We start from the raw sequence: 72089 nt of genomic DNA, 5'->3' as shown, positions 1-72089 counted from the left end.
AGCTCTGCCCCTGTGGCTTTGCAGGGTAGAGCCTCTCCTCCAGCTGCTTTCATGGCTGGCATTGAGTATCTGCAGCTTTTGCAGTTCCACAGTGCAAGCTGTCTGGATCTACCATTATGGGGTCTAGAGGATGATGGCCCTCTTTTCACAGCTCAACTAGGTAGTGCCCCAGTAGGGACTCTATGTGGGGGCTCCAACCCCACATTTCTCTTCTGCACTGCCCTAGCAGAGGTTCTCTATGAGGACCCCACCCCTGTAGCAAACTTCTGCCTGGATATCCAGGTGCTTCCATACATCCTCTGAAATCTGGGCAGAGGCTCCCAAAACCCAAGTCTTGACTTCTGTTCACTTGCAGGCTCAACACCAGGTGGAAGCTGCCAAGGTTTCGGGCTTGCACCCTCTGAAGTCATGGCCTGAGCTCTATGTTGGCCCCTTTCAGCCATGGTTAGAGCAGCTGGGATGCAGGGTACCAAGCCCCCAGGCTGCACACAGCAGAGGAACCCTGGGCCTGGCCCACTAAACAATTTTTTCCTCCTAGACCTCCAGGTCTGTGATGGGAGGGGCTGCCACAAAGGTCTCTCACATGCCCTGGAGACATTTTTTCCATTGACTTGGTGATTAATATTTGGCTCCTCATTAGTTATGCAAATTTCTACAGCCAGCTTGGATTTCTCCCCCCAAAATGAGATTTTCTTTTCTATCGCATTGTCAGCTGCAGATTTTCTGAACTTTGATGCTCTGCTTCCCTTTTAAAACTGAGTGCATTTAACAACACTCAAGTCAGGTCTTGAATGCTTTGCTGCTTAAAAATTTCTTTCACCAGATACCCCAAATCATCTCAAGTTCAAAGATCCACAAATCTCTAGGGCAGGGACAAAATGCTGCCAGTCTCTTTGCTAAAACATAACAAAAGTCACCTTTGCTCCAGTTCCCAACAAGGTCCTCATTTCCATCTGAAACCACCTCAGCCTGGACTTTATTTTCCATATCACTATCAGCATTTTTGGCAAAATCATTCAACAATTCTCTAGAAAGTTCCAAACTTTCCCACATCTTCCTGTCTTCTTCTGAGCCCTCCAAACTGTTCCAAACTCTGCCTGTTACCCAGTTCCAAAGTCGCTTCCACATTTTCAGGTATCTTTTCAGCAGCGCCCCACTCTACTGGTACCAATTTACTGTATTAGTTCATTTTCATGCTGCTGATAAGGACATACCTGAGACTGGGCAATTTACAAAAGAAAGAGGTTTATTGGACTTATAGTTCCACATGGCTGGGGAGGCATCACAATCATGGCAGAAGGTGAAAAGTGTGTCTCACATAGTGGTAGAATTTGGTAAGTTGCAGGATATAAAATTAACATACAAAAATCTGTGGGATTTATATATGCAAATAATGACCTAGGTTAAACAGAAAGCAAAAAGACAATCTGATTTACAATAGCATGAACAATTGAAATTTTTAGGAATAAATTTAACCAAGGAGGTGAAAGACCTGTCCACTGAAAACTGTAAGACATTAATGAAAGAAATTGAAAAGAATACAAAGCTATAGTAAACAAAACAGCATGGTACTGGCACAAAAGAGGCAAGTAGACCAGTGGAACAGAATGGAGAGTCCCAAAATAAATCCAAACATTTACAGTTAACTAATTTTTACCATAAATATCAACATGATGCAATGGGAAAAAGATAGTCTTTTCAATAAATGGTGCTCAGAAAACTGGATTTCCACATGCAAAGGAAAGAAATTGGACCCTTACAGCACACACAAAGATTAATTTAGAATGGATTAAAGACTTAAACATAAGAAATGAAGCCATAAAACTCCTGGAATAAAACATAGGGGAAAAACTCCTTGACATTGGCCTTGGCAATGATTTCTTGAATATCACACCAAAAGTTTAAGATACAAAAGCAAAATTAAATAACTATGACTACATCAAATCAAAAAGCTTTTGCATAGCAAAGAAAATAATCAGCACAATGAAAAGACAACCTACATATTGGAAAAATATTTGCAAATCATGTATCGGAGAAAGGGTTAATATAAAAGATTTATAAAGATCTCATACAACTCAATAGTGAGAAAATTTATAACCCACTTACAACTGGGTGAGGACTGAAATAGGCATTTCTCCAAAGATGACATAAAAGTTGCCAACAAGTGTATGAAAAAGAGCTCAACATTACTATAATCAGGAAAATATGTCACAAGCTACTATACCACTTCACGCCTCTTAGGATAACTGGTATCAAAAAGACAAGAGATAAGAAGCGTTGGCCAGGGTGTGGAAGAAAGGGAAACCTTGTACACTTTTGGAAGTGTAGGTTAGTACAGCCATTATAAAAAACAGTATAGAAGTTCCTAAAGAAATTAAAAATATAGCTACTATATGATCCAGCAATATCTCTTTTGGGTATATACTCAAAGGAGATAGAATCACCACCTCATAAAGATATCTTCACTCTCATATTCATTGCAGCATTGTTCATACAATACCTAAGAAGATACAGAAACAACCTAAGTGTACATCAGTGGATGAATGGATAAAAAAAACTGTGGTGTGTATATACAAAGAAGTATTATTCAGCCTTAAGTACAAAGAGATTCTGCTATTTGCCACAACATATGTGAATCTGAAGGGCATTATGCTAAGTGAAATAAGACAGACACAGAAAGAAAAATATCACGTGACTTCACTTATATATGGAATCTTAAAAAAAAATGGCAGGGGAGTCAAATCAATAAAAAGAGATATAAAATAAGACAGTGGTTATCAGAGTTCAGGTTTAGGGGAGAAAATGGGAAGATACAGGCCAGAGGATACAAAGTAGAAACGTAGGGTGAACAAGTTGAAAGATCTAATGTACAAATAGAGACTACAGTAAATAATAGTGTATTGTAGTCAAGATTTTTGCTAAATGAAATTATACCTTCACATGCAATAGGGCGAAAAATGAATAACTATGTAAGATGATGGATATGCTATTTTGTTTCACTACAGTAACCATTTTACTATATACATTTATCATAACATCATGTTGTATAACTTAAGTGTGCACAATACATTTTTTAAGGAAATGAAATATAAAAAATAATTTTGAAAATGCCTTTGAAAGCACATATAAAGAATAGCCATCAGTCTACCATTATAAAATAGAGTTGCCAAATTTCTGTAACTAAATAACGTCCTCAAAGAAATTGCTTATATTACCTAAACATCTCTGAATAACTTCTTAAAATTCCCAGAAAAGCCACGTGTGGATTTTTATTCATGCATCTTCCAGAAGCTTTAATTATCTTAATCATATTCAATACTGGTATTAAAAGTACCACAGATAAATTGCTATTAAATATTATTTAAACAGTCATTAATATTTGATAGATTTGATGTGCATATAAATTGTTCTTAATTTTCATATAAGTATTATAGAGTAGTGAATCATATGTTATATATAATTCATAATTATACATAGTGCATACTGTATTATATACTATGTATTCTGTAAATGCATTTTTATAAATGTGAAAATATATTAAATATTAAAATTATATATATGTATAATTTTAGCTGACATTTTTATTTTATTTTGGCAAAACATTATGAATTAAATCACTAAATTTTCCTTGTCTTCCAGAAATAAGTGGCATAAGGAAAGTTGTGGAAATGTAAAAAAATAACTAAGGATTCCAGAGAATCATGTGATTAGGTTATAGAATAAAGGAGGATAAATGTCTGGAGAGAGAGTTGCAAAAATTAACTTAGGCCACGGTGTAAAGGGGGTCTTCTTGCTCATGCTAGGAATTTGGTTGGGATTTAGGGACACATTGAATATTGGCAGAGAAGGATTAAGTAGTTGTATTTTCAGACAGATCGATTCAGAGGAAATAATTGTATTTACCCAGAAGTGTAAATAAATGAATAAGAAGATTGGACTTTTACTTAGAAGAGTATGGCAAAAATAGACAAAATTCAGAGACAGAGGAAGAGTTAAGCTAATACCAGTGTTAATGCTGAAATTTGTAGATTTAAAGGGTAAAGTAATTTGACTAAAGACACCCCCTCCACCTGACACACGCAGTCCTGACACACGCAGTCCTGACACACGCAGTCCTGACACACGCAGTCCTGACACACGCAGTCCTGACAGCTGAATCTGTATTCAGCTACATTTTAAGTTCCTGGTTCTTGTTGTCTTACCAGCTTTGATAGTAACCAGGGAGAGAGCTGGCAAGAGCTTCTAGGGGCAGGCAGGCAGGATTTTGGCTCGGATGGATACCACCAGATAAAAGGACTTTCACAACCTCTTTGTTCATTTTGTGATATTTCTCAGTTTAGGGACTTTCTCTTCCCCTCTTCATATCACACACTCACTGCACCTCAGGAATTTGACTTCTCCTCCCTTAGTTACACATTGTCTCACTGCACTTACGGAATTTGAGTTACTTCCTATCAGGTTTGAATCACCCTATTTGGCAATCCTGGAATTATTTGAAAATGCTCTCATCTCATCTCTTATTATTTTTCCTCTGTAAACAAGCCCAGTGTTTTTCCTGAGCCCCTTCTTTCAGTCGTGTTAGCTCATATTTATTTTCTACAGGCCTAGCTCTGTCTCTCTTTATCAGAAGCGGTGTAATGCTATCTAGAAAGACTCTTTGGTGAGGAAAAGGAATTCTGGTTCTAGTTTTGCCATTGATAGGTGTTCAGCTTTGTTGAAATGTTTTACCCCACTGGGCTTCCAGTTATTCATTCATGAAATACAGGAAGAGGCTAAAATAAACACACTTTGGCAGCCTTCCTTCCTTCTCATAAAACTCTGACTTTTAGTTTGTCCCGGGTAATCTGCCAGTCTATCCATCTGTTCTCTCCTTTAAAGTAACAACTGTATGTTTCTTACCGTATTGATTACATTGTACTGAAATAATCTTATTCATTGATTTATGTAATATACATAATATTTATTGAGGTAGTGCTGAGTATATGCCGGGGACTGGACTAAACACAAATAACAAGACTCTTCTAGCCAGTCCTTTTGGATCTTGCAATGTAAGTGACAATACATATGAGCATTCAGAAGTGTGATGGAAGTAGCTAAGGACAGAACTGAAGGGTCCTATGGCACGTAAGCCAGAGGGATCTTCCTTAACCAGGAAGGAACTCGCTTGAAGAAGGAATTTACGCAGAGACCAAAGGAAAGAAACAGAAAAGAAAGTGTTTTATACAGAGGGAACCACATGTTAGAACACCTGGAGGTGAGAGAGAATAACAATTCGAAAGAAGTTCTGTTTGGTTAGGGAAGGGAAAAAAAAATGAAGGAAAAAGAAGTACCATGTAGAGAGGTGGGTGTGTGACCAGATTTTGCTACGGGGAATTTTGAACTGTTTTAAAGTTTTGGTCTCTATTCTATGAACAATTCATGACCTGGTCATATTTGCATTTTAACAGTTTTGATCTAGAATCATAATGATACTGAAATTAAAATAATAACTACATTTTATTTTATGCCTACTAGAGCCAAAACTGTACATTCTTTATGTAAGTTGTCCTAGTTATTATTTACGACAACTATACTAGCTTCTTGGGGTGTGGCAACAAATTAACACAAACTAGGTGGCTTAAAAAAATTTATTCTCTCATTGTTCTGGAGCCCAGAAGTCTGAGATCAAGATCCCAGTAAGGTCACATGCGTAGTCCACCCTCTCGGTCCCTCTCTTGCCATATAGGTAAGTTTGTTCATTTTCACCATCCACCTCGATTGGAAGCTTCCTGAGGCCCTCACCAGAAGTAGATGCTGTCACCATGCTTTCTGGACAGGCTGCAGAACCATGAGCCAAAAAACCTCTTTTCTTTATAAATTACTTAGTGTCAGGTGTTCCTTTATAGCAATGCAAAAGGGCCTGAAACAGTCTGGTTTTTTCCCAGCCTTCTCCAGCTCTCTTTCTATTTTCTTCTGCATAAGTGTTTCCTTTACTTAAATTTACACATTTAATCCCATCTTGAGAGCTGCTTCTTGAGAACCCAGATTAACACACTAGCCTCTCTGAGTCTCAGTTTTTTCATGTGTAAAATGTAACCTAGTCCATAGGATTGTAGTAATATTTAAACAAACCAGTGAATTTAAAGCAAAATTGTACAGTGATTTCCACTTAGTAACACTGAATTAATTAATAGAACATTTTATTATTGTTGTTTTTATTACTTCTTAAGATTTCTCTTTTTTTAAGTCAAAATCATGAAACATAGTAGCAGATATTGGGCCAAAGATTGTCTGTTGCTGGGGAGAAACAGAGGTAAACAGATGGAAAACAAAATAACTAAGAAACAAACTATGTAAATAATTAATACAAATATTGGAGTCAAAAATCACAAAAATTTAAGGTTATTTTATCTATCAGCATTCTAAAAGGAAAGGTAATATTGACTATAGGGCCATTGGGAAATATCCTCTTTTAATTGTGGAAACATTCAAGAGTATTCAAGTTAAACTGGGCCATTTTCTCCCAAATATAAATCAGAATATCAGGGAGAGCTCTAGCAAGTACAGCAACATGTTTTTCCCGGCTTGAATTATCAAAGTAATTGCATATATTCTGCATTTTGCTTAGGTTGAGAACACACAGGTAATTATTGGTCTTAATTTGATAGTGATTATAAGTTTGGGATCATGCTTTTCTAAATATTATTTGTCCGAAACTAGAGGGCAATTGAAGGAGTGAGGTTTTTTTTTTGTTTGTTTGTTTTGTTTTTTTTGTTTTTTTTAAAGACAAATAAGTTAGTAAAACAATAAAAAAAAGGAAGGGAGTTCAGGATAGCTTTTTTTCAACTTCAAACAAAATTAAAAATGTTAAAGAGTAAGAAAAGATTGCCAATTGAATTTAGTTTTTCTTTTTCTAGATATTGTGCCTGGTACATATAAATTCTCAGTAAATATTTGTTGTATTTAATTATATTGGAATAGCTCAGAAATAGAATATGTGATTGGAATCATCTTTATTTAGATCTGCCCTAAAGTAGAAGGATAAACAAGATTAACATGCCAGGTCATTTCCAGCTTTAGGAATATTTATGACACTGTTTTGAAATGTTTATTCTAACGGTAAATTCCACTTTCTGTAGCAAAGTGCTATTTGAATTTTGTATCCCAGGCAGAGCTAATCAGGTTAGCTACTAATCATGTAATTAGAAATCAAAGTAGCTATGGTTGAGAAAAGTCGCACAGCAAACTGCTGTATTTTACTGTGACAATTTTCTTTTTCTCCATGTCTCATTAGTGTAAGCAAAAGCCACTATTCTAGAACATCAAAAAGTCCTTGAAATATTGCAGTTGCTTTCAGAATAGTTCAGGGCCTCCAATGAGAATCTCATAGAATTTATCGGGGCTCTGTTGTTTTCTCAGAAAAAAAAAAGAAATAAAAAAACCTCTTTTCTTACACCAACTATATAAGCAGTGAGTAGACGATTGGTTTTAAACAATTATGATAGTGCTAAATTATTTCATATTTCCCTTTCCTCATTCTTCTACCCTTCATAAATAGGTGTCAAACAGACTTGAATGTAATCCCAACTCAGTATCTAGAAGCTTTATGGCCCTTAACTACAATTTAATTTCCTCCTCAGCTCTTAATAAAATGCTCAGCCAATAGTAAGTGTTCATTAATATTTGCTGAGTAAGTGATTTTGTAAAATGGGATAAACATCATACCTACTCCAAAGAGTTATCATGAGCATTAGCACAAAGTTACAGAGACTGCCACCCAGTCAGCAATCCTGGTAGTTGCTTATTATTATATTATTAACTGTGAGACTATGCCACCTTCATCCAAAATTCAGAGTGACCTGCTGTGAGTAATTTACCTTAACAACACCTTAACTGATCCCTGTGCTTTCAGTTTCTTCTCTTCAACCTACTTTCCACACCATACCAAAGTTATTCTGTCTAAAATATAAATTTTATCATGATGAGTGCACCCAGCCTCCAATAGCTTCCCATTGTTTATGGCAGTGGCTTTCAAAGTCATTTGGTCACCCAATCCTAATAAAAACATAAATAAATGAGTAAAGCATGTACCCCAGGAATATGTATATTTAATTATTTAGTTATGTCTATGGACCACAAATTTGTTTTATTAAACCTTAAATGAAGTTGTGATCAAGATGAAATAAACACTACTTTAAAGGTTTTCTTCATGGCTCTATTATTCATGGCACAATACACGCTTAAGAGTCATTCAAACAATTGAGATATTAAATCATCCTCTTTATATTTAATTCATTTATTTATCAATAGTTGGCGTTACCAGACCTTTCTGTGTCATCATTTTTATTGATAAGTTGCTGACACAGAGCGGTTCTGGTAGTAAAAGTGATAGCTCTCCTTGCCTCATGGAGTTTGCCTGTTCTTAACATTATTCATCTTCCCTTAAACTCATGGTTTCTGTACTAGTTTCCTGTGGCTGTTGTAACAAGTTACCACTAACTTGGTGGTTTAAAGGAATGGAAATTTGTTCGCTCACAATTCTGAAGGCCATAAGTCAAATCAGTTTCACTGGGCTGAAATCAATGTGTTTGAGAACTGCACTTTCTCTAGAAGGTCTAAGGAATCCTTTCTTTGCCTCTTCTAGCTTCTGCTTGCTGCCAGCATTCCTTGGCTTTTGACTACATCACTCCAGTCTCTGCTGGTAATAGTTATGTTGCCTTTTCTTATGTCTGTATTGAATCAATCTCTCTCTCTCTCTCTCTCTCTCTCTCTCTCTCTCTCTCTCTCTCTCTCTCTCATAAAGATACTAGTGACTGCATTTAAGTCTCATCTTGATAATCAAAGTTGCAGAGTCTTTTTTTGTCATATAATATTAACACTCAGAGGTTTCAGGAGTAAGGATGCAAATATCTTTTAGGGAACTATTATTTTGTCAACCACAGTTTCTTTGCAGGAATGTTTAATAAAGGTCTGATAGGTAGAATTCAGAAATGATTCCCAAGATATCACTTCCTGGTGGCCCCACCTTGTATATTAATTTCCCCTTGTATGGGAATGGAACTCTCATATGTTGGATTTCATTTTGAATTATTTTATATAAAATGGGATTTTGAAGACACACTGTTTTCTTTATGACACTCTTGTGTTGTCTTCGTGTTCTCTTGATGGCAAGACAGGTGAACCAATCATCATATTCTGATGCCTGGACCACAGTTTTTGTGGTGGCACGTGATCCAGTCTGGCCAAGAAGATACATTTCTACTTTTTAAAAGTGGTGCAAAGTGGGTAAAATTTTGTTCTTATTGGTTGTGAGATTATGGGGAACATTTCACAAGAAGAGATTCAGAGCCAAGCCTAGGACTACTTGAAACCCTATGGTTTCAGGCTTTGTGGTATTTCTGCAATTAAAGAATGAAGCAGCTAGCGAGAAGCAGAGAGAGGAGATGGGAAACCCTAAAGGGTTGAATACCCTGAACTTGGATGTCCGTGAGATTAGATCTATTCCTGCACTTTCTGATATCTCTGCTTTTTAATGTGATCTCATAAAATCTTTCCTTTTGCTCAGAGTGACTGTGTTTTTATATACCTTCAAGAGCTCTGCTTACCATGTCAAGTGCCTAACAAGTGGTTTGGCTCACAGAAAAGGTCGAAGTATTAGTTCAATAAATCAATATTATCCTGATGGTCTTTTCTTGGCACTGTTATATTCATCTGAAGAAAAGTAACTAAAAAATGTCTAACACACAAAAAGGATTTCAAAGTTATTTTTAGAATTCCTTTGTGTTCAAATTACACTTACACACAACAAACCCTCCTGGTAATCTGGTCTCTCTTTCTCACACCATTATTATATACTTTTAGAGATAATTAAATGTCTATGATAAACAGGGTTTGTCGTGGCTAGACTAAGAATCATTTGTTTTTTGGTTGTTGATGTCTTTAACTTTGTTTTTTTTTAATATATTCTAATTCCCACCAAAATATTGATTTCTGTGACTTTTCTTTACCTCCACCTTAGCCAAATACTGAACAATGATTGGCCTGTTAAAAATCCCCAAGTTCTCTTCTTTTCTCTTCAAACTTTTGATTTTGGACTGCAAAAGCAAGAGTATATGGATTCTATTTTTCTTTATTGAAAACTTTCTAATAAAAACTACTTGAGAAATACTTTTGTAGAAAGACCCACCTTTTCTCTAGGATAATTTAAACTTCATAAGAATTTAAAACAAAACATCAGATCTCAGATTATTAGAAAAATATGTGATTTATGGACTTTACATGTCATTCTCTAGTAATTCTAGTAATAAACATTTACGTTGTTAACAATGTTTTTAGAAGAAAAATTTCTTTGCAATCTTGTGAGAACCAATATAGGGCATTTTAATGGAATGTTCGCTTGCATTGAGATTCTAGTGGTGTGCACACAGCCAATGCCAGATTACCCATATAAAAGAAAAATAGCAGTACAATTAATTATTGATATACCTTAGATCAGGAAAAAAGTGAAGCCTTTTTTAGGTCCATATTTTGATTTCTCATTTCTGTGGGGTTTTTTGTTTGTTGGTTGGTTGTTTTATTTTTTTAACTTCCTGTGAAATATACCTGGATTGGTCAATTTTTACTTTTTAGAGTCTTTAACATGAAGAAAGTCAGGGTCACTAAAAACTGAACTGAGCCTAAAATTACTTTAGATGCAGTTCAGATTTAGTGACTCTTAATTTCCTCTTGAAATTCAGGGTGAAGAGGAAATTGAGGAAAATCAATATGATTTTTGCTGAAAGAAATAAAAGCCATCATTTTGGTAGGCTAAGCATATACACTCTTTGTTTTCAGGTTCTTATACCAAGAAAGTGTAAGTAATATATAAGTAATGACATCTTTAGATTATTTTTATCCTGCATTTTATGGAGTTAACAAAAAACAAGCTTGAATATGTCTCTTCATTTTTTTTTCAGACTATCCTATTAATTTCTGAAAAAATACTGCTATAATAAGATAAGATCTGAAAGTCATAACTTTCAAATTTAGATGATTCTTGTTTGTAACAAAATGTTGTATACATGGAGCATACATACTCATGTCTGGACAAATCTGTAGATTTTCAGACTAATGTGCATGTTGATGGAAAATTTTTGAACTGCCAGACCCAAATACCACTGTGGTAAATTACCTGTCTGTGGTAAACCAAAGGCATGTTTATCTAAAATGATTAGATAGCCCTTCCTCAATCTGATTTAAAACCCAATGCTATTCATACTAAAACATATAAAATAATTTACTTTATGATAAAGCTGGCATTTAAAAGCAGTAGGGATATAATATTCAATGGGTGATATTGAGGTAACTCTCTATTTTGAAGAAATAAAGTTTTATCTTTCCCTTATACCATAACGTCTTGCTGAAATAAATATTCCATGCTATAAAAGAAAGAATTATTATTACAACTGTCGATAAGTTATATAATTTTGAGGCATAATGATTGCAGATATCATATTTATTATTTAGGTTGAAAATATTTTATTATTCAATTATTAAAAGTTATGTAATATTGCCTTCAAATTGCAAAATTATCCCATGTGAATTAATATACAAAGATTCTAATGTAGTTGGCATATAAGTCACTATGTAGATTATACACAGCCTTGCATTTTACATTCTCAAAAGATGAAAATTAATGTTCACTGTTAAAATTCCTATGGATTATTACCGATATATTCAAAGTAGATGTCATTACGTACACTTTAAAGGTTTAAAGGTACTCAAATTAATCACAGTCCTTATTTTTGGAACTCAAAAAGAAGTTGTTTTCATTTTTACAGGGAATGTTCATACAGAATTAATATCCTGCTATGAGTGTGTCCTAATACAGAATTTTGGCAGAATTCTGTAGATGTGCTTCTAAAATATAAAACTTCTCTAAAACTATGCAGATCCAGGATTAGAAAAACATAACCTTGAATCTGTCATTAAGGCAGACCCTTCTCTAACTGAGAACTTGTAATTTTGGTTTGAAAATTTTCTCATATTCGTTGTGTCCTCTCTCCTTAGAGCCAATACTTTGGTTCAAGCACTCTATCTTTGCCTGGATTAACATAACAACTCTTTAACTCTTCTTTCATCTCCCTTCATTTTCCTTTCCTCATTCTAGTTCCTCTTCGGTGCTTCACCTCTGCACTTGAGGGATCTTTCTAACCTTCAAAAATGACCTCTAAGGAATTCCAATTTTCCAGAGACTAAAGTCCAGTTCCTCAGCATGATGCTCAAAGTTCTTCCCACAATAATTTAAACTTACTTCTCTTACTCCTACACCACACCCTGCATACTTGGTATGTTGACTGTGTTTTTCTCTTTCACACGTTGGTGCTTTACTCATGATTTTCCATCAGCCCAGATTGCAAATGTACCTCTTTCTTGCTGTTCCTGAATCTTTCTATGCTTGTAAAATCAAACCACAGCCTGCCTAAAGCCATCTTTGAGTCTGTGTCAGTTACATTTTCTTCTCCACAATCCCCCAGCACTTCAGACTAGTCTCATGGTCCTTGTTACATGTTAATTTGTATTGGATAAGTGTCTTTCTGCCACAATTTGTAAATTCCTTCACGGGAGAGATTGTTTGTTTTACTTTCATATTTTTGTATTACCCTAGGTCATGGGAACTAGCACAGAGGTCTGGTAGTAGGACTTCAATACGTGTATATAGAATAGGATTCTAAATATGACATGTATTGGTGGATAAGCAGCATTACAAAAAGAAGAAAAAGAAAGAATCTGGATCTTAAACTCTGGTCTCTTTCCTCTTTATGTTTCTTCTACAAATAAGAATAAATGTAATTTGGTTTGTGATTTAGGAGACATGCTTTTGTTTTTCTCTTTTTGCCTCAAATTTCTGTAAGCCCAGAGTATGACTCTGTGAATTTTATGTCATAATAAGGGCTGCTGAGAGTTACTATAAGGATACTAGAAATAAAGCATGCATTATAAAGCATGTCTTCTCTAATAATGTAAAAAGAATATCTAATCACGAGTGCATTCATTTCCCCAGTTCAACAACTTTCAAGGAGGCATGCCACATAGAACTGAATACTTCAAGTGGAATAAAAATCAGACTCGTCTCTTCTGAGTACAAACACATGGATCAGTCAGACAGAAAGATTCACTCTGCGAATTCTCTACCACACACAGAGGGTAGACTGGAAAGCAAAAGCATCACTAGGGATAACAGCAATTGTAGGATGATTGCAAATTGTGTAGGATTTTGCAATAAGAGCTGGCTGTTTCTTCCCAAGATTTCATCATCTCCACAGTAAACTTTCCCTGCAAAATTAAAAAAAAAAGTTTATTGCTCAGCACTTCAACAAGCTAATATTGTATTAGACAACAAATGATGACCTGACATTCATTGCTCAGGACTTCAACAAGCTAATATTGTGTTAGACAACTAATAATGACCTGGCCCATCATGCCAGCCTGCCTAAATTGAAATTCAATGAACATAGTTTTTTCATTCAATCCAATTCTGCTGCAGACCATGTTTCTTCCCATTGTTACCCTTGGAGGGACATCAGTAGTTATTGAAAGATATAATCCAATTATTGGGTAAATTTTCCTAAATGAGAGGCTTTCTTTTGAAAAATATTCATAGTTCAGGATATTACTGAAACCTAATTTATTATTTTTGTTAAAGAATAAAATTTTTCAAATTGCAGAAGCCTTCATTCTGGGCTTTCTGATATTCTATTGCTTTGATACATATATTTACTCAAGTTAAAAAACTTTTCTTATAGCATAGTATGATTTGTAATCAGGGCATTTGTTTTCTGTATATAAGTGAATGACTGGAAAATGCTACCATTTGGTCATTCAAGTGTTTTAAGCACCTCCTGCAATTGCGATCTTGTTTGCATTGTAATTTGTCTTATTTGTGGCAAAAGTTTTGATGAATAAAAATTATCATCTCTTTTACTTCTGGACAAATGACCTTAACATTTAAATTCAGACATTACACACTTTGCATGAAGGACTTCCAAATTTGACTCTCTTAAGGCCTATTGAGTATTGTCACTCAGTTTCTTCCACATATGTTTGAGTTCTAGCTGTATGTGGGTGTTTAGTAAACTCTAATTGAATTAAATCAGTCGAATCCAGTGCAGCTTTATTGCAATCCTACAGTTGTTTCTAAAGGTAAATGAATATAATGTTTCATTTTTTGATGTTTCTTATCCTACTTTGCAAAAAAACTGTATATTTAGTCAACTATCACTTAGTGAAAAGCTTTTAAATGTTAGCATTAGTACTAAATACAAAGAGGATATGCAATATCAAATAAAATCCTGTTCCTTACAGTCCAATGATTGAGTCAGACAGGTAATATTTACAACAATGTGATCTGTGCTTGTTCAAAGTAACATGGCAGCACTGAAGAAGAAAGGGCAGACTAATTCTGCTTGGGAAACGTTTCACAGAGTATTTTAAAGACTTGAGCCAGGTCTTAGAGGATAAATTCCCAAAGCAGAGAAAATGGTTAGAATATTTCATAAAGAAGAAAGGCAGGTCTAAAGATGCAAACATATTAAAGAGAAAGAAATGTCCAGAAACTTCTGAAATTTCATATGACTAGAACTTATGTCTTAAAAGGAGCTGTGAGGCTCGATGTGAAGAAACATGGATCTCGAGTTTTGGCACTGAAAGGTATTTGAATGCTTCTCTTGGCCAAGATGACACTCTGGCTAGGGCTGGGCTTCTTAACTGGGCTGGTTGAAGCTATGTTGGGTTGGGCTGCGCTGACACTGAGGCTTGGCTGACCTTTGATCTTTAAACTGTAGAACAAAAAAGAAATTGACTATGTTATTTAGAGCAAAGTAGGCAGGAAACAAAGAAATTTTGCAAACCAAATATAGACACCCAAAGAAATACAACAAACAGTAGAAGTCTAGTCCAAGGCAGAAGATGTACAAAATTCTCTAAAATAGTATAAACTGTTTCCCGGGAGGAAAATAGAAACATTTCCTAAGGTTCCAAATTCAGCCCCAGTCCTTCTTTTATTGAGAGGAGGCCTGAAACCTCACATGTAGGTAGGAGAGAAACTAGTAAAGCAATAAGGATTGCACGAGCCGAGTTTCATGTCAAGGTTTGGGTTTTAGAAAGATTTATCTGGTGTGACATGTGAGGGAGTGGAGGCAGGAAGACCATTTTAGGAAGTCTTCTCAATCATCAAAATGAGAGATAATAAGAAACTCAGCTGGTGTAATAGCAGAGTTGAAATAGGGAGGATGAGTGTGATAAGAACAAAATGTAGCTAGAGTTTTCAGTCCCTTCATATTATATTCCATTACATTATTAATTATAATTATAATTAATTATAATGTAATTGTTTGGTTGAACATCAGCCAACATCTTGGCATTCTTTTATTTTTTTCCCCATTCTATTCTTTGTTCTCTTTTTCCTCCTTTCCTGCTTTTCTTGGATTAGCTTTTTTTTTTTCTCCATAGAGTTCAATTTAGTTTCCTCTATTGCCATTTTGTCTATTTCTTCTTGTTTTGACTTTTATTTTATTTTTATGTGGTTGCTCTAGTGACTATAATATGCATTCTTAAATTAGTATTGTCACCTTTGGAATAATGCTACAGTACTTCACTTACAAAGAACTTTACAAAAATATACACATATTTACCCCCACTCTTCTTTGTGCTATTATTAAATGTGATAAACTCCATAATACATTGTTACTGTATTTGCTTTAAACCATAAAATTATTTTTTAAGAATTTAAGAAATTATGTTTAGTGTAGGTTTACTGGGAACTAATTCCTTCAATTTTATTGATGTTAAAATGTCTTTATTTTAGGCTTTTAAAATAAACAGCAAAGAAACTTGAACACTTCAATGTAATAAGATGATTTCATTCTTTCATTGAGTCAGTAATTACCCAGCACCCACTATGTGTTAGTCACTCAACAGGCACTGAGAGCTCACAGTCTTTATACTGTTTATAAAATGCCCATTAGCAATTGGGCATTTGACCATTCATTATCCCAGTTAGTCCTTAGTGAAAGTGCCTTTGCAAAAACTGTAACTGAGGAAATTATGACAGTGAAAGGGATGAGACCTAACCCAATCCATCTTGCTTCTAACCTGTAAGCTGTTCTTGTTCATTCCTGGGTGTAGCCTGAACTAACCAAAGAAAGGAATTTAGTTTATGGTTTGACTCTGAAACAAAATTGATAATAGCCCTTCCCTGAAAAGACTCCCTGCTTGACTTGGCACCAGTCGGCCTTTGTAGGACTAAGAAATTAGCTAGAAGATTAGAAATTATGGTTTACAGGTCATGCTGCCTCTGGCTGCAAAAGTCTGCATAACCCCAAATTGCTCCTGGAGATAACATTGATACAGGAGGTAGAAAGAAATTATTTAGGCAGAGAGTGAGGGCAAAAGAGTCTTCGGCAGAGCTTCCCTTCTAACAAAAAGCAGCTCAAGAAATTATGTTTTTTCCTAACAAAGAGCAGCCTGAAAAATTGAGCTGTAAACATAGATGAGCAAGCTGGAAACTTGCATGGGGGAATCCCAGCAGCTGTGCTAAGAGAAAAGGGCTATCTGGGGGCCAGATATGTCCAACTGGGGGCTCCATCTTTCCTTTTCTTGTTACCACGTGTACAGTAATAAAGAAATGGGCAACATGGCACAGCTCAGACAGACAGCCCACCCGCATAATAAAACATGAGGGTGGGGGCTACCAGGGATTTGGGCCCTATGCAAATGGCACACCTGGTCTAAACAGTCTTTCACGCGCTATGTAAATCAGACGGCACCTCCTCACCAGCTCATCTATAAAACCCCTTGCATTTGACGACCCATTTTTCTGGGACTCCTCTTTTTCACCTATTAAACTTCTGCTCTCAACCTCACTCTTTGTGTGTCCATGTCCTTGTTCTCCATGGCCGTGAAAGAACGAACCCTGGGTGTTACTCTCGACAATGAGGTCATTTCAACATCACTATTGTAAAACCTAAGCTCAGTGCTTGAGATATTTTGCAGACCCTCATTCCATCAAACACCTGACACCACCCAAGCCAGTAATCTGACTCAATCAGTTCTGCGATCCCACCCAGGAACAGAAGACAGCAAGAAAACCTCACTTCGACCCCCTCTGATTCCTTCTTCGACCTGACCAATCAGCACTCCCCACTTCCTGAGCCCTTACCTGCCAAATGATCTTTAAAACTCCCATCCTCAAATGCTCAGGGAGACTGGTTTGAGTGATAATCAAACTCCAGTGTCCCTCATAGCTCTGTCGGAATTACTCTTTCCCCATGGCAATTCCCGTGTCTTGATAAATTGGCTCTGTCTAGGCAGCAGGCAAGGTGAACCCGTTGGGCAGTTACACTAGTTCACCTTCATTTTGTGAAGAATATTTTCAGCAAATAAAAAATCACAACTTGACTTTTTGTTTTAATTAGCTTTATTTCAAAATGAATCTATTTTGAGACCACAGTTGACTGCAGATAACTGAAACCTCGAAAAGCAAAACTGTGAATAAGGGTAGGCTACTGTTTTTATGTCTCTGTCTCCCTATACATTATATGTTTTCCTTTTTTGTTTTCTTTACTTTTCCTTTGTCTGTGGCCTCTTTTAAGATGCTCACTGTAGTTTTGGTTTTAGGCAAGTAATTGAATATGTGTGATTTTCTTTGCATTTTTTCTGCTTGGGTTTATTACTTCTTACATATGTGCATTTTTTTAAAAATCAAATTGAAATTTTTTTTCACACAATTATTTTTAAAATACATTTTTATCTTCCAATTTCTCCTTTCCTTCAGAGACTTCGATTACAACCATTTGATATTAATTCCCAGGGCACTAATTTTTCTCCATAATTTTTCTTTATTTTCCATTGTAGTTTAGGTGATTTTTATTACCCTGTTTTCTAGGTCATTATTTTTTTTCTTTTTGACTGTTCAATTTGCTATTGACACCATTCAATGAATTTTCTAATTTCAAGTATTGCGTCTTTTAGTTATAAGCATTCTAGTTGGTTGTTTCTCTACAACTCTCATTTATCTCTTTAAACTGGTCCAGCTTTTCATTCATTCATTCCGTCTTTACCTGTAAATGCTTTACCACATTTTTAACTGTTATTTTAAAGTCTTCATCTTCTAATTCCAATAAATAGGTCTGGTTTATACGTAGGTCTGCTTCTCTAAACTTTTCTTTTGATTATTGGTCACATATTTCTGCTTCATTGACTGTATAATAATTTTTTATTAAATTCCAGTTGGTGTGTGTGTGTGTATGTATACACATATATACATATATACACATATATATACACACTATATATATACACACACACACACACACACACATATATTCTTTCTCCTGTTTGGCAATTAGGGTAAGATACAGATCAATCAGTTACTTGCAAGAGTTGAGTTGAGCTGCAGCGGTAACTGTAGATAAATTGTACTTACTGTTGATGTCAATGGCCTATTTGGTTGTTTAGTGCCTTTTACACAGTGGGTGTTCTCTGGTGGGCATTAACATGTGATCCAAAGATCATATTTTGCACCTATCCCCACAGATTCATCCACATGTCTCTCTCCCATTCTCTTTTTTCTCAAATCTAATCTTCCTCCAGAATCCTGATCATTTTCCACTATCCTCGAATCTGTGTATATTCTTACCAAGAAATATTTCTCTTACCGCAAAAAGTGAAGTATCAATTGTATTGCCTGAAGAATTCTGCCTGCCTAATTGGAGGCTGTCTTCTCACTACCATCTTTCAGTGTTATCCTGAGTGAGCCTGTAGTGCAGAGTGGTCCTTTTTATTTTTATTTTTGGATTGCACTACAAAGTAAGCCAAACCAATACTTTTGTGAACCAAGCTTATCCTTTTTCGTCCTCCTTCAGCCAGATAATAGGACACCCACCTGTGAATATAGTTCGGTTGAGGGAGACGTAGCAGTATTGCAGTGGTATATGGTTTGGGAGTGTGGGCCACATGTTCATGTAGCTCTTGTCCTGTACATGCCGTCCTGGATGCACCTCTTCTAACAATAAATTGCTATAGATGTGGCTGATCTTATGACTTTGTGGTTCTGACAGAACGTAGCTCATGATAGGTAGCTCTGGCCAAATGGTTCCTGTTGTCCCACAAGTAGATCCTCCATCTCTACCAGATCCCAGTTGCATAACAAGGACTACTTTTCAAATGGTGTTTACTTCTCTGCTGCTGATGGTATGCCTGGCCTTGCTTTAGGGCCCTAGGGATTTCTATTGTGGTTCTCTTAATTGCAACTTACACTTCTAGTAGCATTAGGATCTGGCTGGCTCAAGTGGTAAGGCTGCCTGCACTATAGTCTAGAACTTTTGAAGAGCCCTGTATCCTGCTGGGCCCACTCAAAGCTGGCAATCTTGAATGTCACTTTGTAAATAAGTCAAAGACATATTCCCAAATGTGGAATATGCTGTCTCAAAGAGGGGAGTTGAGTGTTGTCTTTTTTTTTTTCGAGGTGATTATATCGACATGCCCCGCATCACAGAGCCCTTCAAAACTTCACTGATATGGCAGACCCCTGAGTATTTTAGGGCTTCTCTTCACCGGGATCTCTCTCTTCTTTTTTTTCTTTAGTCAATGGATTCTCGTCTTGAGAACTGGCTCAGATCTGAAAACTAGAAATTTTACTGGGAATTTGCTCTCAGCCCCCTCTTTATCCATCCTTAACTTGTTTTGGTTATGTGCACTAAGTAACACTCTTTTTGGCTGTTTATCTCTTCCTAAGAACACTACGGTCTATTAACTATCTTCATCGGTCTGCATATCCCTCGTGTTTCCTGGCTGCCACTCTGAACTTTACAATCATTAGATGTCCTTGCGTCAAGACGATTGATCAGCACCACTGGCCTATGTTCTTTTGGGATTCTCCATTGTTACCAGAGAGCTCATTCTGCAACAGCCTTCCCTGCCATCAGTCCTGGCCTTCTAAGGATAGCCACCACTAATCTTTTCAACTATTCTGATGTTCCATCCACCAGTGCACTCTTTATTGTATTGGCCAATGAAATGTCTTTTGGATTCTTCCATAGAATATGGGTGGATAGTGGGCTTCCAGCCTTAGGTGGTATAACCATTTTGCTATGCACACTTCTTTGAGCCTTTTTATATTTTTTTGGTCACCATCTCCCATGAAAGTTCTAGTATTTCTACTTCACCTAGTATGAGCCATCTTTTTTCCCAAACTTCCAAGAACCAGCCTCACGGCTCATTAATACTATTTTCCAGGATCCTTGACCAAGTATTAAGTCTTGTGTCACAGAAGAATGATCTGAAATTAAGCAACTCTCTGTTAGATATCTTTGTGTTTTACTAATCTCCTTTTATTTAGTACCCTTAGAACTCTTAGGGTCCAGTACTATACATACTTTCCCGGATTCACCAATCTATTTTGTCTAGGTCTGGCAATTTATTCACCATTGTGTCCCATTCCTCCGCTAGCAGACCCAGTTCTTTTCGGCTAGGTATGCTGTGACTTAACCCTGTTGTTGGCCTGTAGGAGAAGTGTGGGTATATTCCAAGTTAGAGAGGGTATTTGTTGTCTTGCAAGGCATAGGCCTCTACATAATTCTTAAGCAAGGGGGAGCGCTAGTCCTTAAATTGAAGAAATGGGCCACTGTTACAAGCGGAGAGGATTCACGTTCGGAAGGCAAAGTTTGTAAGTACATCAGCCCAGATATTACCTTCTCAAATTTAAAGATCCTACTTCTCAATCAATGCTTTCTGGAGCTCTTAAGTCCTGGGCCTGCTTTTATTGTCCCTGCAGCTGTGGGAAATGAGAGTATTTTGTATGCTGCCTCTGACATTTACCTTAAATTGGTAATTTAAATTAGAATTCATAGCTTTTAGCCTTTCATTATCTTTCTTTCTCAAAATGTATGACATATTGCACCATCCATGTATTACTTTCCAACATTATGCCAGCCAAGTTCATCACCAGTGAAACTTTTGACAATGTCAGTGACACAACATGCCAATGCTATGAGTCATCCATCTACCCCAGTGACAGGGTCTTCATTTCCAGCTGGTTAATAGGTGATCTAGCTTTTTAAAAAATCCCGTTTTAAAGATTGTATCTTCGGCCCACTCCTGACACCAGTGCTCTTAAGTCACATTCCTGGGGGAAACAGACTCTCAGCTGGAGACTTAAAAGCAGGAGATTTCCTAACCAGTGCTCGTCCAAACATGCCTGTAAGAGGTTGAGAGTCAGACTGGACAGAGGGAAAAGTTAAACTTTGATACAGTTACAAAAACACCTTAGCCAATCCCCTATGGAGCTCTGTGTTTGGGATGAACCTTCAGAGTTGACCCAAACTGGGGGAAAGGGCCATGACTCTGTTTTCTACATCCTGAGATGTGGGTGCTTTCTAGGAGGAAGGTTATTCTTAGAAAAGAAGTTCCCAATAACAGCAGTTGCCAGAGAGGATCTCAGTTTTGAGCAATCATCATGTAAGTCTCCCAGCAGCTTTGGGGAGTATCTTGTTCCTGCAGCGGGGTTTCAGAAACACACCATAGCTTCTGCTTTATTTGATACGAGTTGAGACCTCCAAAATTAAGAATGTCTGATGTACACAAAGGCCTTAAAATTGCCCCAAAGCAGCATGTGGGAGTGTTCAAAGAACAAGATACGTAAAAACATTCAAGATTTTAATTTTAGCACAACACTTAAAACCAGGGGTTATTTTGAAATACTTTTTATCTTTAGACTATTTTTCATATCTTGCTCCCCTTTGATTAGGGACATTCATTTGTCATTCTGAAAGAAACAAATATTCTTTTCTTCTTTATTTTATGATAGGATAATACTATCTACTCTGATAACTCCGAAGGTTTGTATTTGACCATAGATATTAAAGTGCATGGTGAAACTTTAAATGTGATAGAAAGCAAGGTAATCTATATCATTACTTCATGAAACAATCTTTCTATTTGGTGATCTTTTAGATAATTGATACTTAATACTCGAAATTATAGGCATAAATTATCTTCTCCCTGGAATTTACTAACACACCATATGAAAGCCATCAAACAGAGAAATTTGGCCTGTGAACTAGTGACTCAATACTACTTCTCCAGGGTGAATTTCTTCCATGGGGAAATTCAGTACATGCCTGTTGAATAAGCAAGGAATATATAATATATTAGGATTAGAGGGGAATCAATGTGAACATGTTGCCCAAATGTCCGATTTATTGTTTGTCAAAGAGTATTACACAGAGCATAGGCTCTGCAAAATTCATTCTTTTGAAATGGCTTTATTATGTTTTTTGTTTTTTGGTTTTGTTTTTTTTTTTTTTTGAAACGGAGTCTAGCTCTGTCACCCAGGCTGGAGTGCAGTGGTGAAATGGCTTTATTATGAAAAATGAAACCTTTTCTGTTTTGTTGCCTTAACTCTCTGGCCACAGAGCCTACTTTATTGTGGAACTCCATGTAATTTATTAGAATTAGTAGAATATGTTTTATGCACATTTCATTCTTGAAAACTTTTAGTGGCAGCCATGTGGGGCTAGAAACCATTATATTAATTAACATGAAATATAAAGCTGTGGGCTGCAGTAGATACATTTTGCCTACATTCCCCTAATCTTTCCTCCCCCTTTCCTTCCCCAAAGTCCCTGCAATTTGCATTTTGATTACAGTCCCATAATCTTTCCTCCCTTTGTCCTTCCCAGAAGTCTCTGTAATCTGATTTATGTTGAGTTCTGATATGTTGGGGAAGCTGATACTGCTCCTGGCTGCAGAGTGGCATACCTGGCTGTGGTAGGCAGTCTTCAAGACAGCCCTCAATGATCTCTGTCCCTTTGGTATTCATACTCTTTACGGTTCGATCCCACATCCTGGGATAGGCCTGTGTGATCAATAGAATTCAGCAGAATTGATGATCAGTTACTTCTGAGATTAGGTTATCAGAAGACTGTGGTTTTCATCTTGACAGCTCACTCTGTCCCTCTGACCACTCTGTGGGAAGCCTATGAAGGGGCTCAAATAACAGGGATCTGATGATCAGACAATAACTGGTGAGGCACTGAGGCCTGTCAACAATGATAGAGTAGAAGCAAATCTTTCCCCCGTTGTGCCTGCAGATGCGACTATAGCCTTAGCCAACAGCTTGGCTGCAACCTCATGAGAGATCCTGAGTCAGAACCACACAACTAACACGATCCGTAGAAAGAAATGATTCATAGAAATGTTTGTTGTTTTAAACTGCTAAGTTTTGGGGGTAATTTGTTACACAGTAGTAGATCTCTAATACAGTGATTTTGACTAAACCCATCAGTGTGCTTCATTCTTCTTGCAACAGTGATAGGAATAAAAGTGGACAGGTGACTTAAGTTCATCAATTCAGAATGACTTTCAGGGCTTTTGAAGGAAATTCTTATACATGGATATTCTCCTATTTCTTGGATGGTTAAATGTGTGTATGTGGAGGCCAGAGCCATTCTGTCAGGACAAGGAAAGCCAGCATGAAGACAAAGCTGTCATTCTGAAGAGGGTAGAGCATAAATAATTGGTTAAAAATGCTTACAATTCCACCTTTCCTTTATATCTTTCCCCTTTTCTAAGCTAGCCAAACCCTTGTATTGTTTAGACTTGTTAGATTTCAGTTTTCTGTTGCTTGCTACCAAAGACCATCCCAGTATACACATAGAGGCCCTGCCTTTAAATGCTAACGAGCATCTTAGTTTATAATGTGTTATTAGACCAAAAACGATAGTCTTGTAAAACCTCCTCCAGACTGTGATCTCAAACAGGTAGTCATATATTTTAACCTGATTAGCCCTCCTTTCCATTGTTCTGGGTTATGCAGTCTTGTGTCATGCTCCTTGAAAGACAGATTTTTTTTTCAATATATCACTGTTATTCAACTTATTTAGGTCGTCTCTATTGACTATTAAATCCTGCTGCCGTATGAACTCTAATTTAGACCCCTTGCTCAGAAAGTCACTGCCTCCGAGGAGCCAGAATAAAGCAAGGTAATTTTCACTGGCCCATTGTACCCAACCATGTCTTTTCTTTCCTCTCTAATGATTACCATGAAGGTCCCAGTTCTAGCATATCTTTTAACTGATTCATAAAGCTATTGTAGGGCTCAGATGAAATTGCTTATTGATCTGGTTTAGAGAAGCTGCTTGTAAAAGAACATGCAGTGAGAAATTGCTATAATTTGATTATCATGTCATTTTTATTACACAATGAATATTCATTATGGAGCAGAAAATCTAGATAAGCAAACCACTCCACCAATGAAAATAATCTGAAATGTCTCCATAAATTTGATGTACGTTACCCTAGTCTTTTTCTAATAGAAATTGTAGGTATGTCTTAGAAAAACGAATCTTTACTAATATTAGTTTAATATCATTTAAAAGTGTGTTATGAACATCTATGTCAACAAATATAAATATGTTTATTTGTTTATTGAGTTTTGTGTCCTCATAACCATTTTCTCATGTATTTCTTTGTATCTGTCTTTAGGGAAAACAGTGACTCAGGTTAATGATCATAAACAAAAGCTTACGAAAGAATGGCTGAAAAACTGACTAAACCAGCCTTGGCTCTGTTTAGACTTGTTTGTTGCAGGGAGGAACTATATATTATTTTCCCTTGCTTGAGTAAAAGGTGTGAGTAGATGGAACCTGTGATGTTTTCATGAACTGAGAATTGGCAAAAAGCCTTAATGCGAATTTTGTATTCTGAGAAAGGCTGAGACATACAGAGGACATTTGTTTTTACCCTAAATAGCCGACATTCTTATATATGATGGGTATGACAATGTAGTAGAAAGGCAAGAGCACTAGATGGGCCATTAGGAAACCTGGTCTCTGAAACTGGAATTGTCACTAGCATTTCTGGAACCTTAGGAGGGTCTCTTTCCTTTTAAGACATATCTTAGAAATATTCTAGCTCTGCTATTTTAAGTCTCTGAGACTGGATTGAAAGATGTGGTGTATCAGTTAGGTGTAGGTTTTGTTTCTTCAGCTATTTCCATTTAATCCTGAAAGTTCCTCCATTCTCTAGAAGAAAGACAGTAAATATTTCCTCAATTTATGTTGTATCTTCAGCTACCTACTTTATGAGCATACTCATTAATTTAAACTTAGTATTTTCCAAACAAATTTTAGTGAATGATTTTAATGTCATACATCTTGGTTAACATCACTACCAAGTTAGTATCGTTCATTGCAGCTTGGTTGTAAAATTTCAGAGTTTCTAAATGTGGCCATGCTTGTTGTGTGTAACTTACCTGCAGGGGTGTAATTCACATGACTATGATCTGAATGATGAGCTAAACCTATGTCATGTGCAACCTGGGAAAAAAGTATGTTTTGATTTTAAGTGTATTCATGACAGTTGTGATGGTTAATACTGAGTGTCAACTCGACTGGATTGAAGGATGCAAAGTATTGATTCCTGGTGTGTCTGTGAGGCTGTTGCCAAAAGAGATTAACATTTGAGTCAGTGGGCTGGGGAAGGCAGACCCACCCTTAATCTGGGTGGGCACCATCCAATCAGCTGCCAGTGTGGCCAGAATATAAAGCAGGCAGAAAAATGTGAAAGGGCTAGACTGGCCTAGCCTCCCAACCTACATATTTCTCCCGTGCTAGATAATTCCTGCGCTCAGACATCAGACTCCAAGTTCTTGAGTTTTGGGACTCAGACTGGCTTTCTTGCTCCTTAGCCTGCAGACGGACTACTGTGGGATCTTGTGATCATGTGAGTTAATACCCTTTATACATACATACATACATATATATGTATTTATATAAACATATATATAAATTTATGTGTATATATATATAAATAGATATAGGGTATAATATGTATATATTTATCCTATTAGTTCTGTCCCTCTATAGACTATCCTATTAGTTCTGTCCCTTGCAGATGGCCTATTGTGGGATCTTGTGATAGTGTGAGTTAATACATACATATATATATATATATATATATATATATATGGTATAATATATACATATTTATCCTATTAGTTCTGTCCCTTTAGAGAACTGTGACTAATACAACAGTTAAACATCTCATATAGGCAATCAGATAGATATACATGAGTCATACATATGTGAGGGTTACACTTGCTCATAATAATTTCTTTTTAGTTTCTGACTTTCCTGCTGTCTCACGCTTCCAAACCCTACAGTTCGTAGGTTCACTGCCACTCCAGGGTATGGGAACAAATGTGTCTCTATTAAGGAGCTTAGTAAGTCATAGACATATTAAGGCAGAAGGAATCAAGTCAGACTCTGATGTTCTCAATTTTCCCACTAATGCCTGCTCTTGAAATTATGTTCCCAGTCTGTTCCTTGGTACCCAAATTATTTGCTGGTTTCCTTCAAACAAAAAGTCAGTTCTATGAAGTAGTGATTTTTGTCTGTTTTTTCACTGATATAATCCCAGGCTGGAGGAAAGCCTTCAATTAGGAAGTGACCAATAAATATTTGTCGAAGCAGTTTGGTAATAAATATTCTGTTCAATTCAACTGGCAGCTGGTGATTTGCTCATTGCTGAACCCTAGTTCCAAGTCAGATGCTCAGTCTGCCAAAGTTTCTGCCATTTTCCTTGGTTATGTAAATTGAGAGACACCAGATTCCCTGACACTGAAGTCCACGTATCTGCAGTCCCAGGTCACTGAGCATCTACCTGACTGGGCTGTTGGCTGCCTTTGGTCACCATAAGATTTTGCTTGTGTGCTCTCTTTCTCGAGCTGTTTGCCCTCACATGTAAGGGTGTCTTAGTCTGGCTCTGAGCACCTGCTCCAGTATAAAATCTGTTTTATCTCAGGTCCCATGCCCTGTCCGACAGTCTTTCTCACTTCCCATTTAGGTCACATCCCAGCAGGATTAGCTCTACTTGAGGTTAGCAAAGGATGAATCTTGCATTTGGACAGCATTTGGAAATTATTTTTTTTCAACCCAAGATTTGGAAAGCTTTGCAAACAGAGGGAGACACCACTGTCGGCCTCATTACCAATGCTTTCAGGATAGACACCCAGTTCCTTCATATCCCTGAGAGCGGGGAAATTTACTGATGCTCTCCGAACTTCAGTTTCCTCAAAAACAAACCAAAATTAGAGCTAGTATTGAGCCTGGCACAGTGGCTCTTACCTGTTTACCCAGATGCTCAAGAGGCTGATGCCGTAATATCTCTTGAGGTCAGGAGTTTGAGACAAGGCTGGGAAACATGTTGAGACCCCCCCAAAAAAATTAAAAATAGTTTAGTTGGGCTTGTCCCACACACCTGTAGTTCCAGCTACGTTGGAGGCTGAGGTGGGAGGATCAGTTGGGCCTAAGAGTTTGAGGCTGCAGTGAGCTGTGAATGTGCTACTACCCTCCAGCCTTGGCGACAGAGCAAGACTAGGCCTCTAACTAAAAATAAATAAATAAATGAATTAAAATTAAAATTAAACAAAAATGAGCTAGTATTTGTGAACGTGTGTGATGTGGCTGTTGGTCCCTAGCAATTTCATTCAAATTAGCTTTCCTTCAATCCTTTCCTTAATGGAAAACATACAAACAGGCATTTGTCAAAGACCTTCTTTAAGTATCGAGGTCTTCCCAATGCGGGGGGCTTGTACCTGTATCTGATCTGCTTATCTGAGCCTGCATCTTTAGCTCCATACAGCCCAGTTCCTGTTTCCTGACTATTGACCCCAGCCATTTAACCCCTCATCTTTCTCTTCCTTCTGGCATTTCTGCCTGTGTCGGAATCCTTACTGTGCATGCTGATAATCTGCCTGACTCTTCAAAGGGCAGCCCCTTTGTTTGTTCTGCCTTCCAATCCCTGACATAGCCAGCCCGCTCTGTCTCTCAAGTGTTCTTTATCTGACATTTGTAGCATTTAGGAAATCCAATTTAGAATAAGAATTTTAACAGCTGAGAAGTCCCTTCCCTTTCTCCTTATACTTTGAAAATGAGGCTCAAGGCGATGCTATGATTTTTTTAATATAATAAATATCTGTCTCAGTTGGTGTTGAAGCCAGGGTTTCCAGAGGCTCAGTCCATTGACTCACCCAATCTGCTCCTTATCCCTCATTCATCCTCAGGGAGTCACTAAGCCTATATTAGCCAGCAAATTCTTACTTCACACCTATGACCACAGCAGCAATTTATTAACAGTTTCATTAATCATACAAGCTAAGAACATATAATTTTATGAGTAACTCATTTAGAACAAATAAATTTGTCCTCTGATTCTCAATCTTCTTGAAAATCTTCAAAGAAATTTTGACTTAATTTTTTTTTTCTTTTTAGCATAAAGGCTCTAAGAAAGACTATTCTTTACTAAACTTTTTAAGTATAGTTTGGGTGATTAGACCTCAAATATAGTTATAATACATTGCATTTAACTAATTTATATTGCCTTAAATAATGCTATTGTGCTTAAGATAGATTGTGAGCTCTTAGGGAACAGGTCTTAGTCATCGCTGATTATCCAATAGCTAGTCCAGTGCTCGGGCAGCGTTTTTATTGCATGAATAAATTCTTCAGATCCAGTCGATGTAGGAAATATAGATGGCAATGGTACATATTTTATATTGCCTATAATGTGCCCATACTTAAAAAAAGAGAAAAGAGATCAGCATTGTTTTGGTAGTCTGGCAAGAAACCTGAGAGAGCGTTACACATTTCCCCTGCAAGTAGAAGACTCATCTTACTTCTTAGGAAATTTCTGAATTCCCCTTTTTCTCCATTTGGATGGAAGAAACTTCTCAGTGGCTGAAATTTAGCCCCAAATGCTTTTATTTTCTTCTGAATGATAAAACATGAGGAATTTTAAGCAGCAGAATTTTAACTCGTTAGGTTTTGTGTCATATAATCATAGAACTCAGTCATAGAAAGGTTTTGGAGATATTAACATGCTGGTAAAAATCTCCAGATTCCAAGAATCCAGAATGGTCTACCATATAAGTAATGGAGCCATCAATCTATGGAGGCATTAGGTTTCTCTATTTTCCTTCCAGCCCTGAAAAACATTGTGTGTGTGTGGGGTGTGTGTGTGTGTGTGTGTGTGTGTGTGTGTGTGTGTGTGTGGTTTTCCCTGAAACAGAGTCAGAGACCCTTAATTTGTACAGGGCCAAATGTGTAAGTTATCAACAAGTTCCATGAATTGCTTTTGACCAGAAAAAGTTCACAAACGATGCCAGAGTTCATAAAGGATGCCATTTAAGGGAGTGGCAAGCTAAGTGTTTGCTTCCCTTTCCTGCTCTAATACCCTTAAACAATCCATTCTTTATCATTCTGCAGGACTGAACTCGTTGTTGGCCACCTGTGTGGAAACCATCCTCCTGTGGCTGGACCTGATGCATACAGCATGTGGAGGTCAGCATGTTAAGTTTGGAGCTTTTCTCCCACATCTAGACATTAACTTTCTAGCTAGATCCAGGCATATCATTTATCAATCTTAATTCGTCGGTTTTCCATCATTTATTTTAAAAAAGAACAACAATACTTGTTTGTTAAAATAAACAAAAAAAGAAAGTTTGTTTTTAAAAAGATCAAGGCTACTAAACCTAAAACAAGATTTCAAAAATTCTACATGTATTGTGTGCTGATTTGTATTACTATATTTGGTCTAGTGTTAAGTATTATTAATGAGACTATAAGCAGAGAGTAAATAGGACTTAACATCTTAAAAATGAAGGTAGAGAATAGGGAACAGTTAAATAAGTTTATAGAGCATTAGATTTACGAGTATCTTGGACTTATATCTATACTGTATTTCCTTATAAAAAGAGGCGTATACTTGTAAAACTTTCAAAGGTGTTTTGTGTGTTATTGCAAGGAATCATCTTTTTATTTATCTCTTCCCTGCACTTCACCCTCTCATTTTTATTTATTCAGAAGGGATGTTTAAACTCCAGTTAGTGAGATACACTTTAGGAGAAGTGATAAGTGACCCTACATTTTTCTTTCATATATAATTCCTTAAAGTCAAAGAAATAATCTTTGTTTAATAACTTACTGACAGCATTTTTGCAAATGTTAACTGACCAAGGGGATTTAGGCTGTTTCATTTTGTTTTGCAAACTTGGTATTTAATTCTGCTTCAGCCTCTAGGCTGTTTGGAATGCCAAGGTTGCAAGTGTAGAATGGCTACAGATCTAGAGAAAGCTATTGGCCATTACAGGAACTCAGATGAAAAAGGATCACATGCTGGAACTGAGAGGAAGTACCTCATACATAACCATGGGTCATGCAGGAAGAAACCAATTAGTTTTATGGTTGATCCTAGTTACAGCTGAGAGATTTAGACATTGGTACACAAAGCAGATAGCAGGGGGTTAAAAAACAGGTTGTTATGGTACTACTTGAAATTGTAGATGTAAGTAAAACCAGGATATTCATTGATGCATTTGCTTGTTCTTCACTTATCTCTTTATTAAGCATTTACAGTTGATCCCAGTTTATTTCCTTTGAGTCTTCCCTTTATCCAGCAAGGTTTTTGTGGGTTACTGCAAAATGAGTGCCTCACAGGTTTTCCATTTTTAGAAGATTTGGCTTCTCCAACTAAATTGTTGCTTTCCTCTGGTCATCTTCTTTCTCTGATTCTTGTTCATCTCTTCACCCTTGCCTCTCAGTTAAACATTCCCCCCTACCCCTTCCCGCCCTCCCCCCCCCCCAAAAAAAAACCCTGATTAGTCACCTGGCTTCAAATGTATGTCTCTGCTGTGCCAGCATCTTGATCTCAGATCACATCTGGCACAATAATTCCAGCAACCCCCTTCACTTTTGCCAAGCATCACTATTATTCTCTTGTACTTTTTGTTTGTTTTAGTGGCAAGTACTACTAGGTATAACTTGGAACTGGAAGAACAATAGGGTTGGATGTTTGAGGCAAATTCTCAAAGGAATCCACATCACTGACTTCAGAATAAGTTGTGCTGAAACTATCAATTACAGATTTATTGTTAAGAATCCCGTACCTAATGTGAGCACATAAGACTTTCCCCAGCACTTGTGAAGGAGAACCGCATTTCTGAGGAATATTAAGTGATCATAAGGATTTTATTCTGAGAATATCAATGATATGAAAGATTAGAAAACTAAAGAAATATACAATTTTGATGATTTAACAACAGAAACAACAAGAGGTATGTTGATGACTACTGAAGGAGTCACAAAATTGAAAAAAAAAAATCTTAGTCTCCAACTTCAGGAGCTGAGAACTCGGTGGGAGAGATGCACAAACACATAAATATAAGTAAGACTATAAAGTGTTATGAGAGAAAAATCAACAAAAGTATCTGCCACGGGAATATACAGCAAGGAGAGAGTAATTTTAACCAAAAGAGTCTGAAAAAGTTACGGGAAAATAAAGGAGTGTATATGGTCATATTGTAGGCAGAGGAAACAATTTGAGTAAATAAGCTAATGATTTGCCAACCTAATATATTCATTTAGGTATCCAAACTTAATCACTGATCTAATGCTGCCATTAGAGAAATGTAACGCATTTCTCTGCTCATAAAGAATTCCCAACCTGGTAGGGAGAAGAGACACAGAGAATTGCAGTGTGATAAGTGATGTAACAGAAAGAGGTAGACTCAGAGAAGTTATCTCAGGCAGTGCTTTCTCAGAATCTCCTGGTGATTCAATTTTAAGAAATGACAATGCCTGTAAATCACTATTTCTCTGGGCATCTGATGTTTAATAGCAACTCCCAGGTGACTCTGGTGATCAAACAGGCTTGAGAATCAACTACCTATTGGATGATGAAAACTAAGTCTAGAAGGAGGCAGAGGAGCTAGTTAAGTGCTGAAGGGGCGAGGAAAGGGGAAGGACAGAAATCTTCCAGGCAAAGGGAAGAGCCTTTTCTGGATGCCATTGAAAATGTTATTGGGTTTAAAGGAACTGTATGCATTTCAGAATAGCAAGAAAACAGGGTATATATTAGGATGCATGAGAAGTGAATCTACAGAAGAAAATAACCAGCTTGGGAAAGATCTTGCATGTCGTGTTAAATACTTTGCATTTTACTCTGCTATTGATGAGAATCTTTAAAAAGATAGGAATGTGATAAAGGAAGCACCAATCAAATGCTGCTGCTAATGCATTTGATATCCAAATAACTTTTTTTTTTTCACTTCTGTTTAAATACTTGGGTTGAAACAGTTTACTAAAAATGGAGGTCACATGGTCATTATCCTTCTATCATAAGAGTTTGTACTCTTGGGTTCCATCTGGGGCTCCGTTAGTTTCATCTCTGCAAATAAGTTTAGTTGAGCTTTGTCGCTGGCAAAACAAAACAAAACAAAACAACTCTATATTTTGAGATTCTGTGTTTAAAGTCTCCTTAGATATGCAAATAAGTAACAGTTACTGGTTTGTACTCGATGTATGTTATTAATCACCATGATAACCTCTAAAATCTCTCTGTTTTCTGATTAGTGATCTTTGGTTGCCAAAAAATTCCAGTGAAATATAGTTCTTTAAGCCCTTGCTACGAGCAAGATGTGTGTGTAAATTCTGCGAGTGATAAGAGGGTGAGCAGGCGCCCTCTCTGCCCTTATGAATCTTGGGGTAGAGCTAAAAGTGTAAAGTAAAGAAGGTTTGAGTCTTATGTGTCTCATTAACAGCTGTCATTCTGGGTAAAATACTTGCCTGCAACCTTCATTTATTCATCTCTAAAATGAATTGCTGAACAAGAGCATCTTCAAAGTCCTTTCCAGTTTTAACTAGGAGTTTCCACTAATCTAGTAGAGAAAGATATGGAGATAACAAGGTAGAAGTCTACATTGCATAGTGTTATTTAGGACCATACTCGCTGGAGTCAACCAAACCTGGATTTAAATCCTGGCTCCATTATTTACTTATTGTAAAAACCGGGATAAGTTACCACCCCAAACGTCTGTGTGCTTATAATAGTGACTACCTCTTATTATTATTCCAACAAGCAAAGAGCTAATAATAATTCAAAGAAAAGGTCACATGTAAATGAGGGCTCACAATGCACTTATGAGAAGACAGCAATTGAGAAGATCCTTGAAGATGGAGGAAGGTCTCAGTAGGTAGAATCAGCAGACAAGAGAGAGAAGAGACAAAAATGAGAGAAAGAAGTTCTTCTAAAGGAAGGTAAAACTCACAAGGTTTTCACACATGTATAGAACAGGATATACAGTACAATAGAACCTTCTACCTTTCATGAGTGATGCTTCCCTGAGGGCTGATCACTCATGATCACTCATGATTGAAACTACTTCACTGATAAATTCAAGGGAATGAAGGGACTTGCTTCATCGTTTCAGCAGAGAGCTTTCATGAAACCAGGATTACAGCCCAAATATCATGAGCGCCAGGCCCTGATTCCATTCTATTCAATGGTAGATGAGTTCTTACATATGAATCCTGCTGTAGGATCCTGATGAGTAAGGGTTTGGACAAGTAACATGTGAAATGGAAGCTTGTTCCTGAATAAGTGCCAGTTTTGAGTAGGCCTCACTCTCCTTGGGAGGACTTCCATTTCCCTGACTCATCTACATTGGCTTTCGTAATTTCCACTGGACGTTTGCCTGTGTTCTACTTTGCTTGTCTTGGATCCAAACTCTAATTTTACCACTTTCTAGCTGTGTCAGGTTGAATAAGTCACTTAATATATAGTCTTCATTTTTGTCATCTATAAAATCGTGATATGATGCCTTTCCAATTATGTCTTGTAGTATGAAATAAAAATAAATACAAATGTTTATATACTCTAGTTGAATATGACTAAAATGAGGAATAATGATAGTTATTTCCATTAATTCTTCAAAAACTGGGCTATAGACCTTTGCTAATTTGAGGCATAAGCAAAGAAATATACTTGATTTGTTGTTGTTGAGCCTCAGTTACACAGACTGGCTTTCTATAATGGCCAGATTGACTGAACGATTGTCAAAGTTTCACCTCCTTCATTTCAATATAATATAAGCTAACAAATTCTGAAGTGTACCTTGGACTGAAATCAAGTTTCTATAATTCCAGTCCATTTTTCTATTAAAATGATTAGCCTCTTGAATGTAAAATACATTCCAAAATAAACTACATTATTACAGGGTCACCTTAGAAGGATCTCTTTAGAATGCTCACAGTAAAATATCTCATCTGCAATATAAATCATTCTAATATAAGGACACATGCATGCATATGTTCACTGCAGCACTATTCACAATAGCAAAGACATAGAATCAACATAAATGCCCATCAATGATAGACTGGATAAAGAAAATGTGGTGCGTATACACCATGGAATACTATGCAGCCATAAAAAGGATGAGTATGCAGCCATAAAAAGGACACAAAAGAAACTCTGTAAGCTTTTCATTTTTCTTTTTGTCTCTGGTATTAAAAATTTCATAATATCCCTACATGATTACGGGGTCATCTTAGAAGGATCTCTTTAGAATGCGCACAGTAAAATATCTCATTTGATAGAAAGATAGCAAACTCTATTGAGAGTCTAAATACTGTTGGATACCCTCCCCTAACTAGCTGGGCATGGTGGCACTTGCCTGTAATCCCAGCTACACAGGAGACTGAGGCAGGAGAATTGCTTGAACCCATGAGGCGGAGGTTGCAGTGAGCTGAGATCATGCCATTGCACTCCAGTTTGGGCGACAAGAGTAAAACTCCGTCTCAAAATAAATAAATAAATAAATGAAATAAATTAGTTGAATTTTTAGTTGTGTGTCAAGAAATCAGGACAATCAAAGCCTGAAGTTGCTTCCCCTTGTTGAGAAAAAGGAAATGGAAATGGTTCTATAAAATTAACTGATGCAAGGTAGGGTTCCAGGTACCAGAGCTAAATAGGGCAGGATGGAGGTTATTCAGATTAACAATGAGTGTGAGTACAAGTTGCATCCTAAGGAATACTAAGTGTGAAAGATAGGGAACCCAAAGTCAATTCTCAAGCCAAAAGGCCAGCACTGGAATATAAATGACAAACTACAAAGGCTGCAAATTCAGGAAGCCATTAGAAGATAGGGAGGTGATGCAGGTGCAGTGCAAACGGCAAGAAAAAGAGTAAAGGGAGAGAACTCAAGGTAATTTCCTAAAATACAGTTGATTAGAACTTGTTTTTATTAGCTTCCCCATACCTGGTTGGTGGGAGTTCGCTCTGGTTTAAAAGTGTAAATAGATAGAAGTTTAAGTTTATAGGTAGCAGTTAAAAAGGATGCTACCTAATCTGTCTGTTGCTTGATCACTGTTACTCTCTTGTCTAAAACCTTCAGTGACTCTCAAAGATAAGTTCAAATTTATTCATGCTCCTTCATCTGGAACTGAAGATCTTCCACAATGTTACCATAACCTGCCACTCCAGCTTCATTTTCTTATGCTGGCCTAAACATATGCTAAACTCTGGACATACCAAAGTACTCACTCACTGCTTCTTCATTTAATACTCTGTCCTACTGCCTCGAGGCACTTGATAACATTATTTCTGCCCCTGATGTGATTTAGCACCGGCGTATTGGAATAAAATAGAAAGTTAGTCATCTACTGTGATAGGTAGGGACTCCTTTTATGTATCTGTCACTCCAGAATGTTTAAGTGAGAACAGACGTGCTGAGTTAAGAACACACCAGTTAAGCTAACTGGACTGGGAAGCTTAGCATGAGTGCAGTAGTAAGGACTCAACCTCACAGTTTATAGAGAGTGTCCTACATTTCCTGGCAATGTCAGTGTTTCCTTGCCCAACTTGGATTAAATACACACTGAAATCTTACCATTTGCATAATATTTTTGATTCATAAAGAAGACCTGACATCGACCTCATGAGAGAATACTTAAATATTTGGAGACAAAACAAGAAGAAAGAAATACAAAATGATAAGAGAATATTAATAATGACCAATTGAAAGTGTTTGAGTCGAAAGAAAAAAAACCCCTCAACTTGTGAGATTAAGCCCAATTCGGACAGATTCATTTTATGTCCCATTTCATAATGAACATAGGATATATGTGGAAGAGTGTAGGACATTCAAGAGAAAGGTTTTATGCCGGAATGACTTCATGAGTTGTCTACTAACTCAAAGGGAGTAAAATGTTAACCTTTCGCATTAGGTTTATTCTAACCTGGTTCACTCAAAACATCCCTCATTGCTTAATCATGCTGTACCATGATGAACGTCTTGTTTTTCCAGGTGAAATACGTTACAGAATGAGTAACAACATATGCCTTGCTACTGAATTTGAGGTTGGTTTTTGATGAACGATTCACTGAGTAATTGCTGAGGTATGGCTTAAGTAAAACTCAAATTCTATGTAAGAAAACAGATACATAAAGAGCATACAATTTTCAGGGCCCCTTGCTTGCCCAAGCAGTCTCCACATCGGAGACGTCAATTATTCCCATCATGAACTGATTCATAAATTTTGTAGGTAACATTTGTACCAATGGTGATCCTACTACTACTTGAACCCCCACCAAACCAGACCATTTCCCTTTCAGTCAGTTCTAATTCCTGGAAAGTCCTTTCTTAATTGAGCATAATTCTGCTTCTCTGTGCTTTTACAATATTTTCTAGTTATGTTTTCTGAAGCCTGCTAGAAAGATCATAATTCCTTTGGGCCATCCAACCATTATTAAAAACCCACTGTCACGTTTGCTCTGTTCCCTTTTTTAAAAAAATTAAAATACTCTTTTTGTACCAATTTCCTTCAGTCATGCCTCATGTGAGATAGTTGCCAATCTCATGAATCTCACTAACTGGAAACTTCTCTAGTTGGGCTTTATCATAAATGGTGGCACCCAAGAGTAAACACAACAAATCCAGGTGTGGTCTGCCCAAAATGAACTCTAGACTTCCAGTGCAACATCACATAAGCCAGTGTAATAGGATTTTAAATTAGAATCATTTCTGACTCAGTTTTGACTGAGACCACTAGACAATAAAGACAAAATTCCAAAATGAAAGAAGAGACCCAGGCCGGAGTTGCAAAAATGGTGTCTGAGAACCAGTTTTGGAGCCCCTAGTGGACCAGCTATCTCTCTCCCCTTCAAAACAAACAAAAAGCAAATAAAATTAACCCCAAGAAAGGAGTTAGAGATTAGGAGATAATTTTTGGAGGGAGTTATTGATATGCACTGAATACCACTTTTATGTCACCATTGAGGGGGCAGACACTGGGAGTTCTTGAATCTCACTTTAAGCCTAAAGAGTAAGACTTCAGTTCGTCTACTCTGAACACTTGGTATTTGCTCCCTGGACCTACAGAAACAAGGTAAACCTCCGCACATCTCCAGCTAAGAAATCTAAGGAACAAAAGTTGTAGCAGGCACCTTGCCTGCATGATGGAGGGTGACTGCACGTTGGAGGAGTGGCTATAAAGAGATTGGCCTGTGTACAGGGGTGCAGATATTCATATTACTGGAATGAAGTGGTGTCTTTGTGCTTTGAAATGACTAAAATACATTATATTACCTGAAATATTACCTGAAAATGACATGAATGTCATAGAACTTGCCCTATATTTTATTCAAGGGTCAGGGGAAGAATAGGCCCAGACCAAATGGACTTGAAAGCACCATAGGAGACAAAAATGAAGTTGTTTTATGATTATACTTTTACTTTGCTGTGTTTTCAACTTACTAAGTTGTTTTATATATAGATAAATGGATAAATATAGATATACATACACACATACATATATGTACACAGAAACATACATACCTATGTATATGCATGGCACATATGTAAAACAACAAACATAAAAATCATACTAGCTACAATTTGTTGCTTATTTATTGAGTTATATGCACTGCATTAAGACCTTTACAAACATTATTCATTTTTCACAGCCATTTTATGGAACAAAATTCATAATTCTCATTTTATTGACAAGAAGGCAGCCTCAGAAATGTTAAACAGCTTGCTCAAGATCTGTCATACATAAATGGGCTTAGCCTAAATTCAAGTCTGCCTGACTCTGAGGTCCAAGCTTTTAACCACCACTTTATTTTACATTAGTTATAGCTAGCATGGCCTTTGAGAACAGCAATTGATTTTATTGTTTAGATTTTTCCAGTGAGCACTGGAAATTTCAAAGGGAGTAAGAAGACTATTTATAGGATATGGTATAAGTCAGTTTACTCCTTCTAAGAACACATATTATCCTAATAAATATAGAGGGAACATTTTGTGACATTAATGGAAACAACAGAATTAACACAAAAGCATGCTGTTCTTGACACAAGAACTTGCTGTTCTGTTCAACTGAAAATGCAAGGCTGCCTCCACCTGCAGACCAAAAGGACAATTGCAATACCTAAAGTTCTACAATTACTTCTTTTAATAGGCCAACAGCCAGGGTGCTAGATTAAGGATGTCATTTGACTGATCACCAGGTGGCTCTAAAGCCTCATCCAGGAGTAGTGCAAGCACTGGGTGAGTAGGAGCATGGTGCATAGTGAATTGACCAAAATGTTGGTCTTAGAGATCTTGCAGAATGAATAGCCCTGGAGCTGCAAAGATGACTAGGACACTCTTGCTAGCCTGGTATCCATCCTGAAGGACCCTGAATATTTCAGAAGGGGAAAGTCCAATATTACTCCCTCTTTTGTAAAATGTGGGGGCTCTGAGAATTAAATTAGTACACATTTGTTGAGAGCCTATCATATGCCTGGTAGAATTTTAAGCACGTAGAATGCACTGGTGAACAAAAGATGTCTGTCTTCACGGAACTTAGATGAGATAATGTATCTGAAAATATTTTGTAAACCCTATTGAGCAACACACAGTGATAACTTTTCTTCATGTTTATAATAAATTAGAAAACACTAATTTTTAACTAATATGCCATGTACTCTTATTGGGAGTGGTATTATAACTCAAGACTGTTGTCAGAATTACCTGAATGGAGTTCTTTGCTTCCTGCTTCTGGTCCACTCACTGAAGAGTAAACCTCTCAAGGACTCGGATGAGTTCTTCCAATCGTTTATTTCCTCTGTGTCCCAAGAGAAAGTACTAGAGTCAGAGTACACTGTTCATAAATGTATGCTGGATGGAATGGAATTAAACTATAAAAGAGTTGATAAACCAAAATGTTGAAGCCTAGGGAGGGTCAGAATGCAAAAGAGATGTGTCTGTATAGATTGGTGAGCAGTGTATTCTGCATCTGTGGCCTCCATCCTCACAACTCCCTGCGCGTTTCTGAGAAGTGCACTCACATCCCATCCATGAAGTCCTTACTGCTCTGTCAGTCTGCGTGACTCTCCTGTCTCGTATCTCCTGTGACGTTATGGCCTCACTCACAGAAATCAACATGCAAGCCTGGCTGTTTCTGTTATTCTCTAAAAGCAGTAAAGCTGAAATTCGGGAACAGTGCTATAGCTACCTGAATAATTCCCCACTCCCAATCACATATAATGTTCAGTGACCATTAGGAGCGAATGAGTGTTATAGTCGAGATCTTTTTTGTGAAAGAATCTGATTTCCAGAGATATGTATGCACATGTGTGTGTTTGCATATGGGAGTACACATGCTCAGCATTTTTTTGTTGTTGTTTATATTTCTCTCCATTAAGTTCTGATATTTGGATTTGGGACCTACTGGTGCTAGTTAGGGAAGAGTTTGTAGCAAAGATGGAATTCGGATATCCTCTTTTCTAAAGGTTTGTCTGTGATTTGTAGTATATAACTCTAAAGAATTGATTTTCTTTTGTTGTTTTAAACTCATCTCTCAAAGTGTGGCCATCTGTTTCAAAATCAGAATTTTTATACAAAACACATGTCAAATATGAATTCCTAGCTTCCACTTCCAATTTCCTGAATCGAAATCTCTGGGAGTGGAATTCCTGGGTCTACATTTGTAACAAGTGTTCTTAGAGAGTCCAGTGTACACTCAGGTTGAAGAACTGCTGCCCTGGAGTGCACTGTTAGCAGGCAAAGTACATTGTGAAAGGCCCCTGCATGAAATGCCAGCAACAAGTCCAGGACTTTTCCTGCAAAGGGCACGTGCTTTTGGAATTGGTTTGCTCTCCCGGATCAACAGTAAATCTTCATAGCATTTTAGATTTTAGGGCATAGGGAAAGATTCTCTGTGACTCACCAAAGCAGCATGTGTGGGTGTGTGTATTCCATGGGCAATGACATTCTTTGAATGAGCCCTTAAAAAACAGGTATTTTTTTCCCCAATTGTTTTTTTTTTTTTTTTTTTCTTTTTTGAGACGGAGTCTCGCTCTGTCACCCAGGCTGGAGTGCAGTGGTCGGATCTCAGCTCACTGCAAGCTCTGCCTCCCGGGTTTTTACGCCATTCTCCTGCCTCAGCCTCCCGAGTAGCTGGGACTACAGGCGCCCGCCACCTCGCCCGGCTAGTTTTTTGTATTTTTTAGTAGAGACGGGGTTTCACCGTGTTAGCCAGGATGGTCTCGAACTCCTGACCTCGTGATCCGCCCGTCTCGGCCTCCCAAAGTGCTGGGATTACAGGCTTGAGCCACCGCGCCCGGCCTTTCCCCAATTGTTAAATAAAATAAGTAAAATAAAAGCATCTGTGATGTACTTCACAGACTAGTTATAACGATTGCTAATGTGTACAGTAATCCCCCCTTCTCCTTGAGGAATATGTTCAAAGACCCTCAGTGGATGTCAGAAACGAAGGGCAGTACTGGACCCTACACACTCTATACGCAACAGTAGGTCAGATCACTGAAGCAGCTATTAAGTGACTAAGGGGTGGGTAGTGCATACAGTGTGGAAACGCTGGCCAAAGGGATGATTGATGTCTCACGTGGAGTGGGATGGCTCGAGATTTCATCACGCTATTCAGAACAGGGCTCAATTTACAACTGATGAATTGCTTATCCATGTAAGTTTCCATGTGATTTTTGCAGACCTTGATTAACCACTGGTAACTGAAACCTCAAAAGGGAAACTCTGGATTGCAGGGGTGGCACTGTAGACCCTGTATATAGAAATAATTAAGCTTCTATTCTGCCTATGGTTTTCCATGCAGCTTTTACATTTAAATTTACATTTTATATACATGAATAAAATGAATTAAAATTAGAAAAAAACAAAGTTTAGTCACAAAAGTTTATTATTGTAATAATGATTTATCAATACTGATTTTAGCCTTTTATACTATATATTGTGATCAAATAATTTTCAAATGGAAAAAAGTAATCCTCTTATGAGCTGTCGGTAAAATAAATATCTTAGTAGCTGATTCATTCCAGAGTAATTACCTATTTCTCAACTTTTCTCTGCTCCTTTCTTTCTCTCCCTCCCAGTTTCTTTCTCTCACTCTGTCTCCCCTTTGACATTCTCTCCTACATTAAGAATCATCACTTTGTTTTCACTGTTCTCATTCAAAAATTTTATTTTCGTATCTAGAAGTCTACCTGATGAAGAGAAAATGTTGATATATGTGCTTTTTAAAGCATATTAAAGAGTATTGGTTATGGAATTTTTAGACCTATTAAGGATACCTATTCAGATACAGGTAAAATTTCAGTTGCCCCTGTTATATATTAAAAACTTTTTTTTTTTACAAAAAAGAAACAAACTTTCTTCCTAACATGTTTTTTTTTTCTTTATTAGACACGTTTTCAAACACTGGTCCATGTGGGAAAAGTAATAATATATGAAATTCTTAGTCATGTTAATATTTTCCATTTAGCTATTATTGATAGACACTATTCTAAGTGACTTACAGACACAATATCTTTTATTCCTCATATGAAGAACAAACATTATATAAAGAATATATGAATGCATGCATTTTCAGAAACTACAGCCCAAGGGCTCTCAGACCGTAAACTCAGAGCAAGGATTTCCACCCAGAGCTGTCTGCATTAAAATGCATACTTGTTCCCATTCTACGATGCCGAAAGGGTGGGAGCCGTGGCTGTCCCTGCTGCCCAGGTGCTACAAATCCTTCATAGGGCTGTTCTACACAACACTTTGGAATGCAAACTCCCTTGAGCAAACACTTGTTTAGCATAGTTTCGCCAGTGGCCTGTCTGTCTAAGGTAGTCAGTGAATATTAAAATAGTCCTAACAATAAAATAACACTCAGTCAACCATGTAGCCTTCTTCTGAGGGGGAGAATAGTTCACTTTCCCTAGAGGGCCTAAGAAGGATCAGTTTACAGGTTCCAGCATGGGGTGGGACCCTTCCTCCTTCCCCCGTCTTGGCACTGGCGCTTGGTCTGGTGACCACCACTAGCCCACAGTTGGGTCAGAAAACGTTACAGAACTCCTCTCTCCCCCACCCGAAACACACTCAGCCCTTGCACTGACCTGGCTTCTGATTGGAGGCTGGTTGCTTCGGATAATAACCTCCAGGACCCCACTGTTGGTTACAGCCTGTTTGTAATATTCTCACTGCAACTCAAGACACCTGCGGCAGGGTGTGAGAAAAAGTAAAAGACCAGCATTTTCACATCCCCAAGTACCAGAAACACAGAAGACTGACACTCGCCACCTAAGTGGGGTCAGGGTTGGTGTCTGCCCATGTTGCCCACTGGATGGGCTGCTTGCCACAATGAGGGATCTTCTTCCATACATCGCTTGCTTCTTTGCCTTTTTCTCTACTGGGTTTTTGATTGTGGCCACCTGGACTGACTGTTGGATGGTGAACGCTGATGACTCTCTGGAGGTAAGAAGATAGCAACTTCTTTTCGTGACCCAGGCCAGGCCAAATTCTCGCTAAGTCCACCTGCCATATACAACATTCAGTATCTTTACTAAGGCTAATGATAGCAAAAATAGGCAACACGGACTATTCGTTGAGTCTTTACATTGTCAGCTCATTTAATCCTCGTAGTTAATTTATGAGGTAGGTCTTGTTATCCCATTAAACAGATGAAGTTATTAAATAGTTCCTCTGTTTTTTTTATAAGGATAAATTTGCAGAAGGGTAATTAAATGATCTCCGCTACTGAGACCTCCAGAAATGCATATCTTCCATTGCTGCGCATATCAAATTGAGTAACATTTCGTTACCACCCTTTTTTCTAAGATAAATTTGTTACTCTTGATGACAGCATTAAGAATAGTGTGAAAGACTTTTTTAAGGAGTATTAATAATCTAAAACATTGAGGAAGAAAATGCAAGGCATACAAAACCTACCCAATTAACATGCAATAGGAAAAAACATTATCTTAATGATTTCCAAGTAAAAGAAAATATTTTGAGGGAGAAAAGGTCTTTCCAGTGCATCCCAATGTACAGGGGACAGGCATGGACTTAAGTCCTCCCTTAAAATGAGTTGCTCTAGGGAACTGACTACTATGCAAAAGATGAGTGAGTGGGTTCACGTCTGAGGATTTTATTTTTCTCATTGGAGAAGCTCAGAAAGAAGAAATTTTGAAGTTCAAAAGCATTACGTGTGGCCACAGGAATCTGAGAGAGGCAGAACTGAGTAAAAAATCAAATCTTCAGAATTAGCTGCTGTTCATTAATGAGGCTTAGGAAAATACAGGTAAGAAAAAGAAACAATATTTCAAGAGCTCAGAAAAAGGAGTATATAGCAAAACAATTTGCTTTTTACTGTGCATCCTGAAGGGAACAATTTACCCTAGCAAATGCTATAATGTCACCTCTGTAAAGTTTAGCAAAGATACTTGAGTGAGTTTATATATTTTTCTTCTAATTTTCTTTATTAAACCCTCAAATTGGAGTTCCAAATGGAAAGTAATAATCATTCTATTTTGCTGTGCATTATTTTTGTTGCTCGCTTTTTCTTGCTTTTAATTTTCCTCTGACTTCAGCATGGCATTTCAAAACGAATGGAGTTATGAATACCTCTTTAATGCTAGAAAATTACATTTCCAAAAATTGTGATAGAATTGAACTACTGTAAAGGGTGTCTGCTATAAGTGAGCCCAGTGATGCATTTTATCTGGCCACGAATATATGCAGAGAATGAAATAAATGCCCTTTGAACAGTGCTTAGGGAAAAGTACAGATAAAACGTTCTGCTGTCATTAGTTTGCCATTATCTAGACGGCCAGTGGTAGCTGATGAATAAGAAATATGGTGAACTTGAGCATAATTATAATTATGTTTTTTAAAATGCAAAAAAATGTAAAATCCCATTTAGAGGCATTGTTAAAATATTTTCTAAAACAATTTAAAAGTCTTTCTGCTTAAGCTGACATAATTGCTAACTTCATTTGATAGGAAATAGTTTTAGAAAGGGTCAAACCTTGCTGAGAGAGAGATTGAGAGTCCTGGAATTTAAAGTGTCTTCTCTCATTTTAGTACAACCAACCAATTTGCCATCTGTCCCATGAAATAATACTTCCAGTTAAAATGAATGGAAGGAGCAGTCCAGGTTACACACCTCAAGTAAACCCTTGCTAACCTTGAAAAATAGTTAATATTTCTTAGCTTCCTTCTTATTTCCCATACTTAAAATATATTGCTATAATATTCTCAAGAAGCCTTCACATTTAAAGGAAGAGGCCAGGCGTGGTGGCTCACACCTGTAATCCCAATACTTTAGGAGGCCAAGGCGGGAGGATCACAAAGTCAAGAGATTGAGACCATCCTGGCCCACACAGTGAAACCCCATCTCTAACAAAAATACAAAAATTAGTTGGGCATGGTGGCATGCGCCTATAGTCCCAGCTACTCAGGAGGCTGAGGCAGGAGAATAGCTTGAACTAGGGAGGAGGAGGTTGCACTGAGCCGAGATTGTGCCACTGCACTCCAGCCTGGCGACAGAGTGAGACTCCATCTAAAAAACAAAGAAGAACAAGAAGAAGAACCCTGTAACAAATCCGGCCTCCTCTTTCAACAATCTCTTTAGTTGTCAGTATTTTTAAAGAGACAAAAATCTCTTATAATAATTTCTACTTCAACAGGCCAGGATAGAAAGTTATATTATCCACAAATTTGAAGGTTCTGATACTAGCTCAATTGCTCTTCTCTTTTCTTGCCCCCATCCTCATTTATATATCACCTTTGGTCCATATAACAACTCACTTTATGTTTTTATTTTTATTGTTTTTATAGATGGGGTCTCACGCTGTCACCCAGGCTAGAGTGTACTGGTGCAATCATATCTCACTGCAGATTCAAGCTTCGAGGCTCAAGTGATCCTCCCACTTCAGCCTCCCTAGTAGCTAGGACTACAGGTGCATGCCGCTACAGCTGGCTAATTTTAAAATTTTTTTGTAAGAACAAGGACTTTCTCTGTTCTTTAGGCTGGCCTCCAACTCCAAGTCTCAAGTGATCCTCTTGCCTCAGCCTCCTAAAGTACTGGGATTATAGGAGTGAACCACCACAACAGCTCACTTTAATCAATTGTTGGACAAAAGTCAATGAAACAAGTGTTTTGTTTTGTTTTGATTTTTTGAGGAAAAAAAAAGGAATACCAATAGACAATTTAAATAAGAAGGAGTATTATACTTTTCTAGTTGTTTTGGTTTTTTTTTAGTATTTTTGGATGATGTTGGCATGGGAGTTAGAAGAGTTTTGTGGTTCAATTCAATATAAAAAATATATGCAATTATAAATATAAAAGGAATGATGCTACTCCTACTAGAAGAGACAAAGACAAAGCAAAAATGGTGTCTGCCTTTCAGGAGTGCACATTTAATGAGGGGAAAACAAAGATACACATGAAACTATAATAAAAAGCATAAATAAATTCATATTTTGAGAAAGAAATAAGCGAGGTATCATTGGGGAAGAAAATATACAATGATCACTTCCTATCAGGGACATCGAAGCAGGTCTCATGAAAGAAAAGGCATTTGAGCAAAGCCTTGAAACAATGTAAAGCATTTCAAATTGTAGAAATGGCAGCAGGGGCCTTTCAGATAAGGGGACAAAGTGGCAAAAGTGCAAAGTGAGGAAAAGCTCAGGGCTTGTTAGAGGAGTAAAGTGAGTAACACAAAGCAGGAGGCAGAAAAAGCTCAGATATTCTTTTTGCCTACCACACTCTACGTATCTTGAATGAAGTTCTTTGTATTGGGTAAAAATGTTACGAAAGAAAATAGCACACAGAATTGCAATGTGCACAACCCTAAATCAGTGACTAGAGGCCCTCAGCTGCTATCCTGCTCTTGTCATTATTGATTCATTTGTGTCTCTGAGAAGACGGATGGAGAGAAGAGAATTTGGGTTTTTAGATTTTTCAAGCGTGTGTTTGCATCTTAAGTTTATTAACTGTCTTCTATTAAGCAAGTCACATTTCTTGTCTTTAGCTCAGTTTTTTCAATTATATAGTTGAACTCAGTTGTTTCTAAGGTCCTTTTCAGTCTTTTTTTTTTTTTTTTTTTTTTTTTTTTTAACATCAGGTCTCCATGACTGTCTGAAACTCCAGAGAGTTGGACACTCACTAATGGACTGGTGGTGTCTGGTGCTTCCCCAGGCATTTCCATTGGGAATCTAGTGGGAGTATCCTCCATTGTTCTGTAACTTCATACACTCTCCCTTCCTTCATCTCAACTTTTTTCTCTTTCTCCTTCATTTCCTTGTTCCTTTCTTCTTCTTCTTTATTTCCCCTCTCTCTTTTCCTCCCTTTTCTTACCTCCTTCTCTTTTCCTCCCTTTTCTTACCTCCTTCTCTTTTCCTCCTATATCCTTCTTTTTCTTTCTTTCCCTTTCTCCTTCATCTCTTTTTCCCTGCATTTCTCTCTCTTTTCTTTCTACCTTTTGTCATTTCACAAATAATCTTGGACAACTTCTGTATACTTAGAACCATGGTGGGTACAGGGTTATGAAGTAGGATGAGACCTGGAGCCTCTCTAGGCTGCTCCCAGTGTAGTCAGTGGGACAAACAGGTGAACCGACAGTTATAGCATGATGGAGCAGATACTATGATAATGAAAACCCTAAGCGGGTGGCTCACTTGGTCTTGGATAACCAGTGAAAGCTACCCAAAAGAAGAGATATCTAAACTAGGACTTGAAGAACAGGTGAGTGAAGCAGGAGAAGTAGAGAGTATTCCAAGCTCAGGAAATGGCAGGAACTGAGATCAAGGTACAAGAGCACTGTATGTTTGTGGTATTTCATATATTTCATCATAGTAAGAATTCCCAGTTTATAGAAAAGAATACGGGGTTGGGTCCTCAGAAGTTTTGCATAGCATGTAAAATATAGATCTTATACCATAGGCAAGGGTTTGTCACTGTAAGCAATATGTACATGTATTTTAGAAAGATTAATCATTCTGGCTATCTGTGGGGAGAGATTGGAAGGGTAAAATGAGGTGTGGGGAGAACAACTAGGAGACTTTTGCTATAGACCAGAAGGGAAACAATAGTGGTTTGAACTTGAGTGGCAGCAAGCGTGAAGAAATATGAAATATGGGAGACTCTAAAAATATCAAATTGATGAGAGTGATAATTGACTGCCAGTGGGAGAGTAGGTGATGAGGAGAGAGAGTCAAAGTTGAAATCTGCCTTTCTGATCTGGGGCAATTGGAGGGCTGGTGATGTTATTCACCAAGAGCTTACATGAATGAAAATTAGTGACTCTACAGAAATCATGGAGCAATGTCCCTGAACCATCCTACTATTTTTTTTCCGCTTAGCTTATTATACAATACTTAGAGGTAGGAACACAATTCTTTACAGTGGAGAAGTTTACAGATTTAACTGTGTATCAGAGGGAGCTGAGATTAAATCCCACCTTACCAGGCAGTGGCTGTACGAATTTAGACAGACTCTTAAGTCGCTGTAAACCGCATTTCCTATTCAGTAATGAGAGAATAATAATACACACATCATAAGTTTCTTGTGAGAATTAAATGAGCTTGTGTCTCTAAAGCATTTGCCACAGTAGCAGGCAGATATGAATCAGCCAATAAATATTAGATATATTATTGTCTATTTGCAGTTTATTGGTTTGTTTTTGTTCTGGAGAAGGAGATGACATTTTGCATAATGTTTGCTGAACAGAGAAATAGCAGATTTAAATTCTATTCCTATTTTTGGTATTGCTTCTCTTGGAGAAATTTTGTTTACTTCTCTAAAGTTGTCGTTTGCTTTTTTTTTTTAATCAGAGTCTCTTTCTGTCGCCCAGGCTGGAGTGCAGTGGCATGATCTTGGCTCACTGAGGCCTCCACCGCCTGAGTTCAAGCGATTCTCCTGCCTCAGTCTCCCTAGTAGCCGGGACTACAAGTGCCACCACGCCTGGCTAATTTTTTTGTATTTTTTCTTTCACCATGGGGTTTCACCATGTTGGCCAGGCTGGTCTCGAACTCCTGACCTCAGGTGATCTGCCTGCCTCGGCCTCCCAAAGTGCTGGGATTACAAGTGTGAGCCACCGCACTTGGCTGCCCATTTTTATGTTTACATCTATTTCCTTTTTGTCTGACCAGGGAAATAAGACAGACAGTAAGTGAAATAGTGAAGGTTATTTATCAAATACTCACATTTGACAAAAAAAATAAATTATGAGATAATAACATTGTTAATATGTTAACTACAAGATATGTAATTCTTAATTATTTACACTGAAATAGTTTCCTCACACAGCAGTTACTGATCTCTCAATTATAAAAAGGAAAAAGTGTTTTCACAAGAAGATTTCATTTTCAGTCCATCTTTGTTAATTATTTATTGAGAATCTGCTATATACTGAGCACTAGTATGATTAAAATTTTATTACCTCAAAACAAAGTTGCTCACATTAATATTTATTTTATCTCTATAATCAGATTATCTTCTGGGATTTCTATTTGCATAATAATATTACAATTCTTTTAGACATAAAGTAAATAATAAAATTATATCCAGCTTGCCCTTTGATTATATACTTGTTTTAACTTTCCAATTGATTTCAAACTCTTTCAGCAGATGTTTGAGGCAACAAATATTCTCATATTCATCTCATGATTTCCTAAGCACCTAGCACTGATGTACATTAACGTGAACTCATGATGCATTTGCTCACATGAGTTGATAGAGCACCCAGGAACATACTTATCCTACTTGTTGAAAGAATGAATACATTAATAATAAAATATGAGGTGATTATTGAAAATCTCACATTGAACCTCAAGTAAGAAGTATGTCTGTAATGAAATGACCACTTTTTTAAAAAGCAGGATTTTATATCTTGCTATAATTTAAATATTTTCAGGATATGTATTTGGCTCATTTTTAAAAATAAAATTGGAATAAAAATCTGATTCTTGGGATATCTAATAAGGTTGATGAAGAGTATATTCTGGGCTAGAGAATGTGGCTTTTTGCTTGGTGCTTTGAAGAGAGAAATAAAAAAAGAGAGAGAAAAAAATTGATAATTTGTAATAATTCATTCAACATAAATTGTGATCCTTATCACTGGGCAATAATCATTGCAAAGTTGTAATGCCATACTTTTAAAAGGAAAACATTTTAATGTATGTAAACATTTTAAAATGTTAAAATAAAAATATTTAGAAAGTTCTGATGCATAACTTAGGTGATATACCTGTGAAGAACACAAAATTTTACTTTTCTACTCAGTTGGCATTACCCCATTTCTTATGATCTATACCTTTAGCCAGTGCTCCACAAATAACCAGAACTAAAACAAATTTTAGCAAATAAAGTCGTGTTTTTCTTTCATATCTTATAAATATAGGATATAAAGTAAAAAGAAAAGGCAACATTGATTATGATTATTTTAGTCTTGCTCCCTCATCTTTATTAAGGCCTGTGGTGACTCCATTTAGGCCCTGGGATAGTAAAAAATATAAAATAAAATGTAAAAGTAAAATGTCCAGAATCTTAATTGAAAAATTCAAATGCATTTTATGTTAAAATTGAAAATGTTTCCAGTTTTAGTGGTCAAATGTTATTTACTACATTATTATTAAAACTTTTGCATCTTAATAAATATATCTAAGTAAGTACTAAGTAGGTATCTAAGTAGGAAAGTTACATCTTTAGTGTTAAAATATATTAGCACATGGATGGTAAAGTAGTGTGAAAATTATAAATTCTTATAATTTGTATATGTAAGGTGGTTTTTTAAAATTATATATCTTAATAGCTTATTTTACTTTTAGTTGTCTGTACATTTATAATCTTAATGAATATTGACAAAGAAAAATCTTGTTTGATAGTGGTTAACAACAATAAACGTTTACAAAATCTACTCTATATTTACTGTCTCTCTCTGCAGATAGATAGATAGATAATAGATAGATAATAGATAGATAGATAGACAGATAGATAGATAGATAGATAGATAGATACACACACAGACATGATTTCCTATGTTACTAGAGAAGAGATAAATACTGAACATTGTTCAATGTCTCTAATTCTCAAGTATTTCTGAGTTTCTAATTCTCAAAAGATATATAAAAAGACAAGGCAGGCAAAATTATTGCTGCTTATAGTTCAAGACTGATAAGAAAAGAGAAACTGGGAAAGACTAGGATAGAGAAGTCTTAATGCGAAACTGCTACAGAGTCCAGAATAAGAAATCCCAGGATTAAGGAACTAATTTATGCCACTATAACTCAACCGGGAAGAGTCATCATCTCTATGGTTTCCTGACACTTTTAAGTGACATTACTCATATTTAGTGCTGTAGTAAACACTTTCCAGAGCCAGTTGAGTAAACAAGGTCCAGAATGACACCAAATCAATGTAAGCTCTTCAGTCTAAATCATAATTCTTCAGCTTCTGGATTTAGCTGGTTTTGTTTATGTAGTCAAGTAGAAATTGCATGTATTAAGTAGCAACTGTGCATATAATAACCATTTGCTACACCAGACTTCCAATGAGAGTTAATATGAATTGATTGAAAAATTGAGATTTTCAATTTCCTCAATAAACATTTATTAAGCACCTATTATGTACCAAGAGTAAGAGACTGTATACTCCTTGAAGCCAGCTGCCATGTTTGTCTTTATCTTCGCTGTATCTCCAGCATTAATATAGTCAGCATGTTGACTGGTAAATAACAGGCATTTAATAAATATAGTTTGAAGAATGACAGATGGCCTATAATTGCACATACAAAAGATAATGCAATATTTTAAATGCTGTAATCATACGGACAACTTCCTGTCAGATTTCAGGGTAGTAAATGATAAATGCCAGCTGGAGAAACTTGGGTAGTGGGGAGGCTAGTGAAAACACAGAAGTCTTTAAGATGAGGCTTAAATAATAAGTAGAAGTTTGGCAAGTTGAGAGCAAGGGGAGTTATTCTCATTAGCATAATTAGTATATACCAGGAGGAGAAAACTCCAATGCCTTAAGGAACCAAGTAGCCAGCATTCATGAGAGAGGCAGGTTGGGCAGGATCTGTGGGGAACCTGGTGAGCCCAAGCCCCACCTAAATGGGAGCAGCCACTCTTTTCTTGCTAGTCGTTGCTTCGTGAGACTGGTGAGTTCAGGTACCCAGACAGACCAAGTTTCTAAGGAAATCCTGAAATCTGAACTGTTCTGTAAAATCTCTATACTTTATTAGCAACTAACTAAGAGATTTGTTTGCTTTCCTCATGCTTGTGCCTTCTACTTTATTGTCATACCTTAAATAAACCTACTTCTCTCCATTTAGGAGATAACCCACCCTTCACTTTTGGGAACAATAGATATTCATTGAAATAATATACAAATTAGCATTGTTTTAATGTTATTTATTAATATATAAGTTGCATGTTAGAAGGACAAATTTTAAATTTAGAATCCTCTATTTCAGACAACTCTGTCAGATTAAAAGTTATTACTTAACATTTGTGATTTTTACCCTTTAAGAAAGGTTAACTATAATATTTTAAAACATCAGTCTGCTTTTTAAGAACCCTGTCTTAAAATTTTCAAGAACTTAGATTTGCTTGCTTTTTAGTTTCTAATAAGCCATTTTACAACAGAGGAATAAGTAAATGAAAGCAATAAATTATACCAGAGAGCATTCCTAAATATAATAAAAAACATGAAAAATTTTAACCTTGTCTTTTGTACACAAAGGCACCTTTAAGAGTGTCTCCCGTAAGTGCTATTTTAACACAGAAGTTTAGTTAATTACAGCCACTATTCTCACGTACCTTAACTGAGTGTGAATACCAAGCCACCTAATAGTGTGCCCCTGAGCATTAATACCTAATGAAATTGGATTCCTTGTTTTCTCTAATGAGCTCATTGCTTTTCTAAATATGGTCATTGCAGGTAAATGATCAATAGCCTTGAAACTGATACCACTACTGAATTATTTTGGCAAGATAGAAATACTCTTATTAGTGTAAAATAAGAATTTTTGAATATGCATTTCAGATCACTTTCTAAATAATGTCACATATAACAGGAATGACCATAGTAGGCTAGTTTGTTTCAGTGGCTGGCTTAGTAAGAAATTGTGGACAGTCGCTGTCTGATTTACAGCACAGTGGCTTCAAACTCATATCACCTAGCTCGAGCTAAAGTGAACTGGATGCAGTGTGTTCCTGTTAATTAAGAGACTGAGGGGTAGTCAGCTTTGAGAAAGTTTTCTGTTCCGTTTTCTGTTATGATATAGCAGTTCTGTACAAGCCGTCTCCAATATACTAGTTTCCTACAGCTGCCGTAACAAATGACCATAAATTCAGTGGCTTAACAAAAGATAACTTTATTCTCTCACAGTTCTGGAGGCTGGAAGCTTACAATCAAGAAGTTGGCAAGGCTGCGCTGCCCCTGAAAGTTCTGGAAGAATCCGTTCTTAGCCTCTTCCAGCTTCTGGTGGCTGTAGGCATCCTTGACTTGTGGCTGTATCCCTCCAATCTCTGCCTCAGCGGTCACATTGCATCCTTCTTTTCTGTCTGTTTCTCTCCTGCCATGTGTCTCTTCTAATGAAACTTGTCAGCCCACCTGGATAACCCAATATGATCTCAAGGTCCTCAGTTACATTTTCAGAGATCCTTTTTCCAAATAAGGTCATATACTGGTGGTAAGAATGTGGACATATCTTTCTGAGGGCCACCCTCTTTCTCCACCTTCACTGTGGTTAGTTAGTAAAGCCTAACACAGCCACTACTCAAGTCATTATGATGTTTAAGCACGTTACTACCACTATTTTTATGTATCGAGCATATCATTTATATTGTGTGTATATTTGTAATTTTTAATTCTTATAACCATCCTATATACAGATAAGGAGATTGAGGAACAAAAAAGGTAAGATCTTCCTCAAGGTTACAACATACATAGTAAGAGTGTCAATCTATATTTAATATTTAATGCATATGTAAATTTAATTTCTATGTAATGCACATATACATTTAGATGTTCACATTATTTAGAAATTTATGTGTTGAATTTCACAAGATAGCTGTTTATCATTAGATTTTTTGGTCTCTGGGTTACACAGGGTCAGATAATCCTCCAGAAAGTCCATGACATTGTTTCCAACTTAAACCTAAAGAAGAACATGCCAAGGTGAAGTTTGCAGAATAACAGCCTTGGGATGAGATTCAAGTTAGGGCTTACTTCACCCAAAGCTATCATCCAATACCCAATTCTGGATTACTTTATCTTAAAATGGATTTGGAATTCTTTTTAAAAACTTGTTTTTAAGCTGGGCATGATGGCTCACGCTTGTAATCCCAGCACTTTGGGAGGCTGAGGTGGGAGGATCACCTGAGGTCGGGAGTTGGAGACCAGCCTGACCAACATGGAGAAACCCCGGCTCTACTAAAAATACTAAAAAAAAAAAAAAAAAAAAAAAAGCCTGGCGTGGTGGCCCATGCCTGTTATCCCAGCTACTCGGGAGGCTGAGGCAGGAGAATCACTTGAACCTGGAAGGTGGAGGTTGCGGTGAGCTGAGATCGCGCCATTGCACTCCAGCCCGGGGAACAAGAGCGAGATTCTGCCTCAAAAAAAAAAAAAAGTTTTTAAACACTTTTAACTGTTTAAACAATTTTTTTTTTAGCACATGTGCATCTTTTTAATGGGGTACATAGTAACGTTTTGATATACATAATGTGTAGTGATCAGATTAGGGTAATTAGCATAGCCATCATCTCAAACATTTATATTTTTTTTGTTGGAAACATTAAATATCCTTTTTCTACCTATTTGAAATTATACCATTATTAACAAGAGCCATCCTAGAGTGCTATAGAACAGGGGTCCACACCTCTCAGGCCACACACCAGTACCAGTCTGTGGCCTCTTAGGAACTGGGCTGCGCAGCGGGAGGTGCGCAGTGGGCAAGAGAGCATTACCACCTAAGCTCCACCTTCTGTCAGATCAGCGGCGGTATTCGATTCTCACAGGAGTGCAAACCCTGTTGTGAACTGCACGTGCCAGGGATCTGGGTTGCATACTCCTTATAAGCACCTAATGCCTGATGATCTGAGCTGGAACAGTTTCATCCCAAACCATCCCCAACCCTCTAGCCACTGGTTCCATGGAAAAATTGCCTGCATGAAACCGGTCCCTGGTGCCAAAAGGGTTGAGGACCACTGGTATAGAACACTAGAATTTATTCCTCTTGTCTAGCTGCAATTTTGTATCTCTTAGCAAATCTCTCCTTATTCCCTGACCCCTACCCTTCCCAGCCTTCAGTATCCTCTGTCTTGCTTTTTACCGCGTGTTTTTGTTGTTGTTGTTGTTGTTGTTGTTGTTTTTGAGACGGAGTCTCGCTCTGTCGCCAGGCTGGAGTGCAATGGCGCGATCTTGGCTCACTGCAAGCTCCGACTCCCTGGTTCAAGCGATGCTCCTGCCTCAGCCTCCCGAGTGGCTGGGACTACAGGCACGCACCACCACGCCCAGCTAATTTTTGTATTTTTAGTAAAGACGTGTTTCACCGTGTTAGCCAGGATGACCCCGATCTCCTGACCTCGTGATCCGCCCGCCTCAGCCTCCCAAAGTGCTGGGATGACAGGCGTGAGCCACCGCGCTCGGCCGAGATCAACTTTTTATAGCTTCCACATATGAATAAAAATACGCAATGTTTAATTTTCTATTCCTGGCTTATTTCATTTAACATTATGTCCTTCAGCTCCGTCCATGCTGACTTGAATAAAAGAATTTCATATTTTTAAATTGCTAAATAGTATTCCATTGTGTATATATACCACATCGTATTTATCCATTCCTCTGTTGTTGGGTATCTAGGCTGATTCCATATCTTGGCTATTGTGAATAGTGCCACAAAGAGCATGGAGGTGCGGACATACTGATTTCCTTTCCTGTGAATAAATGCCCAATAATGAGCTTTGTTGGATCATAAAGAATGGGTTTTAAATACACTGCAATGCTTAGGAGCACACCCACGCACTGCTGTGTTTGAGCCCTATCTCCTCCATTAACTCTGCTTTCTTGGGGTTATCACTTAACTTTCATGTGCCCCAATTTCCTCATTTGTAAAATGGATGATAAATAATATCTCTTGAGGTCCCTTAAGAAATAAGAGAAATAATCATATGCTAAATAGTAACTGCTTCATGATATACACTCTCTATCGAATAATTATCACCAATGATAAGCATTTTACATATAAAGTAGTATTAGAGGTACAACATTCAGAATCACGATGAAGTTGCAAGCAGTAGAATTTTATTTGGCACATAACATGCTTCAAAAAACAGCACGGGGCAGAGAGTTTCATAGTGCATGTATTCCTGAATATTATTTTATTTTCAAAAGTAAAGTGTTTTTATGTTTTTTTCTTCCCACAGCAATTTAACCCCCTTCCTTTGCATTCCTCTTCTCACCCTGCTCTGTTATTTTATTCTTTCTTGGGGAAAGAATTAAGTTTTTGTTTTCCAAGATAACTCATAAACTACTAAACTATCCGCAGATACACAAGGTAATTTGAATCCGTAACCAAGTCAGAGGAAACAGTTGCGTTAGCTCTGTTCCATATGCGTGAGCTCTATCAAGCACACCTGAAACTATTTTCTGTCGGCATGTTTATCATTCTAAGAAATCTACTGTGACTTACAGTTTGTGGATAAAGTATGAGAAGGTTCGGGGCACTGGTACCTTTTAGCTCTAAGTGGATGCTTAGAGTCATCTGCACATCATTTCCAAGTAAAAATGGTTTACCGTTGTCGAGTTGTACGAAATTAATGCTCAATTTGCTTACATCCATTACATAGCTTAAGCATTTATAATATATCACTGGAGCAAGAAATAAGACTTGGGGCCTTTATATATTTTATTTATTGGCATCTTTTCATTTATTGGTTTTCTTTGCTAATTATTTTACATTTATAAACTTCATATATAAGGATAATATTTTTCTTCATGGAACTCAGTATGCATGATAAAGAAGCAATATATATTTCTAATAGACTCAAGGTGTCAACAGTTATCATCTCTTGTCATATGGTTTTTTTTTTTTTTTTGTGAGTCAATGTCAGCACAGAGACATGAAATGATGTTTTTCCATAACCATAACTCAATGGTGGAAGAAGACATAGATATTTAAATATATTTAGTTCTGTTTTTATCTCTTCTGGACATGACTTATTTCTCTACCCCCACCCTACCTGAGGAGGTGGATTCATTTCCTGACCCAGAAAGGCTTCAATTGTCAGTGCTTAAGGGAAAATATTCTAAAATGCATTGTTTGTTGTAAATGAAACTCTGATCATGCATGTAACCACTTACTTTACTATCAAACACAACAGCCAACTTCTCCCTTTCATCAAGGAGGACTGAAGTGTGCCTGCATGAATTGTTTCACACGGTGTCTTCTCTGACATCTAGGTGAGCACAAAATGCCGAGGCCTCTGGTGGGAATGCGTCACCAATGCTTTTGATGGAATTCGCACCTGCGATGAGTACGATTCCATACTTGCAGAACATCCCTGTACGTATGCCTTAGATCTCGCTGCTTGCGAGAGGAATGGAAAGGGACAGAAAACTGAGTTCGGGTCTCCACTTTGTGCTTTGTTTTCTATTGTACATTGTTAAGGCTCGGTCCAGTTTGAAATGGTTAGCAATTGAGCTCGTCTTGGAAATGTGGATTTAAATATATACTTTAGCACATTTTCTCTTTTCTCATGTATTTGTAAATTCCTTGAGGGAAAAATATTATCTTATTAATCTCTCTGTCCCCTAAAGGGCCAGGCATAGTGCCTCACACACAGTAGGCTTACAGTAAACGGCTTTTTAATCGAGATGAATTCTTTAGGGTGCTGTAATTTCATGATTAGACTGGGTAGGTTAAGTGGAAAGCATTTCAGAGACATTTTAAGCTATGACTTAGTTCAAATAGAAAGTTTACAGTTATTTCAATTGAAGGTTTGCTAAGAAAGAGAGGTGAAGATACAGTGGCAGAGGCAGAAAGAGGTAGACAGCCAGAGACAAAGACGTAGACTGTGGGGATCAGTGGAAGAAAAAACCAACACATGTGACACACTGTTACAGGCAATATTAAAGCTGGCTCCCTTATCTTCCCTACTTTTAGCTTTAAGTTATAGTTAAGGCCAGGTGCAGTGGCTCACGCCTGTAATCCTAGCACTTTGGGAGACCGAGGCAACGGATCACTTGAGGTTAGGAGTTCTAAAGCAGCCTGTCCAACATGGGGAAACCCCATCCCTACTAAAAATACCAAAAAAAAAAAGAAAAGAAAAAAAAATTAACTGGGCATGGTGGTAGGAGCCTGTAGTTCCAGCTACTCAGAAGGCTGAGGTGGGAGAATCACTTGGACCCGGAAGGCAGTGGTTGCAGCGAGCCACGATCGCACCACTGCACTCCAGCCCAGGAGACACAGCAAGACTCCATCTCAAAAATAAAATAATAAATAAATAAATAAATAAACAAACAAATAGTTACATGTTAGCAGAGCCCATGTTGCTAAGAATAAAGAAATCTCTTAAATTTAAAAATCTTACCGTTGATTCTCTCAGTCCTCTCCATGGTGTTTATTTATTTATAAGAACATTGAACCCTGCTAAGAAATACCTGTTCTGTTACAAAAGCAAAGTGGTTTTAGTCTCTTTCAAAGCAAATGATGGATGATGGCACCATAAAGCAACTTCTCTTCTCAAGATAAATAAAAAGTTAAACCCTTGGAATGTGACTTTGCCCCTGAACTGCTATTTCAGTCCAGAGGAAAGCACTTAAAAGGAGCAGTGCTCTAAAATTCTTCATCTGCTATTTAAAAGTTGAGTGCCTGGAACATTTTTTAAAACATAGTTCATAAAGCCTTTGTTTTATTTTTGTTAAAAAAGATTCTCTTAATTCCTTTTCTTTTCCCCTCTCTATGTGAACCTAGTTCTACCCACGAAGAAACACTATTTGCTGAATAGGAATGAACATTTAGCCTATTCTAAAAATTCATTAAAGTGGATTTTAATACATAAGCTGAGAAGAAAATGAAAGATTAAGTATTTCAGACTTTTAAATACTGTTATATGCATTTATACAAGAAGAAAATATAATCACTCATAAGCTCACTACATAGAGAAAACCACCATTTATATTTTAATATGTTCCTTTTTCATCTTTGACCTATGCCATCACATTTTTCCCTTTTTTAACCTATTACTTTCAAATAAGACAGTAAAGGCCCATTCCCTTTCTTTAAAAAATTCCATCTTCTTTAAAGACAGCAGAGATGAAAATGGACTCTAGGAAAATGACATATCTGTGCCCTCTTGGTTAGGATGTTACATATGAGGAGGTGGGATTTTATTTTTACTTTTTGCTATCTTTCATACAACTACAATTAGATAACTCTTTCCACTGTCCTGTATACTTAGGGTGTTTAATCCAGACAAGTATGTTTGTCGTGGCTCCAGTTGATATGGATAATTTGAGTCCCCACAAATCAGCATATTAACAGCATTCTGATAGTCAAATCTCGCATGATTCCAGAAAAAGAAATTTCTTACTGGCCAGCATGATCTATCTGCTTTCAGGAATCCCCTCCTGGATCCAGGCTGGCCATGGGGCCCCTGGTCCACCCCATCGGCTCTTCAGAGACCCTACATGTAGGATAGGAGTTGGAGCGTTCCGAAGGGAAGAAGATCTAGGCCCATGAGAGTTTGGATGAGTTCAGACCACCCTATCCTGATGGTATAGCTGGCCCCAGGTAGTCCCAGGTTTCAAAAGAGTACTTGGAAAATTTCATGGGAGGCTATCCAAAGGACAAGAACCTTTTGGTTTAGAGCCCTGAGTAGGAAGCCTGCTTGTATATGCTATTTAGTGATCAAGAAGATATGTTGAAATAGTGGTATTATCTAATAGGTTACATATTTTTCTCTTTCCTCATTTTGAGAAAAATGAGTCTTAGATTTGGAACATTTAAATTTTCTGAAATAATGCTAGATTTTGAGACCTTATGAATTCTGTTTTAGAGACAAATATTCATATATATTAAGATAATTATAAATAGTATGTTTACTTATTAATGAGTTTGGGGCTGATTTTATGCATTGATTTTCTCTCTCAGATGAGTCACACTTTTTTTATTTTAAGTTCAGGAATATTGTCTGCATATTTGCAAACAACATGTTTCCAAATAAACCCTAAGGTTACCTACCATTGGGTAAAAATTATTTAAAATACAAGGAAACCCCAGATCAATATGAAAATAAAACATAATTGCTGTACCATAAAAGGAATACATTTTATTACTCTTATCCATCAGCCAGCTAGAATAGTAGTAGTTCTGATTTCAGTTAATTAACCTTCTATTTGAGATATGATTTCCCTAAGTTGAGCTCAGCATAACTATAACTCAGAGTTCTGGAGGCTTTCACAGTTGAAGATGCTTCTGCTGCAGAAGATGATTGCTACTATTCCACTTTCATCTTCCTGATCTTTTCTTTCCTGGACTGTCTACCATATATTCTTATTCTTATTGTCTGTAGCTATAAAATATGGTCATTTGACAATGCAAGGTTGAAGGCTTAATATGTAATATTGGCCAAGAAGAGTCATGATTTAAATAGCTGAAAGAGAAAATGATCTAATTTCCAGAAATTATCTTCTACTTAATAGCACAAACTAACTCTCCTTCTTCTAAAGATCTCCTGATGGTTTCTTCTATCTTCAATTGACACAAAGAAGTCTTGAAATATTTTATTCTGCTTCCCTGTGTCAAATTTTAACCAATTATTATTTTTAAATAAAATTTTAAACAATTATAGTGATTATTTATTCAATATTTATTAAGAAATTTTTGTAGAACAGATATGCTACCTTCGATTCCGCAATTGGCTACAATATTTGTGAATGAGACATTTTCCAGGGCAGGAGGCAAAAAGGAAAACATTTCTTTAGTCCCCACTGTCTACCAGGATGCTATCTGCTAGTATACCAACAAAACTAAGTAGTAAACTGTGCTAAAACAATTAATGATGTCAATAATCTCATTTTTTTAGTTTTAAACATTAGGAGTACTCATGTGTAAGTTCATACAAAGTCTGACTTTTGCCAGTGGGGTGTGTTACTGTTACCGACTTGTCTGGTTTTCTTGCTATATCTCTGTGAGTTAATATGGTTCCTTCCTCTGACTGTGCTTTAACCATATGCCCTGGTCTTCCAGTGAAGCTGGTGGTAACTCGAGCGCTGATGATTACTGCAGATATTCTAGCTGGGTTTGGATTTCTCACCCTGCTCCTTGGTCTTGACTGCGTGAAATTCCTCCCTGATGAGCCGTACATTAAAGTCCGCATCTGCTTTGTTGCTGGAACCACATTACTAATAGCAGGTATTGGTCTGGCTGGACTAGCAACTGGGGTAGGGAGACTCTGCTAAGGACTTGAGGTGAAGGAGAGTGTTGTGGTGAAGCTGCTCACTTTCGGATTATTTGTGGCTTCCTTTTCTAGATTGAAAAACTAAAGATCACATCTACCAGTCCTGCTTACTTTAGCTTTGAAGTCAGATAATTAGTCTTTTGTTAATATCTCAGAACAAAATATGAAGCTCTCAGGCCGGGTGTGGTGGCTCATGCCTGTAATCCCACCACTTTGGGAGGCCAAGGCAGATAGATTACTTGAGGCCAGGAGTTCGAAATCAGCTGGTCAACATGGTCAAACCCCATCTCCACTAAAAATACAAATCTAGGCATGGTGGTGCATGCCTGTAGTCCCATCTACTTGGGGGACTGAGGCAGGAGAATCCCTTGAACCCAGGATGTGGAGGTTGCGGTAAGCAGAGATCGCGCCACTGCACTCCAGCCTGGGTAACAGAGCAAGACTCCATCTCAGGGGTAAAAAGAAAGAAAGAAAGAAAGAAAGCTCTAAAACTATGTTTTAGCCATTTAAAAAGTTACATAACTAATTATCTTATGATTATTACTAAAGTTAAAATCCTAAAGTAAACCCCAAACTTCTACCTCCTTGCCTGTACCCACCTCCACCAACTCCACCAACTCTTTTTAACAATAAACTAACAATTGTGCCAAGTCCTATGTTGTCCCATGTGCTAACCCATTTGTTCATAAATGTAACAATAAACAGATCATATTGTTTTCCCCACTTACAACACAGATAAAGAAACTGAAGTTCTGAAGACTACTCAAGCATATTTATTAGTCAAGCTTGACTAATAAACAACACATCAAAAAGCACTTTAAATAGTATTTATTAGTGAAACAGCAAAATCATACTTTATTCAGGTCTGTCTTCAACTTCAAAGCTTAGTCCTCTTCTTTTTTTATTAGACAGAGTTTCACTCTTGTTGCCCAGGCTGGAGTGCAATGGCACAATCATGGCTCACTGCAACCTCCACCTCCCAGGTTCAAGCGATTCTCCTGCCTCAGCCTCCCTAGTAGCTGGGATTATAGGCATGTGCCACCATGCCTGGCCAATTTTGTATTTTTAGTAGAGATGGGGTTTCTCCATGTTGGTCAGCCTGGTCTCAAACTCCCGACTTCAGGTGATCCGCCTGCCTCGGCCTCCCAAAGTGCTGGGATTACAGGCGTGAGCCACCGCGCCCAGCCAGTCCTCTTCTTTTACAACATAATGTCGTCTTCTTGTCTGTTAGCAGGAAAAATCTTGTCTGCTAACAAAGCGAATATAAGTGGGAGGCTGACCGGGCAGTGTGGGGTAGTAAATCGATATGGAGTTTGGAACTAAAAACACTTGGAGATATGTATGTGTGGTATCTTCACCCATGTCTCTGTTTCCTAATCTGCAAAGGAGCATGAAGCTAAGGTAGTAACATGTACCCTGAATTGCTATGTGAAGATGCAATGTGGGCACAGCAAACTCTGAGCTGACTGCCTAACCCTTTATATGCTTAAAACTTGGGCCTCCCTGATTTTTGACACAGAAATGTTAAGTCAACGTCCTAATAATCCTCAGATTGTATTATAAAGTTACAGAAATTTAGAATTCTTCCCTTCTGTAAGTCATTTATTTCAATATCCCACTTACTGACAGCATTGAACTTTTTAATATACAATGTATTTCATTTAAGATTTAAATATTATTTAATTATTTACAGCTATGCTATTTTGTTCCAGAATATTTTTGAGGCATCATCAGTAAATAGCCCATCTTATGCAAAACAACAAAACAAATAACATTTAAAAAATAAGTCATTGAAGAAAATCCTGATAGGAATGACTGAAGAAATAACTAAATTGAAAGACAAAGCATGTCCTAAGCTTTGGAAACATTATTTAGAATTAGTGTGCTATAAAATTTATTTTTTAAAGTCTATAATCTCTTTTGAAGTTTTAGAAAAGGAATTTCTACCTGAAAACTGCAGACGATGGTATTATAGAAACGCTATTGCAATATATACTGCATTTTCTAAAGGTTATGTATTTATTATCTGTCTTTTTTTTTTTTGAGATGGAGTGTCACTCTGTCTCCCAGGCTGCAGTGCAGTGGCGCGATCTCGGCTCACTGCAAGCTCTGCCTCCCGAGGTCACGCCATTCTCCTGCCTCAGCCTCCCGAGTAGCTGGAACTACAGGTGCCCGCCACTATGCCTGGCTACTTTTTGTATTTATAGTAGACACGGGGTTTCACCATGTTGGCCAGGATGGTCTCAATCTCTTGTCCTCATGATCCGCCCGCCTCGGCCTCCCAAAGTGCTAGGATTACAGGCGTGAGCCACTGCGCCCAGCCTATCTGATCCTTCTTAAAGTTCTTACATTAAACAATTAAGAGAAGAATACAGTTAAATAGTGATTTAAATTGATATCACAGACTCTCTGGGGAAAAAAATGTAAAAATTTTTGGAGACTACATATTTTATTTTTTTTTTTAGATTTGGGAAAAACAAATATTTATTTCGTTAGACAGTAAAACAACTCTGGAAAGTAATCTGAAGAGATTCTTTGTGAAGACATGCATCTAATTTAGCACAGAGTAGCAGAACTTTGAAATGAAGGAAAAGCAGGATCCAGTTATTTGGGTATTGGTGGGCAAGATCTTGATCTTAACAGTAATGTTGATATAGCTTCAGGATATCAGTAAGCACACATTTAGAAGTAAATAACTGAAATCCAACTCAAGCAGACTCAGACAACCTATAGATTACTGATTTCTTCTAATTGCCTTCTGCTAGACATTGAGCGTGTGGAGACTACGTATTTCAAAAACACTCTTTTAATACAGTGTTTTGTCCTCCAACTCACCACATTTCTTTATTGCATCCAGGCTTCGACATGCAACTTATACCTTTAAAATACCAGGACTCTAGTGGCGTCATTTCAAACCAGTTAATTGTTAGAGAGGCTAATCTGTGGAGATGTATTCAAAGGGAATAACATTTCTTGCTCCATTCTAATATGGTGTGGGGGTATTAGATAAAGGTTTATTTGAAAATAAAAACAATTTTTACTTCAATTGTTTGTTTTTGACTTAAAGACACTGAAATCAGTGACTTTAAAAACAGTTTTCATATGGGTGCTGATTACGTAGCTGGCGTAGCTTCAAAAGGGGGTAGAGGGAGCATTAAATACTCATAATGGTATTTACTGACAATTAAAAAATCAGTATGGAATGAACATATGCTCTATGTTGTTTGTGTTAGACTATATTCTTTTTCTGTTTTGTTTGGTTTTGTTTCTAGTATTTTCATTTATACAATACTAACATGGCATCGGAAAGACAGGAAAATCAAAGAAAACCATAACGATGAATTTCCATTTATACAAACCGATGAGTACTGCATTATTTCATTTTTGTATTTTCTCTATGTATAAAGTGAGGTAAAATTTTAAAAAGATACAAGATGGAAAGCAAAAGGAAGAGACAGAAGAAATGTCCAAACTTTGGTTCGCCCATGAATCCATGTTTCTGTTTTTACCTCTCTGAATGACGCCAGCCATTTTGGGTAGTAAACAAAACAGGTATTTTGGGATTTAAATTCAGAAAATGTCCCCTATTATTTGTAGCATCCTCCCTTTCTTTCAGGCACCCCAGGAATCATTGGCTCTGTGTGGTATGCTGTTGATGTCTATGTGGAACGTTCTACTCTGATTTTGCACAATATATTTCTTGGTATCCAATATAAATTTGGTTGGTCCTGTTGGCTAGGAATGGCTGGGTCTCTGGGTTGCTTTTTGGCTGGAGCCATTCTCACCTGCTGCTTATACCTTTTTAAAGGTAAGAATAAAATAAAATAGCAAACTTCCTTGCCTCCACTATCATTTTTCCCAATCCAGTGGAAACACATTTCACAAGAAAAAAAAATGCTATTTATTTGAATTCCTACCTATTACTTTAAAAATTCCAATTGTTCAAGGACAACTGAATTGTAATACTCAAACTTTATTACCCAGTTAGTGCTATATTAATTGAAAAATATATATTTTACCCAGTTAGTGCTATATTAATTGAAAAATATATTACTCAGTTAGTGTTATATTAAATGAAATATAAAATCCACAACTACAAGCATGTCCAATATTCAAATGTCTAATAGTTATCTTAATGTATTATGATTATACATATATACACATATATGCATGTATATGCATATACATATACATATATGTATATAGGTATACATATTACAATTATACATATACATATACACTACATGTATAATTGTAATACATCAAAATAACTATTATACATTTGAATATTAGATATGGTCGTAATTGTGGATTTTATTTTTCAATTAATATAACACTGGGTAATAATGTTTGAGTATTACAATTCAGTTGCCCTTGAACAATTGGAATTTTTAATGGTAATTGGAATTTTTAATGGTAACAGGTAGGAATACATATAAGTATGTATATGTATACATACATATACATGTATATGTATATTAGAATTATAAATATATGTGTATATACATATATACAATTATACCTTTATAATTGTATGCATATATAGGTATATATACATCTAATTGTAATACATTAAAATAACTTATGCATTTGAATATTGGACATGGTTGTAGTTGTGAATTTTATATATAAACATGTATATATATGTATATATATTTTGCTGTATTACAGTTATACATACATATATATCTTCACCCACTCAACCTAATGTATGTTTAGTGTTAAACGGAGAAGTGGACTAAGATCCAGCCAAATATTTCTTTTTAAAGAATTTAACATGTTATGTTGGGTTTCTAAAAATATCACCTAAAAAACTGAGGGAATACCTCTCCTGATGAAGAAAAAAATAAAAGGAAATCTACTTTACTGAATTTTAAACCTAAAAGTAACTTTCAGAATGAAAATCTTAAATTGTCTCCTAGGATTCTTCTTAGAGTTCCAAAATGATACCTTCTTTGACTATCTATATTCTTGCTCCTTTTGAGGAAAAACATGTACAATGGTGTTTTATAATTTTCCCAAGTTCACTGAGTCCTACTTATTTTTATATCTCTTTCAAACAGGTGTTGGACCTGGGAGAAACTATTCTTATTCCTTGAGGAAAGCCTATTCAGTTGCAGGTGTTTCCATGACCAAGTCATACTCAGCCGCTCGAACTGAGACTGCCAAAATGTATGCTGTAGACACAAGGGTGTAAAATTCACATCTCAGTCTGTGCTTACATATGATTTAATTAATCAATATGGCTACATTGATAAAATAGTAAGTCAATCCAGAAACAGTTATTTAGAATTCATATTGAACTAAATTAATTGCTACCTTAATCAAAATGTTTGACTCTCCTATACTTTTCCTTTCTATTACTGTCATATTTTCCCCTCGTTCTCTCTGCTAACCTTCCTTACGCACACACTTTCCCTATATTTTAAGATAAGTCTTCTAGAATGTAGAACATTCTAGAATGTTTGTGATTTCTATATATCTATTAGAGATTATGACATGGTACTATTAAATGAAATAATGCTTAAATAGAAAGCAATCTTAAAAGAGGCCAGGAACCCTAATCTTTGAAAAGATGGACAAACTTACTTTTCTCCCTAGCTTTTGGTTCACTTTTTGTACTTTTAACAAGTGGGTGAATTATTTGATAACTTTGAGGAAGATTATTCTTTTATATTCATATTAGTATATCAATGCCTACCATTACTCTGATTGTATTAAAACAGAAAAAGAAAATAACAACTTGGTATAGCAGCTACTGGTGAGAGTTAAAGACAAGATCTGCCCCCCGCCTCCAAATGTCAAAGGCAAATGCTGAATTGATACTGGAGCTCGTGGTGACTTTCCACCTCACTAACAGCATAAAGGATCTGTGTATTATTTCACCACTGTTCTAGCTTTGCTGATATATTACCAAATTATTAGACTGCAGAAGTAATAGCTCAACCAGAGAATTTACTCATTTATTGATTAAACATCCAAATACTATTGTAATGTACTATGTTAGAATTCACCAATTCAAGTGCCCACACACCACTGAATCATCAGCACCAAGGAACGTATTAGACATATGGCAAAATTCAACAAATATATGTTGATTTAAATAAATAAAGGTTCACGACTCTACTAAAAAAAATCAATGTTCTGGTGGGGCACTGTAGCTCACGCCTGTAATCTCTGCACTTCGGGAGGCCGAGGAGGGTGGATCACGATGTCAAAAGATCGAGACCATCCTGGCTAACACGGTGAAACCCCGTCTCTACTAAAAAAAATACAAAAAAATTAGCCAGGCGTGGTGGCGGCGCCTGTGGTCCCAGCTACTCAGGAGGCTGAGGCAGGAGAATGGCGTGAACCCGGGAGGCGGAGCTTGCAGTGAGCCGAGATCGAGCCACTGCACTCCAGCTTGGGCGACAGAGCGAGATGCCGTCTAAAAAAATAAAAATAAATTAAAAAATAATAAATAAATGTTCCTCATAAAATGTGGGTTTTGGGGAAAATATAGAATTACATATACATTTAAAGAAGTCGCTAATGAAATTTCATTCATATTCGTAATGCAATCATGTTGAATTTTTTTAAATTGTAGCATTTTATAAAATGTGTGTAAAATTTAATCTCCAGTTTTCTAATTACTTGTCATTCACATTAATAACATTAGTACCCTTAAGGTGCCCTTGCAATGCCTGAAAAGAAGATCAACTCACCCACCCAGAAATTAGTTCTTTGAAAAAAAGAAATTAAGTTGTGAATTTATAAAGACCTTGAAATAAGTGTTTCAAATTTAAAGAACAAAGAATGATGTGAAAATGAGATTATGATTCCTACTACATGGATTAGCATTCCAAGACTGTTGTTTATTGCTTCCCACAGTATCTTTATCCGTATTCTCCGAAGCAGTTCCAATCTAGTTGGAAAATTAACAGAATTGATTTAACTTTGTCTCATTTTTATTATTAACTGTGTAATTGACATTAAAAATATTTGTAAATCATACTCACTAGTTATTTGATATTATTCTATGCATTTTAAAATTAATTTTGTGTTTTCCCGTCAATATTTGTTTTTAACATTTATTCCCATTTTTATTTTTTACTCTATTATCTGTCATGCTTTATGTATTCCAATAAGTCTCTTGAAATCCTTGTGGGGAAAGGCAGGACAAAAATAATTAGTTAATTCGATTTTTAAAATGTAATTTTTTTCTTTTTAAATATTTCATTTGTATAAGAAAATATTTCAGAGAACCATGATGATAATAGATATGTGTGACTGTTTTGAGTTTTTTCTCAATTAAAACATTTTGTATGTAAGGGGAAGAATGTCAAGATTGTTTTTTTAATTCATTTGAAACATTCATTTCTAATTCATTGTAATTTAATGACATGTCCCAAAATAAAGCATAAAGAAGACTATGCTTTGTATGGCAACTAGTGAACAACAAAGCAAATACTAACTGATGAAACTGTAATAATTGACAGGTTGTGACGTAACATGGCAAGAAAGAAAAAAGTGATATAATCCAAAAGCAATGCAAGTAAGATTATTAGACTGAAACATTAAAATAGCTCACTAAATACTGGGTACTACAATTTAGGCATGCCTATTAATTGCAATACAAGAAAAGAAAAAAAATTTAAAAATTGGACAATGCTACTTATCCACCCCTTTATTAACTACTTTCTTTCTAAGATCAACTTTTTAAATTAAAATTAGCTTTTCCTTATGGTAAAATCAATATATGTGCATTGTAAAATCTTTGTGTAAAACACACAAAGATTCAAAAATATATCTTATTTAAATACCAAAGCAAAATTTTCACCATATTCTCTCTACCTGGGACATCACTACTCCTAAAATTTATTGAATCTCTACACAGCCTCCCAGATATTCTCCATTTATGCACATACCCATAAAGACATTCATATAAATATGTATCTCTTTTTGAAGAGATCATTTCATATGTTGCTTTATATTTACTTTTTTTCTTATTTAACTACCTCTGATTTATGATAACAATACATTTCATATCTAATACCTAGTCTATGTTTAAATTTCCTCAAACATTTAAAAATATTCTACACAGCTACTTTGTCCAAATAAGGATTTGCCTTTCATTTTGTTATGTCCCTTAAGTCTCTCTTAATCAAGTTACATTTTTTTCCCACTGACTTTGACTTGTTAAAACAATAGGACCAGTTTTTGTACACTTTGTTCCACCTTCTGGATTTGACTGGGGATGTCATTTAGCTTAATTTTTCAATGCCTTATATTTTCAGTAATTGGAGTTTAAATCTAAAGACTAGAAGGAATCAAGCTAAATAGTTTGTAGAATACACCATAGATGACATGACAGTATACCTGGAGACCTAATACATGGTTGATTTATTCTTAGTTTAAATGCTAACATTGTTTACTGGATTAGCAAGTTGGTTAGCTGACCCCTCAATTTTTCTGTGCGTGTATGTGTGTATATATACACACACAGAGAATATACATATATATGGAATCTATATAAATACATATATAAAAATATATGGATATATAATATATGGATTTAATATGGATTAATAAGTGGAGTTTATATATCCAGGGTAGCATTGAGGGTCTGCAGCTTTTCTAGATGCATGGATGCAAGCTGTCAGTGGGTCTACCATTCCAAATGGCAGTATTTTATATATTCATACATTAATCCATAGTAAAGAAATACATATATGTATTTCATTAATAAAAACAAGTAATCAGTGTAGTGTTATTGTGAAACTATGGGAATACCATATTACTCATCAACCATATACATGATTTAACAACTGATAATTCTTAACTGAGCTAATGCTTTCATAAAGATTTGTAGAAAGAGAACTTATTGCATCTGCCTCTTTCGTAGAAATTCTTCTGTAAAATACGCCTTTGCCCCTTCATTGGAGTCTGTTCAAGTTAGCCTGAAAGGGTAGGATGAATACTCAGTTCTTTCCCTGTATTCACCAATTTACTAATACAAACTGAGAAGCTTGTTTGTTAGTGATATGATATATAATTTATTTTCCAAATTGGTACACTTTTGAGAACAAAAGTGAGTGCCATTAATCATGAAGTCAGGATGTTCCTCAGAAAGCAAGGCCATATGGTCACTCTTTAAAGAGTTATGTGTACAATTTTTTACTAGTTTTCCATTTCTGAGTATCATTATAGAATTATAGATTTCTTTAATTCAATGTTTAATCCACTCTAATCATTATTGTTTTGATACTCAGATTATTAAATTTTTGATCAATAGAGACTTCTTACGCTAACTCCTATGTGTTCTCAACACAGGCCCATTAATTTTTTTTCAATAATCTTAATGTTGAAGCGTATGTAGAAAATGACAAGTTTATAGCTAGATAGATTCTTACAATGTGAATATACCTATACAATCAATATTATGTTAAGAAATAGTGTTGCAGTTTTTGTAGTTTGGTGAGCAGGAGGGAATGGCACCTGGTAGCTTTTTTTCTCCCCCATTGCTTGGCAAGCGGGAAGGAGGGTTACTGTGTTAGAGAATTCCTCCAGTGCTGCTTCTCCAGCTTGAAATCTCTGGCTGCCATGACCTCTGCCCAGGGCTGTGCTCCAGCCTGCCAGGCTCACTCTGTCCACTCGGCTCAGCAGACTGAACTCAGCTCATGCCCTGGCCTGGATCCCACACCCACCATAGGTTCTGCACTCAGCCTGTGGCTGGACCAGGCATGCCACAAGCAGCTTCCACATTGAGCATTGGTGTCTAGACAAGGGTAATGTGTTGGCATCTGAAAACTTGGAGATGCCAACAACTGTGAAGCCCCAAGAAGTGTTACAGCTCTTGCACAGAGTGTCCTGAGATCTAAGTATCAACAAATGTTATACTTCTCTCTTGTTCCTGCCACACACAGCTTGGTGAGTTCCAGGTTCTTGTCCCATGGCCAAAAAGAATAAGGCACACAGACACTGGATAGTGAGTAGGGCAAAGAAAAATTTTATTGAGTGACAGAGAAAAGCTCTCAGAGGAGAGGGGACCAAAGAACAGGTAGCTCTATTTGTGACAGGGGGCCTGAAGGTGGGTAGGCCTCTGTGAGACTGAGTCCGGGGTTTTTATGGACTTTGAGTGAGGGAGTGCATGCTGATTGGTCCATGGGTGAATTGGGAAAAGCACCAACTGATTGGTTAAAAGACATCGAGGAAGTTCTCATTTCCATCATGGACTCTTCCCAGAACTGACAGCTCAGTTTTCAGGCTTTAAACTGCCTTTGGCTTGAAGGTCAGTTTTCACCAGGGACCTGTCCCTGTCTGCCTAGGAATTTGTATGTCTCCTGTTGCTATTAATAGCAGATTACTACCAACTCTCCCCCACACCACCACTGTGCAAGAAGTTCTGGACCCAGTCATTATTCTCACAATCCAGTGGGTAACCCCTATCCTGATTTCAAACGTCATAGATTATTTTTTCTGTTTCTGAACTATTATGTATTTAACTCTTTTGTCTGGCTTCTTTCACTTACTATTATGTGGTGAGGGTCAACATTCCTTCATATTGTTGCATGTGATTTAGTGTGTTTATCTTCATTGCTGTAGAATATTATCTTGCATAAATATAACACAAATATTTAATCCATTTTACTGGAGATAAATATTTAATTTGTTCCTGATTTTGGCAATTGCAAAGAGTGCTGCTATGAGCACTGTTGGACACAATTTTGAGAGACATGTGCACTCCTTTGTCTTAGAAATATGCACAGGATGAGGATTGCTCCATCACAGGTTGTATTAGTCTGTTCTCACACTGCTATAAAGAACTGCCCAAGACTGGGTAATTTATAAAGGAAAGAGATTTAATTGACTCACAATTCTGCATGGCTTGGGAAGCCTCAAAAACTTACAATCATTGTGGAAGGGAAAGCAGGCACATCTTACATGGAAGCAGGTGAGAGAGAGCAAGTATTTGAAGGAGGAACTGTCAAAGGCTTGTAAAACCATCAGATCTCATAACAACTCACTAACTATCACAAGAACAACATGAGGAAATCTGCCTCCATGATCCAATCAGTTCCTATTCTCAACACATGGGGAATACAGATCACTTCCTTGACACATGGAGATTACAATTTGAGATGATATTTGGGCGGGGACGCAGAGCCAAACCATATCATTCCGATCCTGGTCCCTCCCAAGTCTAATGTCTTTCACATTCAAAACCAATCATGCCTCCCCAGCAGTCCCCAGAGACTTAACTCATTTCAGCACTAATATAAAAGTATAAGTCCAAAGTTTCGTGTGAGACAAGGCAAGTCCCTACCACTTAGAAGCCTGTAAAATCAAAAGCAAGTTAGTTACTTCCAAGATACAATGGGGTTACAGACATTGGATAAATGTTCTCATTCCAAATGGGAGAAATTGACCAAAACAAAGGGGCCACAGCCTCCATGCAAGTCCAAGACCCAGTGGGGCAATCATTAAATTTTAAAGCCCCCAA

General features: G+C 36.9%; 1 protein-coding gene across 3 annotated transcripts; it reads left to right on the top strand.

Annotated features, from left to right (window-relative positions):
* Window positions 1-42323: 42323 nt before the first annotated feature.
* CLDN16 (claudin 16) lies at window positions 42324-67600 on the top strand. Of its 3 annotated transcripts, XM_005545413.5 has the most exons (5): window positions 42324-42613; window positions 56607-56709; window positions 60397-60561; window positions 64224-64415; window positions 65671-67600. In XM_005545413.5, exons 1-5 carry the CDS (start codon window positions 42500-42502, stop codon window positions 65802-65804), a joined length of 708 nt encoding a protein of 235 aa, XP_005545470.1. In that variant the 5' UTR covers window positions 42324-42499; the 3' UTR covers window positions 65805-67600. The 3 variants fall into 3 exon arrangements, with proteins under 3 accessions (XP_005545470.1, XP_073889822.1, XP_073889821.1); XM_074033721.1 differs by lacking the exon at window positions 56607-56709; XM_074033720.1 differs by lacking the exon at window positions 60397-60561.
* Window positions 67601-72089: the final 4489 nt, after the last annotated feature.

Source organism: Macaca fascicularis, chromosome 2 (assembly GCF_037993035.2).
Source record: "Macaca fascicularis isolate 582-1 chromosome 2, T2T-MFA8v1.1".
Classification (NCBI taxonomy): Eukaryota; Metazoa; Chordata; class Mammalia; order Primates; family Cercopithecidae; genus Macaca; species Macaca fascicularis.
The sequence above is the reverse complement of the archived record's forward strand: the minus strand, read 5'-3'. Positions and strand labels throughout refer to the sequence as shown.

Coding starts and splice junctions, on each gene's coding strand:
- CLDN16 (XM_005545413.5), top strand. CDS start 42,500: ATGAGGGATCTTCTTCCATACATCGCTTGCTTCTTTGCCTTTTTCTCT. Junction 42,614..56,606: donor ACGCTGATGACTCTCTGGAG/GTAAGAAGATAG, acceptor TCTGACATCTAG/GTGAGCACAAAATGCCGAGG. Junction 56,710..60,396: donor CATACTTGCAGAACATCCCT/GTACGTATGCCT, acceptor CTGGTCTTCCAG/TGAAGCTGGTGGTAACTCGA.